This window comes from Pristiophorus japonicus, chromosome 5 (assembly GCF_044704955.1).
Source record: "Pristiophorus japonicus isolate sPriJap1 chromosome 5, sPriJap1.hap1, whole genome shotgun sequence".
NCBI lineage: Eukaryota > Metazoa > Chordata > Chondrichthyes > Pristiophoridae > Pristiophorus > Pristiophorus japonicus.
This window is the reverse complement of record NC_091981.1, coordinates 242937941-243010029: the sequence shown is the minus strand read 5'-3', so window position 1 is coordinate 243010029 and position 72089 is coordinate 242937941. Positions and strand designations below refer to the sequence as shown.

General features: G+C 46.9%; 1 pseudogene; it reads right to left on the bottom strand.

The window, feature by feature from the left end:
• Positions 1-13071: 13071 nt before the first annotated feature.
• LOC139264158 (patched domain-containing protein 3-like) lies at positions 13072-47995 on the bottom strand (annotated as a pseudogene).
• Positions 47996-72089: the final 24094 nt, after the last annotated feature.

The following is a 72089-nucleotide window of genomic DNA, read 5'->3' as shown; positions in this document are numbered from 1 at the left end:
CTAAGGGTTTAATTAAGAGGGGGATAATAGAGTATGAGAGGAAGCTTGCAGGGAATATAAAAACTGACTGCAAAAGCTTCGAGTACCATGACAGAAATTCGAGGGGGAGATGGAATGAGATAGGGGACAAAGTGTTTGTACTAAACTATGACAGGGGTCCCAAATGGCTTGCAGGGACAGTAACGGGCAAGGAAGGAAACAGGCTACTGGTAGTACAAATGGACAATGGCAAAACCTGCCGGAGGCATGTAGACCAAGTCAAAAACAGATTTACCAACAACACTGCGGAACCAGAGGCAGACTACAATGTGGAACTCGCACCACACCTGGTGGACAAACAGAGGGAACAACCTGAGGAAAGGGCAATCCCAACAGACAGCCCAGGCGAGTCAACAACAATCACACCAATCGAAACAGACAGCCCAGGCGAGATACCAGCAACCACACCCAAAGAAAAACAGACACCAAGGCAAACAACTGAACCACAACTCAGACGCTCCACGCGAGAGCGTAGACCACCTGAGACACTGAACCTATAAAGACAATAAGACCTTGGGGGAGGGTGATGTCATGTATCTTACATTATTATATATAACTGTATCCTAACATGTTGTACATGACTGTAATAAGATATGACCTGTAACCACCAGTATACCTTACCACCAGGGGTGCACTTGCAAGAGACAGGTATATAAGGACAGGTCTCAGGCAAGTGCAGCATTCCAGAGCTGTGAAATAAAGGTGCAGGTTCAGAGTGACCTTGACTTCACTACATGCCTCGCGTGAATCTGTACTGAGGGGACAGGACTTTACAGTGGCAGATTAGGAAAAGTGGAGGTGCAACGAGACCTGGGTGTCATGGTTCATCAGTCACTGAAAGTGGGCGGTAAAGAAGGCAAATGGTATGTTGGCCTTCATAGCGGGGGGATTTGAATATAGAAGCAGGGAGGTCTAACTGCAGTTGTACAGGGACTTAGTGAGGCCTCACCTGGAATATTGTGTACAGTTTTGGTCTCCTAATCTGAGGAAGGACGTTCTTGCTATTGAGGGAGTGTAGCGAAGGTTCACCAGACTGATTCCAGGGATGGCTGGGCTGTCATATGAGGAGAGACTGGATCAACTGGGCCTTTATTCACTGGAGTTTAGAAGGATGAGAGGGGATCTCATGGAGACGTATAAGATTCTGACGGACTGGACAGTATAGATGTGGGAAGAATGTTCCCGATGTTGGGGAAGTCCAGACCAGGGGACATTGTCTTAGGATAAGGGGTAGGCCATTTAGGACTGAGATGAGGAGAAACTTCTTCACTCAGAGAGTTGTTAACCTGTGGAATTCCCTGCCATAGAGAGTTGTTGATGCCAGTTCACTGGATATATTCAAGAGGGAGTTAGATATGGCTCTTACGGTAAGGGGATCAAGGGGTATGGAGAGAAAGCAGGAAAGGGATACTGAAGCAATGATCAGCCATGATCTTATTGAATGGTGGTGCAGGCTCAAAGGGTCGAATGGCCTACTCCTGCACCTATTTTCTATGTTTCTAAACCGCCATTTTGATGCTTTTTCCTGGCCTCCTGTCGACCTGCCGCCTACCAGACGGACCGCTCTGGAAAAGCAGGCCTGAGCTGGGCGGCAGTCAGCCAGCAATCGCACATCGTTTGGGAGGGAGGGAGACAGAGGTGGCGTGCAATGGGGCAGCACTCACACATCGGCTGGGAGGGAGGGAGGGAGGGAGGGAGAGATGGAGTGCAATGGGGCAGCTCTGGCACATCGGCTGGGTGGGAGTGCTGGTGGTCAACACATCACGGCAGCCAGTCACCATATCAGTGGGACTGCTGGAAAGAAATTAGGTCAATGTTGCATTACTTTATTGCTGATGGTGATGTTTAAATTGGATGTCATAAAATCAACTGAAATGTCTCTAAGCTAATGGAGGCTTTTTGTTGCACCTCAATTATTATGAGTGACTGAAAAGTGTTCAGCATTTCACATGTTGTACATCCAAGCCGATTCATTAATTGTCTTGCACAATGTACTGCAATGCCATCTCAGGGGTAGTACTCCTCCATGTTTGGCCTCGCAAAAAGATGGTTGAAGTGCAAGCCTTAAGGTCTGCCCTACAACTTGGTAAACTAGCGTAATTGAATGGCACCTTTCCTGCATTGCTCACCCTTCATTGTCGTCTTGCGATGGCCTGATGACAGGACCCATTATACACTGCAGTCAGATGTGGATGAGAAGATATTCCTGATGAAGCAGATGGCCTGAGGGACAGATGTGTGGTTGGCGCAATGCACCACAAATATAACGTTAAAATGACAAATGCACAAAGGGTCAACAATGTGAGTGTATTTACAAGTGCACAATGACAAACATTACATAACATTCTGACATTTACACGAGGAAGCAACACCCACCCGTCTACCTGGCAGCACCACCTCTCTTCCCCTCCTTGCAGCGATGCCCGAGTTCCTCTTCCTCCCCACGCCTACACGACGGAGTGGCCCACCCCTGCCCCTCACTGCCTCTAGTTGAGGAGGTTGTGCAGGAGGGCAGCGGGATGTGTGCAGACATGTGCGTCTCAGTGACAATGTAGGGCGTGGGACCGAAGGCGCAGGGATCTTCTGCTCCTTGGCATCTGTGTGCCTTGAGGGTGTGGGGTCGGGGGCTTGCACCACGTGTGCAGAAACCATCTCCTGCCTTATGGCCTCAACGCTTTCTGTTGTGCGCTTCAGCACTGTGAGGAGGCGCTCCATCCTTTCATCGTGCTGCTGAGTGATTGTGGCGATGCTGGTAGCCATAGTCTGCTGCATCTCGTGACCTACCTCCACGCTGGTGGTTGAGAGTGGGACCATCTAGCTCAATACAGTGAGCCGTCCTGCATCCGCTGGTTGCTCGCTGGTGCTGAGAGGTGGGGCCCTGCTTCCCTTTGAGCCATGCACTCTGTGATTGCTTGAGCTTGCTTCAGTTGCGTCTGTTGGAAACCCCAGGAAATCTGAGCCCAACGCCAAGGTTCTGCGGACACTTGGTAGCTATGGCAGGGGACTGATGTCAGGCGCATCCGGATCCTCCAGGTGAAGGGGCACAAATATGGGTCTTCCTGGTCTCCGGGTCTTCCTGGCCCTGGGTGGCAGAGGTGGGAGTGGTGGACATGGGTGATATGGGCTGGGGGTGCAGGAAGGATCTGGTGTCCTCGGGTGTGGAGAATGTCGGGGTGGGAGATGCTGGGTTTAGATGGCTTCTGTGAAGGCCAGAGGTCGATGGTCTCTCCAGATTCGTGGTGTCCGAGTCAGTATCTGCACGTAGAGGACAACATTTCAGTCTGTTGGTGGGGGATGCTGGTGGTGGTGCAAGTGAGATGTGAGCCGTTCCATCTTACATTATGCCAGCAAGGAGTTCCATCTCTACATGTCCATACCAATAATGGGCGACAAAGTCTGCGAGTGCGTTAACATTGCCTGTACTGTCATGCTATGACCGTTGCCAACACCAGAGCTGAGTGTAGCCTTACCCTGCGGTAGCACCGGATCTGCAGAAACGTTTGTACTTGGAATGTGGCGATGTCCCACCAAGGCCAACACACGCTCCTGCAGCCTGGGCAATTCCACCATATCTTGTGGGCCCCCTCCGGTCACACTCAGGCTTGCCTGTTTGGCTGCTTGTTTTCTCTGCACAAAGAAACATTGCAGCCTTTACCCCCTTTGCTCAGGCCCCCCATACACGCTCCCACAGACACACACATCGCGCACACAACCTCTTTGGCCTTGGACAGGAGGGGGCGAATAAACTTGTGCTCACTTTAGCTGCCATCACCAAATCATTCCACCGTTTGCAGCATTGGTCCCCATCCCACTCCACGTTGCCCGTTGCACTGACCTCTGACCTATGTCCATCGAAAGATGTCGGTATTGGGCTGGTGGAGGCTTGCATGCCCATCCCGGGTGAGTTCGCTGTACCTGTGCTCCACCTCTGACACTAACTCCTCCAACTCCTGCTCATTGAACCACGGAGCTCTGGGCATGGTTCTGACATTGATGCTTTCTGGCCACTCATCCCCTAGGATGAGAGGAATGGCTGCTCAACAATCTTGTTATAAATTTGTCACGCTGCCCCCTCTACAACTCAGACTGGTCCCTCTCCAATGCTGCCTCTGCTCTCTAATCTCCAACTCTCTCCTCTCTCTCCTCTCCTCTCTCTCCTCTCTCCTCTCCCCTCGCAGGTGCAATTAAGTGCTCTCCTTTTATGACCATAAGCACTTCCTCAATTAGCCTGCAAGGGCCACAAAAGGACTAAAGGTTTTGATCGAGTTGACTCAGGGCAGGGTAATTTTAACATGGGGGAACAGGTGGGATTGGGGGCAGGTGGGGGGGTTAAATGGGCAAAAAATGGCAGCGTGTTGGGAAGCCGCATCCAACCCGACAACTTCCAGCTTTTACTCAGGTGGGACAAGGGGTGGGCAGCTATCCCGCTCCCAGGAGCCGGGATGACATTTTAACTATGTTAATGAGGTTGGAAGCTTCAGATTTAACCTGCTTTTCAGTTTCAACTTTGGCCTCGGGAAAGCTGACCGCTGCAGCGAGGCGAGGACAGCCTTGGGGAGCACTCCGTGTGGGAAAGGAGGAGCAGGAGTGCTTCTGCATGGCCCCCCAAACTCCCCCACCATCAGCAGCCCCACTCCCGGATAGGAACAGCCCCGGGATCAGACCCATCCCCCCAGGGTCAGGGATCGGACCCCACAGGATCAGACCCCCCGGGGTCGGAGATCGGACGCCCAGGATCAGGCCCCCATCTGGGGTCATTGATCAGACCTTGGGATCGGACCCCCAGGTTTGGTGATCGGATTTTGGGTTGTACCAGGCAACAGGCCAACGCTGCTTGGCAGCAGCTGGATGGGGAAGATTCGGTGGAACTGGGAAGCCGTCAAAGCACTATCTTCAGTGGACGATGCTTCCTGTACTCAAGTGCTGAGCAAGTTCCCATCCTTATTTGAACCAGGCATCGGCAATTTCACAGGCACCAAAGTGCAGATTCACTTGGTCTCCGAGGCACGGCCTGTTCGTCGCAAGACTCAAGCGGTCCCTTACATGATGAGGGAGAAAGTGGAGATCGAATTGGACAGACTTCAACGTGAGGGAATTATATCACCAGTCGAATTCAACTGGTGGGCCAGCCCGATTGTTCCGATAATTAAGAGCGATGGCACGGCCAGAATCTGCGGTGACTACAAGGTAACGATCAACCAAGTTTCATGACAGGACCAGTATCTGTTATCCCAAAGCCGATGATCTCTTTGCGACATTAGCAGGGGGAAAGGCATCCACCAAGCTGGATCTAACCTCTGCTTATATGACTCAGGAGCTGACTGAGTCGTTGAAAAAATTAACGTGCATTAACACACACAAGGGACTGTTTTTGTATCACAGGTGCCCGTTCGGGATCCGCTCGGCTACAGCCATCTTCCAAAGGAACATGGAGAGTCTGTTGAAATCGGTTCCACGCACCGTTATATTTCAGGATGACATCTTAATCACTGGTCGCAACACCACCGAACACCTGCACAACCTGCAAGAGGTTTCAAGTCGACTAAACAGAGTCGGACTCTGGCTGAAACGATCCAAGCGTGTCTTCCTGGCGCCAGAGATAGAATTCCTGGGGAGGAAGATTGTGGCAGATGGCATCAGGCCCATGGACTCGAAGACAGAGGCCATCAAGAATGCACCCAGACCATGAAATGTAACGGAGCTGCGCTCGTTCCTGGGACTTCTCAACTATTTTGGGAACTTTCTTCCAGGGTTGAGCACCTTGCTCGAACCGTTACACAAGTTGCTAAGTAAGGGAGACAGCTGGGTTTGGGGTCAAAAAGGCCAGGAACTTTCTGTGTTCGAACAAGTTGCTTGTATTGTATGACCCAAGCAAACGTCTAGTTTTAGCATGTGGCGCGTCGTTGTATGGTGTCGGGTGTGTTTTACAGCAAGCAAATGTAGCGGGCAAACTCCAATCGGTTGCATATGCGTCTAGAAGTCCATCCAAGGCCGAAGGAGACTACAATATGGTCGAGAAGGAGGCTTTGGCCTGTGTCTATGGGGTTAAAAAAATGCACCAATATTTGTTCGGACTCAGGTTCGAGTTAGAAACTGACCACAAACCCATAATCTAACTGTTTTCGGAAAGCAAAGCCATAAACACCAATGCTTCATCGCGAATTCAAAGATGGGCACTAACACTGTTGGCCGACAATTATACAATCCGCCACAGGCCAGGCACTGAGAACTGCGCTGATGCCCTCAGCCAGCTATCATTGCCCACCACCGGGGTGGAAGTGGCACAGCCCGCAGACCTGTACCTGGTCATAGATATCTTCGAAAGCGAAGGGTCACCCATAACAGCCAGCCAGATCAGGACCTAGACCAACCAGGATCCCGTGTTATCTCTTGTAAAAAGTTGCGCCCTCAATGGGGGCTGGTCAGCAGTCCCAAGAGAAATGCAAGACGAGATAAAGCCATTTCACCGTCATAAAGAAGAAATGCCTCTTATGGGGCAACCGTGTCATCCTGCCAAAAAAAGGCAGGGCAACCTTCATAAGCAACCTACACAGTGCCCACCCAGGCATAGTCATCATGAAGGCTATCGCCAGGTTCCACGTCTGGTGGCCCAGCATTGACTTGGACTTGGAGTTGTGCGTGCGCCAGTGTAACACTTGCTCACATTTGAACAATGCCCCCAGGGTGGCTCCACTTAGTCTGTGGTCCTGGCCCTCAAAACCATGGTCCAGGATCCATGTGGATTATGCGGGCCCCTTTCTAGGAAAAATGTTCTTGTGGACACCTACTCTAAATGGATCGAATGTGTAATAGTGGCATCCAGCACGTCCACTGCCATCATTGAAAGTCTCAGGGCATGTTCGCCACCCATGGCTTGCCCGACATTCTGGTCAGCAACAATGGTCCATGTTTCATCAGCTCAGAATTCAATGAATTCATGACCCGCAATGACATCAAGCATGTCAGGTCTGCGGAGCGGGCAGTCCAAACCATAAAGCAAAACTTGAAACTTGTCACGGAAGGCTCCTTACAAACCTGCCTATCCCAGGTGCTGATTAATTACAGGACACGACCCCACTCGCTTACCGGGGTCACCCCTGCGGAGCTACTAGTGAAACGTGCACTCAAAACCAGGCTCTCCTTGGTCCACCCTGACCTCAACAATCAGGTGGAAACCAGGCGTTATCGGCAAAACATGTACCATGATCGCACGGCTGTACCACGCGACATCACTGTAAGCGACCCGGTGTTTGTGCTGAAGCATGGTCATGGCCCCAAATGGGTCGCTGGTACTGTTTTAGCCAAGGAGGGGAATAGAGTATTTTTTGTCAAACTGCTTAATGGACAAACATGCAGAAAGCATTTGGACCAGACCAAATTGCGATTTACAGGTAACCAGGAACTACTGGGAGAGGAACTTACCTTCAGCGATCCACCTACACACACCCAATCAGCAACAGACCTAGCTGCCAACCATGAGGATGATCCCTGTTGTAGGCATTAGGCACCTGCTGAATATATCAAAACACTAGGCATTAGGCACCTGCTGAATATATCTAAACTCATATAAGTTTAAAGTGGCCACATATAAAATGGCTGCCCAAGCATGATGGGTACTCAGTTAGTCAAGTAATGAACTGGGGCTGACTGAGCAATGACCGAGCAATGACCTAGTGAGGCCCACTACCAGGAATGCCTTGGATACAAGATAATTATAACGAACCATTATAGTACACTGGTATAATCAGTGACTTCACACAGCCGAGCCCCGAGGAACAGAGATAAGGGGGAACCTGCCTCACATAACAAGGTCATTAATCAGCCCGAGCTGATAAAAAACGAACATACAGCCCCTGAGCTATCAGGAGAATTCTATTGGGTTAAAGAAACCTATATATAATCTATAATCGGTATGATTGGATTGTGTCCAGCCGAAGTGGGCTGAGTAACTGTAAAGAACTATTGTAAAACATATAAATATCGATGAGTTTCTTTGTTCGTCGGAGAGAAGTGCCTGGATCCAGTCCTGAGGCTTCCTCCCTGCTAGCGAAAATAAAGGCCGCATTGGCGTTGGAACCAACTCTGAGTGTTGAGTGATTCTTCCGAGAAAACATTCACGCTAACAGTGGCATCATGAACAGGATTTCGGGGTCGCTGACGCTCTTGGAGAAACCGGGTGAATATACCTTAAACAAAATTTTATAATGGGTGTGGAAGGTGGATGCTGGTTGATCGACATGAGGAGACGGTCCAATATCTCAAACGCCTAGCCTGAACCCACATGACGGCCAGGAACTAAGTAGGTGCCGGGAACACACTTGGACCGTGGGATTGTGATACCGGAAGACATCTTCCAGACCCAGTAGTGTGATTTGAAATATACCCCGGGGTAGAACCAAGCGGTGTACAGCGGCTAACGGAATCCAAACCTGTGAACAAGGTCGGACCAACGGGCAGAGTGGTGGTAGGTAGTCGTTAAAGATACGTAGAGCACTGCGGGAATTGCTTAAACGCGTTTTAAGAATTGTATAAGTTTGTGTAACAGCAGAACTTGTGACCTGACAGTAGCCAGGAGACGGTCTACTACAAGTTACGCTAGGTAGAAAGCGGACATCTGAGAGTAGATTCCTAACGGTTCTAGTCCTACCCAGGAATGGCCACGAAAGCAAGTAACCTCGAGTGGGGACCAGAAGGGTCCCTTACCCGTCACCTGGCGGAAAAACAAAAGAAACTAATCGAGAAAATGATTAGAGCAGGATGGGATCCTCAGGACCTGCCAGCGAATCAAAGGGAATGGTGGGAGAAGGAAAAGAAAGACAAAGAGGAAAAGGCAGTAGTTTTGATACTGCAAGCCCACGTAAAACTAACAGAGGAAGTAAATCAATATGTAAGAAATTTAAAAAAACCTGATAGTGATTATCTTAAGTGAAGTATGGATCCAAGAATAGAGCCGGCCAAAAAAAAATTAATAAGCTTTGTTGAATGAAGAGAAACTTTTGTGAATGTCTGTCGTTGAGAGTCCTTGTGTAATTTTTTGACTGCGGAATGAATTTTTTTATGTTTTCATGTTTCCGAAAGCCTGGTTGGAAGAGGAATGCAACTGTCTGTTTATTTTAGCTCCACCCACTTTTCCAAACAGAGTGAAAGTTTTTTTAACCCTTTGTAGTGTTGTCCTGTATGTTGGAAGTTTTAAGGCATTTTAAGTTAGAAACGCAGGTGTGGATTTATTCGGATGATAAGTTACGGAGCTAGGAAATGTACAAAGGATAGGTTTGTTGAGCAAAAGATAAAAAATACATGGTTCCGGTGGTTAAAAAAAAAGAATTTATTTGACACGCTCACTTACTTGTCGAAAGAAAACATGCAATGATTGATTACATTGGGTTGAAAGACATAAATTTAGTCTCGGAATGAGATAAAGAATGCCTTTTAAAAAAAGCTTCTAGCTCAAAAAAATAGTTTTAAATAAAGATTGAAATTACAAAGTTTGAATTGGGATTTTGAGATATTCAGAGAAGGCACAGCAAAATACTGAGGTGGATTCAAAAAAAAATTATTAAATTAAATCTGATCTCTTAAAGAAAAAAGGAGATATAAAACTAAAAGGTTTGGAAACAATCTAGAAATACCTTCAGGGATCAGGTCAAACTCCTGGGCGAGTGGCGAGCTATCTGCGAAGGTGTAAAAGGGACTTTTGAAAAATGTTAAAAACAGCAATCTTTAGCAGTTTAGAAGAGACATTTTAACGACTTTGAAACTGGAGCATTTTGAGATAACGAAAAGCAGCCCTCAAAGCCTAATTGCTGGACTCCATTCTAGTTATGGAGAAAAGAAAAAGATAAAGACGCCACTTTGAAAGTAAACAAATGATTTTAAATTAACAAATTTATGGAGTCACGAGCCCTCCGTGTAAAATACTAAACCTAATTTGAAGAAAGTATCTTCCAAGATCATCACTTGCTGATTTATTGTATTAGCTGATAACTTCATCATACACCTTGGGTAGTTGTTTTCATCTGAAGTTCCATTCTCTGTTATTTTCGCGGAGGCATTACATTATTAGTTTGTAAGGGAGCCACAAGTTGTGTGGGAGGTACATTAATAAGAAAGATACCATTTTCATTTATATAGTGCCATACCATGCCCTCAACACAACCACTGAATTACTTTTGAAGTTCAGTTACTGTTGTTATGTAGGCAAATAATCATATGTGGGTACGGCAGAGATAGCTTGACAGGCTAAATAACCTTTTTTCCCTCTGGATTTTTAAAATGTTCTTATTTTACTGCTAAATTCACCTGATCAAGAATAAAAAAGCAAGACAAGAGGAAGATGTAGAGAAGACAAAAAGAAAATTAAAGAGAGGAATTCGAGAAAAACAGCAAAAGAGGTAAAAGAGGAAAAAATAAAGATATTCCAGGGTACAATCTAAAGGATCACCACTAGACCACTGCAGATTAAATATGTTAATATCCCTGCTACAATTGTAGAGAGGGGAACTTTAGATAGACACTAGTAACCTATAGGGCCCAAGTTTCCACAAGAAAAAAAACGGGCGCCCCTCCGAGCTGGGCGCCCGTTTTCCGCGCCTAAAACGGCGCCTAAAAAAATCCTCGGTATTCTCCACATACCTGTAGGTCCTCTGGCCCTCGGCGCAGTCAGCACGAGCTGTGGGGGGGGGGGCGGAGCCAGGTCACGGCGCTGAAAACAGTGCCGGGACCTCTGCACATGCACGCTACAGTCGGCACGCAGGTGCAGTAGCTCCAGGCGCCAAACTGTGTGGGAGAGACCCGAAGCACGCAGCCCCTAGCCCTGGCTGAATGGCCTCACTGGGGCTGCGTGAATAAGGCTCCTCCCACGGCCAGCTCCTGCTCCCCCCCCCCGACCAGACCCGACCCGACACCCGCTCCTCCCCGCCCCCCCCCCAGACCGGACCCGACACCCGCTCCCCCCCCCCGCCGACCCGACCCGACACCCGCTCCCCCCGCCCCGCCCCGACCCGACCCAAGACCTGCTCCCCCCCCCGCCCCGAGACCCGACACCCGCTCCCCCTCCCGCCCAGACCCGACTCAACACCCGCTCCCCCCGCCCCGCGCCGCCCCACCCCGACCCGCCCCGACCCGACCCGAGACCCACTCCGCCCCCCCCAGACCTGACACCCGCTCCCCCCCCCCCAGACCCGACCCGACACCCGCTCTCCCACCCCCACCCCCGCCCCGACCCGACACCCGCTCCGACCCGAGACCCGCTCCCCCCCCCGCCCCGACCCGAGACCGACACCCACTCCCCCCCCCGCCCCGCCCCGACCCGAGACCCGACACCCGCTCCCCGACCCGACCCGACACCCGCTCCCCCCCGCCCCGACCCGACCTGAGACCCGACACCCGCTCCCCCCCGCCCCGACCCCCGACACCCGCTCCCCCCCCCCCCCGACTGACCCGACACGACCCGCGCTCCTGTTCCCCGACCCGCCCCCCCTCTCTCTTCCTCCCCCCTCTCCCCTCTCCCCTCCCCACCCCCCACTCCCCCTCTCTCTTCCTCCCCCCCTCTCTACCTCCCCCCCCTCTTCCTCCCCCCTCTCTCTTCCTCCCCCCCCTCTCTCTTCCTCTCCCCCTCTCTCTTCCTCCCCCATCTCTCTTCCTCCCCCCTCTCTTCCTCCCTCCCCCCTCTCTCTTCCTCCCTCCCCCCCTCTCTCTCTCTCTCCCTCCCTCCCCCCCTCTCTCTCTCCCTCCCTCCCCCCTCTCTCTCTCTCCCCCTCCCCCCCTCTCTCTCTCTCTCCCTCTCCCCTCTCTCTCTCTCTACCTCCCCCCTCTCTCTCTCTCTACCTCCCCTCCCTCTCTCTCTCTCCCTCCGTCTCTCTCTCTCTCTCCCCCTCCCGCTCAGCGGCAAGAACGGCTGCAGAATTCTCCCTGGCTGAAGCACTTTCACACAGGTAGGAAGATGGTTTATTTAATCTTTTCTTTGCTTATAAATGTTTATTCAGGTTGGATTTATTTGTATAATATTTGTAGAAGTATAAATAAGGATTTATTGTCGAATTTAATGAGTTTCCTCCCCCCACCTCGTTCGGGACGCTTAATTTGTAACCTGCGCCTGATTTTTTAATGTGTAGAACAGGTTTTTTCAGTTCTACAAAAATCTTCACTGGCTCCATTCTACTTTAGTTTGGAGTACATTTTCACTGTGGAAACTTTCAAATCAGGCGTCAGTGGCCGGACACGCCCCCTTTTGAAGAAAAAATTCTGTTCTAAACTAGAACTGTTCTACCTGACTAGAACTGCAGAAAAAAAAATGTGGAGAATTGCGATTTCTAAAATAGTCCGTTCTCCACCAGTTGCTCCTAAAAATCAGGCGCGAATCATGTGGAAACTTGGGCCCATACTATGGACAATTGTTAAAACACTTTTTAAACAAACAATATGCCTGCGCCCACTGACATAAAATCCAATACTGCAACATTGCAGCAAATGTAAGGTCGCCTTGTCCACTTCCATCTGGCTATTTTCCTCCCTCCTCCCCATGACCATATTGACCCAGAAATGTGTACAAATTCTCAGTTAACATGCACAACTGTGTTATCAATGAACCTTTCTGTAAATACCATCTTAAAAAATGTAATAAACTAAAGGTAAACCATTTCATGATCATCCTCTTTAAAAACTTCAACAAAAATGTGTTTGTGATGTGATTGTTAATTGTTAAATATTTTGTCATTTGGATTTGTAATTTGTTTATTTGTAATGACAAGGTTTTTGAACTAAAATGTATTTTAAATAACATATGGTACCACACTTGCAATAAATAATGTACAGAACTCCAATCTGTTTTGCTCTCGCTTCATTCTAGCAGACAAACCAAAATAATATCATATATGTATCTATTACCTAGACAACTAGACAGTAATTAATTATAAAAGTGAATGACACCATGGACAATCTGCACAATCCGCTAGTACACGTCCTCCATGTGGAATAGGGTTGCCTGGCGGTTTTGCTTCATACGCTTTGTTGCTGTAGATGTGGCTTTTCCACTTACTTGTGGCTTGCTCTTGTTCCAATCCTCCATATGGATTTGGGTTGTCTGGCATCTTTTTTTTCATTATTGGGATTGACATTGTTATTCTGCTTATTTGTTGCCTTGCCTGTTTTTACTCTGTTTGACCCTTCATGGTTTGCCGAAAATGTCAGAAACACAGGCAGAAATATGAGGCCATGAACTGCCCCAAAAAATATGACAAGAAACATGATTTTAAAAAATGTTCTGAATATGTAACTTACTGCAGCGGCCAACACAACAACACCCAGTATAGTTGAAACAGCTTCCTGGATAATGGGATATCCAAGAATGTGCAATGCATCAATAGCTCGTTCATTGGCACTTCCTTTTTCTTTGGAAACAAATGCATAGGAAATATGAGCTGAAAAGTCCACAGAAAACCCGATACAAATGACCAAATTAATCATAGATATAGAATCTAAATTGACACTCCAGAAAGCCGTAAAACCAGCCACACCCACTAAAACTGATGCAGTAGCAAATGTTACCCACAGAGAACAGATTGGATTAGGTATAAAAAAATAAGGCAACAATTAGCATCACACCAGCAGCCACTGCTACATTCTGTATTGTGTTAAATATTATAACAAGATATTGATCAAAATAGATGAATGCAGGATGATACACGAGCAAAGGGATTTTGCATTCCTTTGCCAGCTTTCTTAATTCAATCAGTGTGCTTTTCTCAGCAACTAAAGTATTGACATCAATCGTCTGAATGAAAAAACGTGAAGCTATAATGATTTTGTTATTTTCTGAAAGTTCAACATCTTGTTCAAACAGAGGGACATACTGAAACAATTTAAATAAATTTCCTATGAATTTACTTTCCTCCTTTATATTTATCCGCATCAGTTTGGAAATGCCAATGTCTGCACGAAGCCAGGACTCTGACAGCTCACGATCCACATACGAGAGGTTTTCAAATCTACCCATACAAGTTTCAATTTCAGCCTGAACAGTGCAATTCCAATATTCCACAGCTTCAGTGACAGTAACCATACTTCGGGAAAAAATCAGTTTGATCATCATAGAATTTAATCACATATGAATCATCATAGGCCAGATTTCTGAGATCTATTCCTTCTTTGATCTGCAAACAGCCATAAATACTGCTGGCCAAATAGCCTGCACACAGCAGCACCACAACTGCTTTGGTCCATCGATTTGTAAGGAATGGACGATAACATTTCTTAAAGAAGAAATAAACTGGATGTTCTGATTCTGCACCCGATTCCTGATCATAAGCTCCACCTACACAACATATTGCATACAATTTAGATTCGCCTCGTTCATTAACTTTTTCAACCTTTCTGAATGTCAGCCAATGCCTGTTACTGGCTTCTCTTCTTCCATTCAATGCAAGAACAGCTCCAAAAAATGTAATGTTGTAAATGAAGCAGAACAAAACAGTTGTACCTGTGTAAACACAAAATGATCGAAAAGGTGTCATGATGCCAATATAAAAGGCTAAAACATCAGTCAGAGTGGTGATTGTGATGGAAACAGCTGCTTCAGCATATGTCTCTGCCAGGCGATCTTCAACTTTATCATCAACCTTTGTCTTTTGCCAGCTGGAGAGCATAATGAACATATCGTCTACACCGATACCTAGAAAAATGAGATATGATGAATTAATGTGCCAGTTATTAGCAATTAGTGACTACAACTGGAAGTGATAAAATTTAACATTGTCATCTGAATGACGTATAATGTAAAATCAATGCTTGTTGCTAAACGTTTCCAATTATATTTCAAAGATTTAAAAGAAATTAGAAGCCTAAATACTGCAACTAAATGCAGACAACAGGCCAATGCCTTTATTTGTTATATTTTCTTCCTGCTAATAGGACCATCCTGCAATATTACTGCTGATATACAGACATAATGCTGCATTGCAGTTGTAGGTTAATCACAATACAGGAATTAAGCCACAAGAGCAACAGTTATAGTCATTGCCTGGCACTTGTGTGGCATGAATGTTACTTGCCACTTATCAGCCCAAGCCTGAATGTTGTCCAGGTCTTGCTGCATGCGGGCACGGACTGCTTCATTATCTGAGGAGTTGCGAATAGAACTGAACATTGAAATCATCAGTGAACATCCCCATGTCTGATCTTATGATGGAGGGAAGGTCATTGATGAAGCAGCTGAAGATGGTTGGCCCATGTTGCAGCTGTACTGTAACAGTTTGGCTAGAGGCACGGCTAGTTCTGGAATACAAGTCATCTGAATGACAGCCGAGATGTTGTCAGGGCCCATAATCTTTGCAGTATCCATTGCGCTCAGCTGTTTCTTGATATCGCATGGAGTGAATCAAATTGATTTAAGACTGGCTTCTGTGATGGTGGACACTGCAGGAGGAGGTCAAGATGGATCATCCACTCAGCACTTCTGGCTGAGGATGGTTGCAAACACTTCAGCCTTGTCTTTTACACTCGCGTGCTGGGTTCCTCCATCATAGAGGCTGGGGATGTTCATGGAACCTTCTTCCGTTAATTGTTTAATTGTCCACCAACATTCATGACTGGATGTGACAGGACTGCAGAGCTATGATCTGATCCATTGGTTGTGGGATCGCTTAGCTCTGTCTATAGCATGTTGCTTCCGTTGTTTAGCATGCATGTAGTCCTGTGTTGTAGCATTCCCAGGTTGGCACCTCATTTTTAGATGCACCTGGCATGCTCTTCTACACTCTTCACTGAACCAGGGTTGGTCCCCTGGCTTGACAGTAATGATAGAGTGAGAGATTTGCTGGGTCATGAGGTTGCAGATTGTGGTGGAATACAATTCTGCTGCTGCTGATGGCCCACAGCGTCTCATGGATGCCCAGTTTTGAGCTGCTAGATCTAGTCTGAATTTATCCCGTTTACCACGGTGGTAGTGCCACACAACACAATGGAGGGTGCCCTCAATGTGATGATGGGACTTTGTTTCCACAAGGACTGTGTGGTGATCACTGTTACCAATACTGTCATGGACAGATGCATCTGTGACAGGTAGATTGGTGAGGATGAGGTCAAGTTGGTTTTTATCTCACCAGGCACATTTTGGCAGCTATTTCCTTCAGGACTCAGCCAGCCCATTCAGTAGTGGTGCTACCAAGCCACTCTTGGTGATGGACATTGAATTCCCCCACCCAGAGTATATTTTGTGCCCTGTGTTTCATCCAAGTGGTGTTCAACATGGAGAAGTACTGATTCATCAGCTGAGGGAGGGCAGTAGATGGTAATCAGCAGGAGGTTTCCTTGCCCGTGATTGACCTGAAGCCATGAGACATTATGGGATCCGGAGTCAATGTTTTGGACTCCCAGGGCCATTCCATCCCGACTGTACATCACTGTGCTGCCTCCTTTGGTTAAGTCTGGGACATTGGCTGAAAGGTTATAATTCTGTGAGTATGACTACTGTCAAGCTGTTGTTTGACTAGTGGGACAGCGCTCCTAATGTTGGCACTAGTCCCCAAAAGGAGGACTTTGCAGAGTCAACTGGGCTGGGTGTGTTTTTGTTGTGTCAGTAGCCAGTGCCGAGTTTGATGTCAGGTGGTGGGCCCGGTTTTATTCTTCTTATTGTTTTCAGTAGCGTTTGGTACAATTTAGTGGCTTGCTAGGCCATTTCAGAGGGCAGTTAAGAGTCAACTACATTACAGTGGGTCTGGTCACATAGGACGGCAGATTTCTTTCCCTAAAGGATCTTAGCGACATTTATGACAATCCGATAGTTTCACGGTTACCATTATTGATACTAGCTTTTTATTCCAGATTTATTTAATTAACTGAATTTAAATTCCCCAGCTACCGTGGTGGGATTTTAACTCACATCTCTGGATTATTGGTTCAGGCCTCTGGATTACCCATCCAGTAACATAACCACCATGCTACCGCTCCCATGTCCCAAACTCCCAAAGCAAGGCAACATTTGTAAGCTATTTTTAATTTAAATAAACATTCATTACTGCATTGGAAACAAGCAATACTTTTTGTATTATAATTTATTAGGAGTTACTTTGGAAACAGCTTCTATATTTTTAAGTAATCACCACAAGAGCTATTTACTGTTTCATGCGACAACTTCCATTTATATAATACCTTTATCGTAGGAAAACATCCCAAGTTGCTTCAAGGAGTGTATTTAGACACGAATATTGACACTGAGTCAAAGAAGGTGATATTGTGATGGGTGACTAAAGTCTTGGTCAAAAGAGATAGGTTTTAAGGAGGGTCTTAAAGGAGGAGAGAGAGTGAAGTAGCTTAGGAAGGGAATTCCAGAGCTTAGGGTCTTGGCGGCTAAAAGCACAGCACCAGTGGTGAGGCAAATGGAGTGGGGGATGCACAAGAGGCCAGAGTTGGAAGAGCACAGAGTTCTTGGAGGGCTGGAGGAAGTTATAGAGATAGGGAGGGGCAAGGCCATGGAAGGATTTGAACACTTTAAAATCAATGCCTTGGAGGACCGGGAGCCAATCTAGGTCAGGACAGTTGTAAGTGACTTGGGGAAGTGCTTTTTCCAGGTACAGACGCAGAAGGAATTGGGAATGTGAGTGGTAAGGGATACAGGGATGTGATCAGAGATGACCTTGTCTGTGATTGAGATGATAGGAATAAAGGGGTCACATGAGATGGCAAGATCAAAGTGATGACTGTGAATATGTTTTAGGAGTTTATATGAAGGGAGAGGTTGAGGGAAGACAGGATAACAAGGTGAGTTGAGATTGATGGAGTCACTAAGGAGTGAAGATGCTCGGTGCAGGGAGGAAAGGAGCAAAGATATTTTGGTGAGAAACTTGGGGTGGGCCTTGGGTGGGCAGTAGAGAAAGAGAATTTTAAAGGAAAGGCGAGAGGGGTAGAATAAGGTGAAGTACACAAAGAAGGAGACCATGCCAGAGAAGTAGGGAACAGACCAAAGTGCAGTCCAGACAAGAAAATTAGGGAGGACAATCGTTTGAAGTTTGATCATAGTATTGGTAAAGTAAATATTACTGACCTAGAATCAGAAAAGGTGCAGTATTGATGGCAAATTTCATCCCACAAAACAGCAGCAGTCCAAATCCTGATAGTACGGCTAATCCAGCTGATACAACTCCCAGACTAGCAACCCAGACCTTATTCCTCACAGGGTCAAACCTGGAAATAAATTCAATAACCTTCTATAACACAACCGATTTTTTGTTATGATGTATTCAATGAAAGTGTGTTACAAATAAATCTGAAAATAAAGATTTTACCTCATACAAGATACGATGGAAAAGGATATTGAAAGAAAATATGTGATAGAGAACAAAGGAATAATTTTTTTAGAATTTTCTTCAAATTCTTCTTGTCTTGATATTGAGGTGAAATAAGAGACCTGTAATTCAGGAACAAAGGTTAGCTAATTATCTGTGGCACTACAATATTACTTTAACAAAATTTTACCCTAAAGATTTCTGAAAGTTTTCCATACTAATTATCACCCAGATGTGAGCCCACAGTGGCTGTTTTAAACAACATCCTACGACTCTTAGTGCTGCTATGAGGTGCTCCCACTGTGTGTCCATCATGGGAGGTGAAAGGCTGCAGTGGCTCAGATGAGGGCTCTTCATGGTCTGAGTTCTCCAGACTTAGTCACGTCTCTAGTTCCAACACATCTACAACACTGACATCTACCCGACAATGTGGAAAATTGCCCAGGTATATCCTGTCCACAAAAAGCACGACAAATCCCTCCCAGGCAGTTAACATCCTTCAGCCTACTTTCAATCATCAGCAAAGAGATGGAAGGAGTTGTCAATAATGCTATCAAACTGCCCTTAGTCACCAAAAACCTGCTCACCAATGCTCAGTTTGGGTTCCCAAATGACCACCCTGCCCCAGACCTCATTATAGCCTTTGTCCAAACATAGACAAAGGAGCTGAATTCCAGAGGTAAGGTGAGAGTGACTAGTCCTTGACATCAAGGCCGCATTCGACTGAGTGTAGCATCAAAGAGCCCTAGTAAAACTGAACTCGATGGAGTTCAGTAGGAAAACTCTCCAGTGGCTTGAGTCATCCTTAGTGTTGTGCATCTGTAAAGCATGCACTCCCATGTTCCGCCACCAGGGAGTGCATCCTCTGAAGTCCCAAGGGATCCCAGCATCCCGAGGGAGCACTGTATATAAGCCGGGCCCTAAGGCCTGTTCCTCGCTCTGGAGTGTCTTAATAAAGAATGAGGTCACTGTTACTTTAACCTCCCTGTGTGCAGCCTCATCTGTGTTAGGAACACAACACTTAGCACCAAGGAAGATGGTTGTGTTTGTTGAAGGCCAATCATCTCATCCCCAGGACATCACTGCAAGAGTTCCTCAGTGAAGCATCCTAAACCCAACTATCTTTAGCTGCTTCATCAATGACACTTCCTTAATCATGAGCTCAGAAGTGAGGAGGTTTGCTGATGATTACACAATAATCAGTTCCATTCGCAATTCCTCAAATAATGAAGCAGTCCACACGCACTTACAGCAAGACCTGGATAACATTATCAGTGGCAAGTAACATTCATACCACACAAGTGCCAGACAATGAACATCACTAACAAGAGAGTCTAACTACCTCCTCTTGATATTCAATGTCATTACCATTGCTGCATCCACCAACATCAATATCCTGGGGCTTGCCATTGACCTGAAACTCAACTGGACCAGCCATGTAAATGCCGTGGTCACCAGACCAGGTCAGTGGCTGGAAATTCTGTGGTGAGTGAATCATCTCTTGACTCCTGAGGAGTGTGATTGAATACTCCCCACTTACCTCGATGGGTGCATCTACAACAACACTCAAGAAGCTCAACACTATACAGGACAAATCAGTCCACTTGAGCAGCAGCCCATCCCCCATCTTAAACCCACATTCGCTCGAGCACCGTGGCTGTAGTATGTACTATCTACAGGATGCATTGCAGAAACTTGGCAAAGCTACTTTGACACATCTCCCAAACCAGCGACCAACACCACCTAGCAGGTCAAGGACACAATGTGCATGGGAACACAGTTAATGGATATATGTAATTGGCATCACGGAGACATGGCTCCAGGGGTCCAAAGCTGGGAACTCAACATCCAGGGGTATTCAACATTTAGGAAGGATAGACAGAAAGGAAAAGGAGGCGGGGTGGCGTTGCTGGTTAAAGAGGAAATTAATGCAATAGTAAGGAAGGACATTAGCTTGGATGATGTGGAATCGGTATGGGTGGAGCTGCGGAATAACAAAGGGCAGAAAACGCTAGTGGGAGTTGTGTACAGACCACAAAACAGTAGTAGTGAGGTTGGGGACAGCATCAAACAAGAAATAAGGGATGAGGCGACTTAATCTACATTTTGATTGGGCTAACCAAAGTGGTAGCAATGCAGTGGAGGAGGATTTCTGGAGTGTATTAGGGATGGTTTTCTAGACCAATATGTCGCAGCACCAACTAGAGAACTGGCCATCCTAGACTGGGTGATGTGTAATGAGAAGGGACTAATTAGCAATCTTGTTATGCGAGGTCCCTTGGGGAAGAGTAACCATAATATGGTAGAATTCTTTATTAAGATGGAGAGTGACACAGTTAATTCAGAAACTAGGGTCCTGAACTTAAGGAACGGTAACTTCGATGGTATGAGGTGTGAATTGGCTAGAATAGACTGGCAAATGATAGGGTGGATAGGCAATGGCAAACATTTAAAGATCACATGGATGAACTTCAACAATTGTACATCCCTGTCTGGAGTAAAAATAAAACTGGGAAGGTGGCTCAACCGTGGCTAACAAGGGAAATTAAGGATAGTGTTAAATCCAAGGAAGAGGCATATAAATTGGCCAGAAAAAGCAGCAAACCTGAGGACTGGGAGAAATTTAGAATTCAGCAGAGGAGGACTAAGGGTTTAATTAAGAGGGGGAAAATAGAGTACGAGAGGAAGCTTGCCGGGAACATAAAAAATGACTGCAAAAGCTTCTATAGATATGTGAAGAGAAAAAGATTAGTGAAGACAAATGAAGTTCCCTTGCAGTCGGACTCAGGTGAATTTATAATGGGGAACAAAGAAATGGCAGACCAATTGAACAAATACTTTGGTTCTGTCTTCACGAAGGAAGACACAAATAACCTTCCGAAGGTACTAGGGGACCGAGGGTCTAGTGAGAAGGAGGAACTGAAAGATATCCTTATTGGACGGGAAATTGTGTTAGGGAAATTGGTGGGATTGAAGGCCGATAAATCCCTGGGTCCTGATAGTCTGCATCCCAAAGTACTTCAGGAAGTGGCCCTAGAAATAGTGGTTGCATTGGTGATCATTTTCCAACAGTGTATGGACTCTGGATCAGTTCCTATGGACTGGAGGGTAGCTAATGTAACACCACTTTTTAAGAAGGGAGGGAGAGAGAAGGCAGGTAATTATAGACCGGTTAGCCTGTAGTCAGTAGTGGGGAAAATGTTGGAATCAATCATTAAGGATGAAATAGCAGCGCATTTGGAAAGCAGTGACAGGATCGGTCCAAGTCAACATGGATTTATGAAAGGGAAATCATGCTTGACGATTCTGCTGGAGTTTTTTGAGGATGTAACTAGTAGAGTGGACAAGGGAAAACCAGTGGATGTGGTGTATTTGGACTTTCAAAAGACTTTTGACAAGGTCCCACACAAGAGATTGGTGTGCAAAATTAAAGCACATGGTATTGGGGGTAATGTACTGACATGGAAGAGGCAGAAAGTCGGGATAAACGGGTCCCTTTCAGAATGGCAGGCAGTGACTAGTGGAGTGCCGCAGGGCTCAGTGCTGGGACCCCAGCTCTTTACAATATATGTTAATGATTTAGATGAAGGAATTGAATGTAATATCTCCAAGTTTGCAGATGACACTAAGCTGGGTGACAGTGTGAGCTGTGAGGAGGATGCTAAGAGGCTGCAGGGTGACTTGGGCAGGTTAGATGAATGGGCAAATGCATGGTAGATGCAGTATAATGTGGATATATGTGAGTTTATCCACTTTGGGGGCAAAAACACGAAGGCAGAATATTATCTGAATGGTGGCAGATTCGGAAAAGGGGAGGTGCAACGAGACCTGGGTGTCGTGGTTCAACAGTCATTGAAAGTTGGCATGCAGGTACAGCAGGCGGTGAAGAAGGCAAATGGTATGTTGGCCTTCATAGCTAGGGGATTTGAGTATAGGAGCAGGGAGGTCTTACTGCAGTTGTACAGGGCCTTGGTGAGATCTGACCTGGAATATTGTGTTCAGTTTTGGTCTCCTAATCTGAGGAAGGACGCTCTTACTATTGAGGGACTGCAGCGAAGGTTCACCAGACTGATTCCAGGGATGGCTGGACTGACATATGAGGGGAGACTGGATCAACTGGGCCTTTATACACTGGAGTTTAGAAAGATGAGAGGGGATCTCATAGAAACATATAAAATTCTGACGGGACTGGACAGGTTAGATTCGGGAAGAATGTTCCCGATGTTGGGGAAGTCCAGAACCAGGGGACACAGTCTTAGGATAAGGGGTAGGCCATTTAGAACTGAGATGAGGAGAAACTTCTTCACTCAGAGTTGTTAACCTGTGGAATTCCCTACTGCAGAGAGTTGTTGATGCCAAAATTCATTGGATATATTCAAGAGGGAGTTAGATATGGCCCTTACGGCTAAAGGGATCAAGGGGTATGGAGAGAAAGCGGGAAAGGGGTACTGAGGGAATGATCATCCATGATCTTATTGAATGGTGGTGCAGGCTCGAAGGGCCGCATGGTCTACTCCTGCAGCTATTTTCTATGTTTCTATGTTTCTCTAAGTTTCCCTCCAAGTCACACACCATTATGACTTGGAAATATATGATCACTTCATGATCACTGTGTCAAAATCCTGAAACTCACTACCTAACAGCACTATTAAGAAAATGAGAACAAAAGTAATAGGAACAGGAGTCGGTCATTCGGACCGTCGAGTCTGCTCTGCCATTCAATAAGATCATGGATGATCTTCGACCTCAACTCCGCCTTCCCGCACTATCTCCATATCCCTTGATTCCCTTGCAATCCAAAAAACTATCCAGTTCTCTCTTTAATATACTCAACAACTGAGCTTCCACAGCTCACTGTGTTAGACAATTACAAAGATTCAAAACTCTTTGAATGAAGAAATTGCTCCTCATCTCAGTCCTAAATGGCCGATCCATTATTCTGACTGTGACCTCTAGTTCTAGACTCCCCAGCCAGGGGAAACATCCTCCCAACATCTACCCTATCAAGCCCCTTAAGAATGTTTTTGTTTCAATGAGATCAACTCTCATTCTTCTAAACGCAAGGGAATATAGGCCTAGTCTACTCAATTTCTTCTTATAGGACAATCCTTTCATCCCAGCAATCCGTCTAGTGAACCTTTGTTGTACTCCCTCTATGGCAAGTATATTCTTCCTTAGGTAAGGAGATCAAAACTGTACACGATGCTCTAGGTATAGTCTCACAAAGCCCTATATAATTGTAATAAGACTTCTTTACTCTTATACTCCAATCCCTTTGTAATAAAGGCTGACATACCATTTGCTTTCCTAATTGCTTGCTGTACCTGCTTGTAAAGGTTCTGTGATTCGTGTACAAGGATACCAAGGTCCCTCTGAATACCAACATTTCCCAGTCTCTCACCATAGGAACATAGGAATATAGGAACATAGGAACATAGGCCATTTAACTCCTCGAGCCTGTTCCACCATTCGATGAGATCATGGCTGATCTGTGATCTAATTCCATGTACCCGCCTTTGCCCCAAATCCCTTAATACCTTTGGTTAACACAAATCTATCAATGTCAGATTTAAAATTAACAATTGTTCTAGCACCAATTGCTGTTTGCAGAAAATAATTCTGAATTTCTACCATCCTTGTGTGTGGAAGTGATTCCTAATTTCACTCCTGAAAGATCTGGCTCTAATTTTTCATCTAATTTTTAGACTATGCCCCCAAGTCCTAGACTCCCCAACCAGTGTAAATAGTTTCTCTCTAGCTACCCTATCTGTTCCCGTTAATATAGGATTACATAGGATATATGACACAGAAACAGGCCATTCGGCCCAACCAGTCTGTGCCAGCGTTTATGCTCCACTCGAGCTTCCTCCCGTCTTTCCTCATCTAAATCTATCAGCATAATCCTTCTATTCCCTTCTCTCTCATATGCTTGTTTAGCCTCCCCTTAAATGCATCTATACTATTCGCTTCAACCACTCCCTGTGATAGAGAGTTCCACATTCTTACCACTCTCTGGGTAAATATTTTTCTTCTGAATTTCCTATTTGATTTCTTTGTGACTATCTTATATTGATGGCCTGTAGTTATGCTCTTCCCCACAAGTGGAAACATTCTCTCTGTATCCACTCTATCAAAACCTTTCATAATTTTAAGGACCTCCATTAGGTCACCTCTCAGCCTTCTCCTTTCAAGAGAAAAGAGACCCTTGAAAACTTTCACCCCTTAACCTTCTATATTCCAGGGAATTCAACTCTAGTTTGTGTAATCTCTCCTCGTAGTTTAACCCCTGGAGTCCAGGTATCATTCTGGTAAACCTATGCTGCACTCCCTCCAAGGCTAATATATCCTTCCTAAGTTATGGTGCCCAGAACTGCTCGCAGTACTCCAGGTGTGGTCTAACCAGAACTTTGTATAGATGTAGCATAACTTCTATCCCCTTGAATTCCAGTCGTCTAGATATAAAGGCCTCTGTTTTGATTAATTTCTATACCTGTTCATTATATTTTAATGATCTATGTACCTGGACCTCCAAGTTTTTTTGGGCCTCCACTGTTTTTAGCTTATCATCATTTGGAATGTACCCTGTTCTATCCTTTTTAGGTCCAAAGTGGATGACCTCACATTTGCCGACATTGAAATCCATTTGTCACAGTTTTGCCCATTCAGTTAATCTAGTAATAACGCTTTGTAATGTTATGCTGTCATCTACAGTGCCTACAATTCCACCTATCTTTGTGTCAATGACAAATTTGGATATGTGGCTTAAAATCTTTTTCAATATTCTGCTTTTCTATTTTTCCAACCAAAGTGGTTAACAGCACACTCCTCCACATTATATTCCGTTGGCCATATTCTTGCCCACTCACTTAACCTGTCTATATCCCTTTGAAGCTTTTGTAATAAAATGTAGTAAAACGTCCCATGTCACTTCACAAGAGGACTATCAAACAAAATTTGACATTGAGCCACATAAGACGATATTAGAACAGATCAAAGAGGGAGGTTTTAAGGAGCGTCTTCAAGGAGGAGAGATAGGTAGATAGGTGAAGTGGTTTAGGAAGAGAATTCCAGAGTTTAGGGCAGAGGCAGCTCAAAACACTGCCGCCAATGGTGGAGCAATTAAAATGGGGGATGCGCAAGAGTCCAGAATTGGAGAAGTGCAGACATCTCAGAGGGTTGTAGGGCTGTAGGAGGTTACTGAGATAGGGAGCGGTGAGTCTATGGAAGGATTTGAAAATAAGGATGAGAATTATAAAATTGAGGCATTGCCGGACCGGGAGCCAATGTAGATCAGCGAACACAGGGGAGATGGGTGAATGGGACTTGGTGCGAGTTAGGATATGAGCAGCAGAGATTTGGATGAGCTCAAGTTTCCTCAGGTTTACGGAGGGTAGAATTTGGGAGGCCAGCCAGGAGGAGAATGTTGGAATAGTCAAGTCTAGAGGAAACAAAGGCATGGATGAGCTGAGTCAGGGACGAAGTTCGACGATATTAAGGAAGTGGAAATAGGTGGTCCTGGTGATAGCGCGGATATGTGGTCGGAAGCTCAACTCGGGGTCAAATACGACACCAAGGTTGCGAATGGTCTGGTTCAGCCTTAGACATTGCCAGGAAGAGGGATGGAGTCGGTGGCTATGGAATGGACTTTGTGGAAGTCCGTCTTAATGGGGGTGGAAATGGGCGGTATGTACTGTAGAGGGGCAGAAGTGGAGGCGGGGCAGAGTCTCTGCCGCTGTCAATCAGCAGCGGAGCGGAGATGACGTCACAATGCGTGAGCATCACCACGCTCTCACCTTCACTTAGAGGGGAGAGTCTTTGACATTCAGAAACTTCAGTCCACTGGGCCACCAGGGAGGGTTTCGGCCAGGCCAGTGGTCTGGCACCCAAGAGCGGGTATCAGGCTGCCTGCTGGTGGCCCGGCCGAATCTGGGGGTATAATTGTCTGGCCGATTGGGGTCAGCCGGCAAAAAAAACATGGCGGACGCGGCAGTGCACCCTTGCCTTTATTGGCCACCGCGCAGCCAAGTCCCAAACAGAGATAACAAGGTGCACCTTAGGAAAAAGCTGTTGGGGGCACCGCACGGCGGATTTAAATTTCGCGGGAGGTGTGATGGAGGTGCAGGAGATCGGGGTAGGGGGGGTCTCTATGGAGGGAGAGATTAAGGCAAGATAGGAGGGCAGTGAACTCAGAGAAGAGGGAACATGATCAGTTGAGATGGTGGTTAAAATCACCAAGGATGAGCAGTCTCACGGTACCAAGGCTGAGGTACGAAAGAAGTGAAGATACCTCGGTGAGCAACTTGGCATGGTACTTGTGTGGATGATAGAGAAGGAGGATTTTAAAGGAGGCGAGAGAGGTGGAAGAAGGTGATATGTTTAAAGGAGGAGAAGGTGCCAGAGGAGTAGGAGGACAGAGCAAGGTATGATTTGGTAATAAGTACCACACTGCCAACACGGTGATCTGGACGGTCAAGCTATAGCTAGGTGAGGAGACTTCATTAAGGATGAAGTTGCCATCACCCATCAGCCAAGTTACCATCAGAGCCATGATGTCAATGCAATCACCCACAATAAACTCATGGATGGCAAGGGCTTAGTTCACAAGTACATGGACTGGAAGGAGGTAGATATGAAGAGGGGCAGCGATAGAGGAGGTGACAGGGTCAGCGCTGGGAGAGAGAGTGAGACAGGAAGGGGATTGACAAGATTAGCCCCCAGCAAGCGTGGAGGGCGGGAAGGTCAGTGAGAGAGTAAGGTGGGGCAGGTGGGGTTGGCCTTTGAGGATTACTGATCTGTATCTTAACTCTATTTACCCGCCTTGGTTCCATAGCCCTGAATACCCTTGCCTAACAAAAATCTATTAATCTCAGTTTTGAAGAGCTCCTTGGATGACTAAAGATATAGAGGTTAAAATGAAACATAACAAGGAGTCTTATGACAATTGTAAGGTTCATAATACAATAGAGAACCAGGCTGAATATAGAAAGTACAGAGGAGATCTAAAAAAGGAAATAAGATGGGCAAAGTAAGCGTGTAAAAATAGATTAGTGGCTAACATAAAGGGAAACCAAAGTCTTTCTTAAACACATAAATAGTAAAATGCTGGTGAAAGGAAGGGTGGGGCCAATTAGGAACCAAAAAGGAGAACTTCTTGTGGAGGCAGAGGGCATGGCTGAGGTGGTAAATGTGTAATTTGCATCTGTCTTCACTAGGTGCTGCCAATGTGGCAGTAAAGGAGGAAAGAGTAGCAATACTGGATAGGATAAAAATAGTTAAAGAGGAGGTATTAAAAGATTGGCAGTCCTCAAAATGGAAAAGTCACCCGGACCAGATGGGATGCAGCCTAGGTTACCGAGAGAAGCAAGGGTGGAAATTGCAGAGGCTCTGGCCACAATCTTCTACTCCTCCTTGGATATAGGGGTGGTGTCAGAGGGCTGGAGGATTGCAAATATCTCAATTTTAAAATTCTCCTCTTTGTTTTCAAATCCCTCCATGTTCCCTCTCCTCCCTTGTTCTGTAAACTCCTCCAGTTCTACAACCCTCGGAAATCACTGCACTCCTCCAAATCTGGCCACTTCCACTTCCCCAAATGTAATCACTCCGCCATTGGCAGCAGTGCCTTCAGCTGTCTGGGCCTAGACTCTGAAACTGTCTCCCTAAACCTCTCCAACTCTCTACCTCTCTCTCCTGCTTTAAGATGTTCCTTAAAACCTACCTCTTTCCCTTTCAATATTTCCTTATGTGGCTTGGTGTCAAACTTTGTTTGATAACGCTCCTGTAAAGTGCCTTGGGACGTTTTACTTCATTAAAGTTGCTATAGAAATGCACATTGTTTTTGTTGTTATTGATCTAATTGAATGGTAGAGCAAGATTGAGAGTTTGAATGGCCTACTACTGTTTTTATGTTCCGAAATGTTCCTATATTCCTAAATGAGGCCCACCAGAAAAAAATGGGTGTGGCCTGTCACCAAGGATATATCGCATGAAGTTCCATAATCACTCACACAATATCCACTGATAATTCAAACACATTATTCCCACTCGTAGAATAAAATAAATAACACAGAGCAGCGATGAACTCCGGGGAAGGGGTGAATTTCTGTGGCGATTTCCCCACTCATTCACCCTAACTTGGGTGGAAGAGCCTTGGAAAACCCGGAAAAACAACATAAAGTTACAGCAAACAAGAGGGTGTATTGAGGCACTAAACAAAAGATCACACTGATGAAAAGACACCCCTAGCTTATTGCCACGGCCCAGGATAAACTGCAATAATCTACCATAACATTCATTGATAACTGGCTTGTTTCAATTCAAGTAACAGACTTTCAGAAATACTGACATACTTTAATAACCCACCTCAATTTCGTTCTGATTCTTCAGTTCGTTTGTAAAGTGTTGGAGGAATTTCTTGAGCAACAGCAAACTGAGATTCTTCATTTCATCATTATCTTCTTGTAAATAATAGTCAAGTCTAACGGCCTTTGCTTTTGTAATGATTTTTTGACTTTAACTTTACGCCTCCAACAGCTAAACCAATAAAAATGCCATTCGTCGTTGGATAAATAAACTTAGTGCTCTGTACTAGACTAGCATTGTGTTGTATGAAATCTAAAATTGCATTTGAAAAGCAAGAGCCTGCTATCCGTGTACAGAGAGAAGAATAGTTGTACATGCCATCAGGAGCAGTAATCTGTTTAACTTTTTTATCGAGTGATAGAATCTCTTCAAATGCAGCTTTTGTAAGGATGTTGTCACCTTTTGATACAGCAATAAAAGAAGCAACTGTCCGGAGAAGAATCCAGAATCATTGGTTGGAAAATGTTCTTTAATAAATGCTCTCTCAGACTTTGCTGGCCCACTGATGGGTGTAAATTGCTCTTCTAAATCATTGGCTTCATTTACTGATAAAAAATAAAAACCTGAACCCAGTCCTGCAGAAAGTACCAGAGGAATCGTGAAGAACCACCAAGCATTTTCACCCACGAAACGTCCAAGTTTCCCAAAAGCTTTCTGGAGAGGTTTCTCAATGCAATTTGTCCGGCACCAAGGCATAATGAGAGACAGACTGGTAAAACGAAGCTCAACTCTAAGGGCGCAGTCCAGTGTGTAAGAGCAGGAGGAAGAGACATTCGAGAAATTAGTATCATCATCATGGGCAGTCCCTCGTTTTGAGGATGACCTGCTTCCACGCAAAAAAGGGATGAGTTCACAGGTGTTTCAGTATACATGTTTGCTGGTTCACTGGGCTGTTGAAATGAAACCACCAATAAGAACTGCAAGTGACTGCTTCTGTGCACAATTACTGTGCAGCAATCAAACACAGACTGCCATCTGCCTGTTGCTATGTGTTGCTATGGTGGATGTTTTTATCCTGTTCTCTTGAAGTGCACTGGCCTTCGTTTCTGTTCAGCCAAAGTCCAGTCATGTAGCTGGATAATTAACCATCCTGTACAGCGATCTTACAAGTATTAGTATAAGGGGGATGAATGAGACTTTTAGCAGGACGTCAGGGATTCAGGCTCTGTGATAGGCTAAGGCTGCAGCAAGAGCCTGAAAATAAAAAGCCACTTTTATGCTGGCATGCGTTAAATTTGGATTTGAAAGACCAGCATCTGTGAACCTATTCATCGCATTTACTCTGCAACATCTATCTCTCATTCGAGAGGCCACTGGTATGTCTGGTACTTGCACATTGTTAACTGAACACTAGATGATCCGCTGATTGGAGTAAGCACATTGTAGCAATTCCACTCCAATATCTTCACTTGTATTAATTTGTTTTCCTTGACAGGATATTCTGGGAAATAAAAGCAGCTACATATTACCACACAGTGTTTATTCCGAACTAATTTCACATCCTCAGAATGTTCCCAAGGTACTTCGTAGCCAATGAATTACTTTTTGAAATGTACTCACTGTTGTTTGTCGGCAAACACAGCAGCCAATTCAGGCATAGCAAGGTCTCATGGTGGTGATGGTTGAGGGACGCGTTTTGTCCAGGACATCGTGAAATATCCTTGCTCTTTATCGAAAAGATGCCATGGAATCTTTTACATCGATCCCAGCAGATAGACAAACCTTAGCTGAACTGCTCATCCAAAGGGCTGCACCTCTGACAATGCAGCATACTCTCGCTACTGTAACTGAAGTGCCAGCCTAGATTAAGTGGTAAAGTCCTGCTGTGAGGTTTGAACCCGTGACCCTCTGACTCCAAACGTAATTTGATAAGATGCCACATAAAAGGTTGCTAGGCAAGATTGGTGTTCAGAGAGAATTAGGTGTCCGCATACAGAAAACACAAAGTTAAAATGCAGGTACAGCAAGCAATTAGGAAGGCAAATGACATGTTGGCCTTTATCACAAATGGGTTGAAGTATAAGAGTAGGGAAGTCTTACTATAATTGCACAGGACTTTGGTGAGACCACACCTGGAGTCGTTGCACATCCATCTCAAATCTTTGGTGGGGGAGGGGGATCTTCTGCCATCATCATTCCTGTACCCCAGACCCGAGTTGATTTCTTGGGGTCAGAGTAATTACTATAATTTGGGCGGGTGACAGGACCATTTATACTGCCACTGAGTCACGTGCTTCAGTTGGGGGTGGAGGGAAATTGTTGCAGAATTCCTCCAACTTCTCCCCCATCACTGGGCTCTTCATTATCTGAAGCTGAATGCTCTTCTGTTGGTGCTGGGTTATCATTATCATCACTATCTATTTAACTGAGAAGCCAATTTTTGTGCTGGTGTTTGGGAGAGATACAGCAAGCGCTTCTTCCAAAGGGTTCTCACTCTCCAAGACTTCTGTTGCATGTTCTAAGTGATGGAAAGAACCAAGGGAAGAGTTTTAAGATGCTTTTGGTCATCTGCCTTAATGGCCCAGAATTTGCGGTTACTGGTGAAGCAACAGCTCTCGCCGCTGACCTCGAAGAAAGCTGCCCATAACGATCTAATGATCTTTATAGCATGAACTTCACCTCTCCTGATGTTAATTTGAATCTGGCACTAAATCAAGCAAATCTCTAGTGTCCAGCAACAGTGATATCATCAAGCAGGCTTAAGCAGCCAATCACATTGAAGAATTCTCACAGACAGCAAACCAGGAAGTAAAATACAATGATTATAATTTACTTTTTATTAATTTTACAGAGAGTGCAATAAAGATTGAGACATACACATATGATTAAGAAAGAAATTGAAACATCATCAACAAACTTTAAAAACAATTATGATATTAAAACCCATATAATTATTTGCACATTAATCGTAAAAACGTACATTCCACAAATACAAAAATAGTTTTAAGGGCCAGAATGCTTGTTTGTTCAGCAGTCAATACACTGTTAAAACTCAGTTGCACCTCTTTCAACAAGGCTTAACTTTTTAGGGATTTTTAACAGCGATATTCCAGCATAATAGTGGAAGTTTTCTTCAGGAACTACATTTCCGTGTGATTTGAATTGATTGTGGACTCCAGGAAGGTCCACACTGCAACCTGTGGAGAATCACTGACAGAAACTGCTGGGTTTCTGCGCTTAGCTGTGCATGTACTTACTCCAGAAGCTGCTGACACTTTCACAGGAGTAATGACAGCGAATGCTAACAATTTCACCATTATTACCACTGCAAAATCTAAGCCAATACCTTCTTACGCAGCTTGGTCTCAAATTTTGTTTGATAATGGTCCTATGAAGTGCCTTGGGATGATTTACTATGTTAGCGGCACTATATGAATGCAAGTTGTTGTTTGAAAAGTGACACAGGTTCATACGGCAAGTTATGTAGCAGTAGATAACTGCCAGTGCCAGGCAGCCTGATGCCATGGCACTTACATGTAAGATAGCTAAAGGAAGGAGAGAATATAATAAAAGGGTCAGACACCGCGCTGAATAATGCCTCCAGCCTTACCGTCGTCGATGCTCCTTGACCTTCCTTCAGCCCTAACGTGCAAGGCTTGCGCCACCATTTGCCTATGGACCTGGATGTCTTGTCTCTTTTAATGGTGGAACTTACCTATAGGTTAACTGTCTGTTCCTCTCTGGACCTCCAGTTGGTGATGGGGCTGGGGACAAGGTCTTAAGGACTGCTTCTTCTAGAGGTCCATTTGGATGGGCACCCCACTGGTGAAACTATAGGAAAATGAGCAACACCCCCTCCTCATTTGTTGAGTGTTGGTGGGACATTCCATGGTTTCCCACCATCTGAGGCTGGGGATTCAGTGGAGTGCAGCGAGGCACACCCAGGGCCCCACCGTCCGAGGCTGTGCATCCCAGAGTGATGCAGCGAGCCATACCCAGGGAGAGGAGGGGAAGGAGAGCTCAACAACGCTCTCCTGAGGTGCAGGTTCTAACAGATGTGGTTCAGATGATGGCAATGAGTGCGGAGAGCATTGACCTTACCCGATCACTCCTGGACACCATCAGTGGGGTGGGTGATGAGGTATCGGGACTGTGGGGAGAAGTAACAGCACTCTCACGAGAAATGGGAACATTATCCGGGAACATGAGGGAGGGAATGTCTCAGTCAGCAGAAACAATGTCGATGTACAAGAGGGAGGGAATGTCGTAGGTAGCTGATGCGCTGTCAGTGAACATGAGGGAGGGAATGTCGCAGGCAGTTGAAACACTGGCATTGAACATGAGGGAGGGAATGTTGCAGGTAGTTGACACACTGTTGCTCAACATGAGTGAGGGCGTGTCACAGGTATCTGAGACACTGTCGGTGAATATGAGGGAGGGAGTGTTGCAGGTAGTTGAAAATCTGTCAGTGAACATGAGGGAGAGAATGTCGGAGTTAACTGCTGCAATAAGGGAACACGCCCAGACCCGGCACCCATTAACAGAATCAACTGCCACTCCCACTCCAATCCCCAGACCAGCCTCTGAAGAGGCCCATGCCGGGCTCTCCACATTACCGCCTGACCCCCCCACCCCCCCACCCCCCCATCAAGAAGTGCGCATTACCCAAGAAGTTCGAAAGAATAAGCTTGATACCAACCCAAGAAACGCTGCGTCACGGCCTAGGGGCAGGGGTGGTGGAGTCACCAAGACCAAACGCAGCAGGCGGTCTTAGAATAAGGTAAGGGAGAGATGGGTGCAATCTTTCTTTGCTGCTGTTGTTGTTATTATTATTGTTGTTACTGTTGTAACTGTTCGCAAATTAAAAGTTTTTTGTAAGTTATGTAAATTTACAAGTTTAAAAGTTTGTAAGTGATCTTAAAGTTTATAAGCGATCGTAACTGAAAACTTTAAAGTTTGATACAAGAATATTTTTATTAAAGTTAAATTAAGTACAAACAAATGTTTGCTAAACTTTTGAATAAAATATATTTTAAATTATAACTGAATAATTTACATTATTTGTTCCATTATTAACACAACTTTTTGAACTAAAGAGGAATCATTTCCATTATTTGTTCCATTATTAACACAACTTTTTGAAGTAAACAAGAATTATTTCCATCATTTGTTCCATTAACACAACACAACATTATAGAACAGGTCCAAACAGTAAACAGGGTCCATGTGGAATAGTTGCCGTTGAGCCTTCAGGCAGCAAAGCGTTCACGGATGAGCTGCTGGCGCAAGGCTTGAGCAATCGTTAAAGGGGCACGACGGCCCGTCCTCCTCCGCCGTCGTGCTCCAGGTTCAGGTAGTTGCATGGCTTCTTCCTCCTCGTCATCTGCATCTTCCTCAGGTGGGTCTTCTACTACCAGCTGCTGCTGCCTCATGATGGCTACGTTATGCAGCATGCAGCACACAACAATGAACTGACCGACAATCTCAGAGAAGTATTACAAGTAGCCTCCGGAATGGTCCAGGTATCGGAAATGCTGTTTCAAGATGCCAATGATCCTCTCTATTATGCTGCGTATCGCAATATGCGACATGTTGTATTCCCGGTCAGCTTCCGTCCGGGTTACGTGTAGGGGCACCATGAGCTAGGTGGCGAGGCCGTAACCTTTGTCTCCCAGTAGCCAGCTCTGCCTTCTGGATGCTGCTGAAACGTGGCAGATATAGCGCTCTCGCGTAGGATGAACGCATCATGGGTGCTCCCAGGATATCTTGCATCAACTGACAAAATGTGATGCATGTCGTCACACACGAGCTGCCCATTAACGGAGTGGAAATCTTTGCTATTCCTGTACACCTTGGAATCCTCCAAAGGTGCTCGCAAGGCGATGTGGGTACACTCAATGCAGCCCTGTATCTTAAGCCCTTAGCCCTTTCACACATTGCCTGGGTGGTCATGGGAAAAGTTATGTAGTCATTCCTCTGGGCATATAGTGCAGCAGTCACCTGTCGAATGCAGATATGTGTTGCATGTTGCGAAATGGCACACACACCCCCCAGTTGTGGCCTGGAATGATCCAGATGCATAGAATGAAAGTGCAACTGTAACCTTCACTTCAACTGACAAAGCAGTCCTCCTTCTGCTTCTAGGTTGCAGGTCTGCTTTTATTAACTCACAGATCTCAGATACAACTTCTTTGCGGAAACACAACCTTCTGACACAGTCTGCATCACTCAGGTGCAGGTCCGAATGCCTGTCTCGATATACCCGACATGGATAAGGCCTCCTGCCAGCACCCTACATGCTCTGAGATTCCTCATGCCATGACGTCAAATCAATTGTCCCTTCCACAGCACCATCATGCAGATGGCTTGTACAAGGTATGGCATTGGCAGTATTACCCCCATGATTAAATTGTACCTTTGCAACAAGCTCAGAATGGCAGGCAGGACAAGGTTCTTTGTTCTCTCTCTCCCCAAGGTCGACGCCCTAGTATGGACCACACCCAGGTCTGAGCAGGCACAATGATCGGGAAACCCCCTGGGCTTCATATGATGCATAGTGTCGGCTTCTCATGCCTTCCGTTCACCTTCCACAGCCCCCCATCCTCCCAAATTTCTTTTCCAGCTGAGCCCCGAGCCCGGGTGAGGGATCGATTCTGCCGGCTGACACTCCAACCCTCGAGCTCGGTTTGGGGATGTTCGGTGGTAACATGTCAGTTTCTTTAAAAATCAAAACTTAAAGAATTCTATTAAAATTCAATTTCCTGCATTTTAAGTTTTAAAAATTTAAGCTTGATTATGCATATTTATGTGTTCTTAACTCCTTCCAAAACTTCACCTAAAAACAATGGCGTCTTTCTGCGCCAATTTTTTAATGTGCGTTGGTTTTCCTTAAGTGCCCAGAAGGTTTTTTGGGAGTGGCCATATACGCCGTCCTAGGAGAAATGTAAATTGACCAAACTTGCATAATTGTGAAAAGCTGGCGCAGACATCAGGTAACCCCTATGACGCCCCCTATGACGCAAAAAAAACTAACCTACAAAAATTGTAACTAACTGCGATGGGGGAAACTTAGATTTTTAAATTTAGGCCAAAAAAAGCGTCGCACACCAAAAAAACAGCGCAAAACTCTGGGGAAAATTTTGCCTTATCTTTGTTATGTTTTAGTGCATTTCTTGTAATTAGTAGCAACATTGATCTTTAAGGAGATTAATAAATCTATCTCCATCAAGTTTAGTAGCAGAACCTTTTACTTAATCGATACTGAGTGGGCAAAATAAGACTAAACCCTTCACGGAAGTTAATTGAAGTAGCTGCAAGTGATAGGTCATATATAACATGAGTAAAATGATTAACTAACTATATGATTGTTATGTAATAAAGGTATGAGAATTATTAAAAACATCCTGGTACAGATATTTGAATAAAGGATATAACCATAAAACCAAGTCTTGTACAGGTTGAACTTGTCAGGATAAATGAGTCATTTTCCGGTTGGCAAACAGTGACTCGTGGGGTGCCGCAGGGATCGGTGCTGGGTTCTCAACTATTTACAATCTATATTAATGACTTGGATGAAGGGACCGAGTGTAATGTAGCCAAGTTTGCTGATGATACAAAGGTGGGTGGGAAAGCAAATTATTGTGTATGGAGAAAGAGTCAGACTGAACACTGTGAGCTCAAAGTAAATCGTGACCGTAGTCTTTTATTGCAGGTCTCCAAAGTGCCTTGCCAACCTGTGAAGCCTCTTTAAATACCTGTGCTCCCAAGGGATTATGGGATCCCTTGGGACTCCAGGGGATGAGCTCTCTGGTGGCTGTACAGAGTAAATACAAGTATACATATATAACAGCACTCCCCCACCAAAGTCAATAGTGTAACTATTTACAATGTGAGTCGATCTGGGGCCCTTTTTGTCCTGGTTGGTCATCTCGGTGTGAAAGCTGGTGTTGTTGAATCATTTGTTGGGCCCTCGCTGGGCTGCTGTGGATGATGGGTTCTGCTTCGTGGTCAACTGTGGTGCCGGGGGCCACTGGTGTGTATGTTAGGGGATCAAAAAAGGTAGGGTCCAAGGTGGGTTGCTCAGGGTAGTCCGTGAATCTGAGTTTGATTTGGTCCAATGAGTCCATTTGAAAGTTTGACACGAAACACCCTGCTCCCCTCTTTGGCCACGACAGTGCCGGGAAGCCACTTGGGACTTTGTCCATAATTTAGTGCAAATACAGGATAATTGATTTCAATCTCGCGTGATACATTTGCGCTATCATGGTATGCACCTTGTTGAGGCTGCCTGCTCTCGACCTGTTCATGTGGATCAGGGTGAACCAACGAGAGCCTTGTCTTAAGTGCTCTTTTCATGAGCAGTTCAGCAGATGGGATCCCAGTGAGTGAGTGGGATCTCATGCAGTAGCTAAGCAGGACTTGGGATAGGCGAGTCTGCAGTGAGCCTTCAGTTGCCTTCTTCAAGCCTTGCTTGATGGTTTGCACTGCTCGCTCTGCCTGGACATTGGTCGCTGGTTTAAACGGGGCAGATGTGACATGTTTAATCCCGTTACGGGTCATAAATTCTTTGAGTGCAGCACTGGTAAAACATGGCCTGTTGTTGCTCACCAGGACATTGGATAGGCCGTGTGTGGCAAACATGGCCCGCAGGCTTTCAGTAGTGGCAGCGGACATGCTAGTTGACATTATCTCACATTCAATCCACTTGGAGTACGTGTTTACAACCACAAGGAACATTTTACTCTAGAACGGGCCTGCATAGTCGATGTGTGCTCTAGATCATGGTTTGGAGGGCCAAGACCATAAACATAGCGGCACCTCCCTGGGTACATTGCTGAACTGCAAGCATGTATTACATCTGTGAACGCAGGACTCTAAGTCCAAATCGATACCGGGCCACCACACGTGGGATCTGGCTATCGCTTTCATCATTACGATGCCTGGATGGGTACTGTGGATGTCATTGATGAAGGTGTCTCTGCCCTTCTTGGGGACCACAACTCGATTGCCCCACAGAAGGCAGTCTGCCTGTATAGACATTTCATCTTTGCACCGCTGGAATGGCTTTATCTCTTCCTGCATTTCCACTGGGACGCTGGGACACTGGACCAGCTCTTGTGTAGCACACAGCTTTTGACTAGAGATAATAAGGGGTCCTAGCTTGTCCAGGTTTTGATCTGCCGGGCAATGACGGGTGATTACTCACTCTCAACTGCTTCCATAACCATGGCTAGATCTGCGGGCTGCACCATTTCCACCCCCGTGGTGGGCAATGGCAGCTTACTGAGAGCATCGGGAGTCTATTTAGTTCAACATTCAGCATTATCGGGGGACAATTCGTGGTGAATGTGTGCACTCCATGTACCTCTGCCTCCTCGATCTGAGGCTCTGGTTCATCGTGATCCTCCATGGATTTGTCCTCCTCTGCAACATGGTGGTTTGCAGGTTTAACAGGCTTTGCAGCCCGCCTGCACACTCGTTGGAGGTGTCCCATTGTTCCACAGCCCTTGTAAACATACTCTTTGAATCGGCAGGAATGGAAATGATGATCACCCCCGCAGCGCCAACAAGGTGTTAATGGCTTTGCATTCATCACCCTTGATGGTGGACTCTGAGTCATCTGCGGATGTGTAGCTGCAGATATGTGTGACCTGCCCTGTACGTTACGCTTCGAAAACAACATCACTTGTTCACAGTAATTGTAGCAGCAACTGCTCTCGGACCAGTGTGCAAAAATCGTCGTACGATTTCTCCGTGGGTTTCGCTGGAGTGAGCAGATTCTTCATGAGGCCATATGTTGGTACCCCAGAGACGGTGAGGAGGATCGCCCTTCGTTTGGCAGCACTCTCTTCCCCATCTAACTCATTGGCCACGAAGTATTGGTCGAGTCGCTCCACAAAAGTTTCCCAATCATCTGTCTCCGAGAATTTCTCCAGGATGCCCACTGTTCTCTGCATCTTTGGGTTCACTTTCTGTATCTCGTCGCCAGTTGTTGAGTATGGAGAAAGAGTCAGACTGAACACTGTGAGCTCAAAGTAAATTGTGACCTTAGTCTTTTATTGCTGGTCTCCAGAGTGCCTCTCCAGCTTGTGAAGCCTCCTTAAATACCTGTGCTCCCAAGGGATGAGCCTTCTGGTGGCTGTACAGAGTAAATACAAGTTACATATGTAACACAAATTGTGAGGAGGACACAAAGAATCTGCAAAGGGATATAGACAGGCTAAGTGAGTGGGCAAAAATTTGGCAGATGTAGTATAATGTGGGAAAATGTGAGGTTATCCATTTTGGCAGAAATACTAGAAGAGCAAATTATAATTTAAAGGGAGAAAAATTGCAAAGTGCTACAGTACAGAGAGACCTGGGGTCCTTATACATGAAACACAAAAAGTTAGTATGCAGGTACAGCAAGTAATCAGGAAGGCAAATGGAATGTTGGCCTTTATTGCAAGGGGGATAACGCATAAAAGCAGAGAAGTCCTGCTACAACTGTACAGGGTATTGGTGAGGTCACACCTGCAGTACTGCGTACAGTTTTGGTATCCATATTTAAGGAAGGATATACTTGCATTGGAGCTGTTCAGAGAAGATTCACCAGGTTGATTCCGGAGATGAGGGGGTTGACTTATGAAGATTGGTTGAGTAGGTTGGGCCTATACATATTGTAGTTCAGAAGAATGAGAGGTGATCTTATTGAAACTTATAAGATAATGACGGGGCTCGACAAGGTGGATGCAGAGAAGATAGTTCCACTCATAGGCAAAACTAAATCTAGGGGACATAGTCTCAGAATAAGGGGCCACCCATTTAAAACTGAGATGAGGAGAAATTTCTTCTCTCAGAGGATTGTAAATCCATGGAATTCCCTGCTCCAGAGAGTTGTGGAGGATGGGCCATTGAATATATTTATGTGGAGATAGACAGATTTTTGAGCGAAAATGGAGTAAAGGGTTATGGGGAGCGGGCAGGGAAGTGGAGCTAAGTCCATGATCAGATCAGCCGTGATCTTATTGAATGGCGGAGCAGGCTCGAGGGGCCAAATGGCCTATTCCTGCTCCTATTTCTTACATTCTTATATTCTCCCTTATCTGGGACTCCCTTATCTGGCACCAACCCTCGTCCAGCACCATTCCTGGCCACCTGGTGGTGCATGCGCAGAACTCCGGCAAGAACAAATTGAATTCCTTCTTCGCTGCCGACTCCCGCAATCACTGGCCTAACCCCGCGATCCACCAGCCCCCGCACCCACCCCCCCGCCATGATCTCTCTGCCGCACTTCCAGACCAAAGCCAGCCCCGATATCCCCTTGCTCAGTACCTGTACCATCCAATTTAACGTGACCTCCCTTCATCCAGCAAAATCCCTTATCCGGCACAGGCCAGGTTCTGAGGGTGCCGGATAAGAAAGGTTCAATTGTATTTAATGTGCTGCATAAGCAAAGCGCTTTATAGCCAATAAAGTATTTTTGAAGTGTAGTCACTGTTCTAAGGAAATTTGCACATAGCAAGGTCCCTTAAACAGCAATGAGATAATGACCTATGGAAGAACACACTTGCCTTAGAGGGACTAGACTGATTCCAGGGATGAGGGGATTGTCCTATGAGGAGAGATTGAGTAGACTAGGTCTACATTCTCTACAGTTTAGAAGAATGAGCGGTGATCTCATTGAAACATATAAAATTTTTAAAGGGCTTCACATGGTAAATGCTAGGAGGATGTTTCCCCTGACTGGGGAGTCTAGAACTCGGGTAACAGTCTCAAAATAAGGAGTCGGCCATTTAGGACTGAGATGAGGAGAAATGTCTTGCACATATTTTTGTGAATCTTTGGAGTTCTCCAAACCGGAGTGACAGAGATCGATAGAAGTTTGGATACTAAGGGAATCAAGGGATATGGGGATATTGCGGTAAGGTGCAGTTGAGGTAGAAGGATCAGCCATGTTCTTAGTGAATGGCAGAGCAGGCTCAAAGGGCCAAATGGCCTACTCCTGTTCCTATTTCTTCTGTTCTGTAATCTGTTTTAGTATTGGTGGTTGAGGGAGAAATGTTGTCAAGAACACCGAGGAAAATTCTCCTGACCTTAGAATTATAGGGGCCGAATTTCGTCACCGTCCATTTCTCGGTGGCCCCCAGGTGGCACCTACCTTTTTGCTGCATGCTGCCACCAAGTCCTGTCGGGAGCCACTTTCGGCTCTGTTGTGTGGGCGGCAACATCAGCGGCAGTCAGTGGGCAGGAGCGGGAGTGAACGACCTGCATCATCAGCGTACAGCAGTTGGAGGCCTCTCCATTCGGGGATCTTTGGATGGCCTCCAATACGCATGCGTGAGACTTTGCGATTTTTTTTTGTTGTAGTTTTTGTCTTCCAACATGTTGCCATTTCGGGGCCGTTTGCTGTACTGCGCATGCACATAAAGGCACACCACTTTATTCCACCTGTGAGTGTGAGAGGGGAAAGAGGAGAGGAGAGAGTTGGAGGTTGGAGAGGACAGAGTTAGAGGTTGGAGAGGACAGGGTTGGAGATTGGAGAGGAGAGACTTGGAAGTTGCGGAGGGGGCAATCTGAGTTGGAGCGGGGGCAGTCGGAGAAATTGAGACCCACAAACTGTTGAGCAGCCAACCAGAAATCAGAAATGAAGACGGGAAAAACCATGCTCACAGCTCCCTGGTTTAATGAGGAGGAATTGGAGGAGCTTGTGACGGAGGTGGAGCGCAGGTACAAAGACCTCACCCGGGATGGTCGTGGCAAGCCTCCACCATCCCTATACCGACGCATTTGGAGAGAGATCGCTGAGATCGTGTCTGCAATGGGCAAAGTTGAGTGGGGTGGGGACCAATGCCAGAAACGTTGGAATGATTTGCAGGTGGCAGCAAGAGTGAGTACAAATTTATTTGCCCTCCCCTGTCCAACACTAAAAAGGTTATGTGCCAGATGTGTGTGTGTGTGTGTGTGTGTGTGTGTGTGTGTGTATGTGGGGAGGGGAGGAATGTGTGTGGGGGACATCAGCAAAGGGGCTAAAGGCTGCAACGTTTCTTTGTGCAGAAGAAAAAAGCATCTAAGGCAGGAAGCCTGCGTGTGACGGGAGGGGGAGCAGCAGAGGTGGTCGATTTGAGCAGGCTGGAGGAGCGTGCGTTGGCATTGGTGGGTGCCTGCCGCAATGCAACCACAAATGTTGATGCAAATCCGATGCCACAGCATGGTAAAGTTATACTAATCTCCGGTGTGAGCGACGCTCATGGCATGAAAGCGTCGGCCTCCGAGTTCCTGGGGTTTGGAACGGACTCCACGCTGGCAAGCTCAACCAAGTGCGAAGGCAAGCAAGGCGCCAGAACCCAACATGAGCGAGCATCCCCCTGAGGATTCACCACGGCTCTCTGCAATTCTGAAGATGGTCCAGCTATCACAGACAAGTGTGCGGATAGGTTGCGATATGCTCCAGACCATGACTGGGATAGCTGCCAGCATGGTCACCTTTATCCAGCAGCATGATGACAAGATGGCACTGGGTTGGAGCGAAAAACCGAGACCGTTGAGGCGATGAGGCAAGAGGTGGCTTCTGGATGCGCAGTTCAAGCCCCTGACCCCACACCCGCAAGTCAGACAGGTGTAGAGGAGCAGGAGATCCTGGCACCTTCAGCCGTACCCGCTGCCTTCTCACCAAGACGTTACACGTCTGCAGACATCCCACTGTCCTCCTGCACAACCTCGTCAACCAGAGCCAGAGAGGGGCAGGGGAGCAGCACGCCTTGGTGTAGGCTTCAAGGGTGGGGGGTGGAGAGGTGGTGGTGATGTAAATATAATAATGTTATGTAACCTTTGTTATTGTGCACTTATAAATACACTCACATTGTTGACCCTCTCTTGGTGAGTGTCTGATTTTAACGTCAATTGTGGTGCTTTGTGAGAAACACACATCTGTCCCTCAGGTCATCTGCTTGATCAGGAATATCTTCCCATCCACATATGACTGCCCTGTATAATGGGTACGGTCATCAGGCCATCGCAACACGCTTTATGTGTTGTGAGGGTTATTCGATGTGTCAGATTAATTACATCTCTCAGAATCGACATGTCCATCACCACAACAAGACACGCTGGGTACAGGTCTTTTGTGATGAATCAGAATGTATTTTATGAAGCAGTTTCCTTGTAGTTCAAAGAAAGGCACATTAACAAGATGATAGTGACAGTCTAGTCGTTGAAACCTCAACGGTCGGCCACTGAGTCAACGCAATGTTTGTCTCTTGATCGAAGTCTTTCCTCAGTTTGGTCTGTAATCGCGCTGCCCCTGAAGGCGAATAGCTGTAACTTTCTACCCTTTTCTTCCCGTACAAATGCTGTCAGAGTCTGTAGCTGTCTCAGGCTTACAATAGATCATTCTAGCCCTAACCCTCTCACCCTCTATGTGATATGCAGTGCTTCCCTGAGAACTTCTTGAAGGACTGTGTCACAGAATTAATTAATCAGCTTGGATGGACAAAATGTGACTTTTCGCTTATTCATAATTATTTTGCCTTCGCCATTGGGTTTCTCAATGAAGGCCTTTCAGCAAAGTCAAAGAAAAAAGTTTCCATCAGCCTAGACACATTTCAGTCGCTTTTATCACATCCCAAATTAAACATGACCATCAGCAATAAAGTAAAGTAACATCCACCTAACTTTTTTCCAGCAGTCCCACTTATGATGGTCCAGCACCTGCACCATGTTTGCGATGTGCAGCGCTGCAGCACGCGGAGCCCTTCTCCCTGCCGCCCGACTCATGGCCAGCTCAGACCTGCTTTTTACGAGCGGTCCTTCTGGTGGACGGCAGGTCGGTCTGAGGCCAGCATCCCTCACCAAAATGGCCAATTTTCAGCATCCGGCATGGACGGGTGGCATGATGTCACGCCGGCGGATCGCTCCACAACCAATCTCGCGGTGGGCGGAACCTGGACGGCAGATGGGCGGTTCCGGAGGAATCACCCAGAAAACATACATTTCCAGTGGATCCTCGGCGGCTGCGGGCGCAACCTCCACCAAATTCAGCCCCGATAGAATGGTTACAGGACAGAAGGAGGCCATTCGGCCCGTCGAGCACATGCCGGCTCTCTGCAAGAACACTTCAGCTTGACCACTCCCCCGCCGTTTCCCCATTGCCCTGCAATTTGTTGTCCTTTAGGTACTTATCCAATTCCCTTTGAAAGCCACGATTGAGTCTGCCTCCAACACCCTTTCAGGCAGTGCATTCTAGAGCCTAACCACTCGCTACGTATAAATGTTTTTCCTCATGACGCCTTTGGTTCTTTTGCCAATCACCTTAAATCTGTGTCCTCTGGTTTTTGACCCTTCTGCCGATGGGAACAGTTTCACTCTAACTACTCTGCCTGGACCCCCCGGGGCCGAAATTGCCCCTTTCTATGAGGCCGGTGACCATCTCAAAGAGGTGGCCATCTGTCGGTGCGGAATGGCCGCCGAGTCACGGTGGACTGGCCGATGTTCGCGGCATTGCCCTGATGGGTTTTTCCGGCAGTGTAGATATCCAGCCCGCTCCCCCCACTTCTGCCACGCTCCTGCAGATGAGTCGTTAACGATGTCATCAGATCGCGCACCGCCTCGGATCTGCCCCAGAAGCGAAATTCAGCTTAAATCGCTTGTCGGTGCCAACGACAAGTTTTTGGGTCGGTACACACTACTTGCTCAAGACCGCCAGTGGCATTTAAAGGCGTGTTGCTTCCAGCACCATTTTTGTCGGCGAGTTTTTTTCGGCTGGGTTAAAGCATTGCGAGTTGCCTTCTTCACTCCGGGATTGAGTCATAGTGGCCCAGGCTTCTCATACTCTACAACACAGAGCGCTGATTGAGGAGGCTGGGCTTGTGGAGGATAATTAAATGGGCTCAGCGCTGCAGTGGAATGCCTCCTGCACATTGTGCATGGCAGGGAGGCACGCAGGAGAAGGTGACGTCAGCTCCAATGGCTGGAGAGGCAGCGGGCAAGAGATGCAGCACACATGGCTGAGGAGGATGCAGAAGGCAATGGAGATGGCATCCGAGAGTTGCACCAGGAAGGACCTCAGGAAGGGCCTGCCGTCAGGAGGAGGGTCAGGTACCAGACCCCCAGCACAACACGGTGGGCCAAATGGACAGGAGGCAGCATGCGCAGGGGGCAGATGCTTGCCAGCACCAGGCTGCAGAGGGTGAGGACCAACAAGAGCAGGAGAGAGAAGGCAATGAGGCAGCTGTCAGAGGAAGACGCCTACACAGACGTTGTGGCAGAAGGCCCTATCATCAAAGGGTCTACAGACAGCAGTTCTCCTACACGGATCTCACTGATGACCAGTGTCTCCGGTGACTGTGATTCCGCAAGGACATCGCAACTGAGCTGTGCAATCTCCTGCAGCCATATGACATTCACTATTAACGAATCGCCCTTGTGCAATCCCTTAGTGCTTGTCGTTCGTGTGCCTTTTCCTGCTCTAGTGCTCTTACGCTGTGCTCCCCCGATGGAAGGCTGATCAATTTCTGTGTGGGACACTTCAGATGGCCTTCCAGGATGACCTCAGCCAGCTGGGGACATAGAAGTCCCAGCTGTAGCCTGCACCACCTCGACATGTGGGACAGCAATCTTGGTTGGCTGGCTGACAGGCAGCTGCAAGGGAAATGGCGGAGTGACATTGGTGGGAGCAGCAATGCTGTCATCCGGAGAGAGGACAGCAGATTCCTTCTCCACAGACCCACTGCCACTCCCCTGGAGCGGCACCTCAGCCTTCCTAGGAATTTCCTGGAGACAGATTGATGGGCTGCTGCAATACCGTGAAAGCCCCGGTCAACGGTGGTAGACCCAGACATGAAGGCAGCAGTCAGAGCTTGGGTGGAAGCAAGCTGAGACCTCATGAGAGCAGTCAGAGCTTTCGCTGCAGCACTAAGACATTGGGTCACTTCCGCCTATGCTGCAATGGAAGCTGCGACATCACGCATCATGCGTGCCATCACATCTGGGTCACCATGGTCTCTCTGGGAGTGTACCGTCATTTCCAGACTGGAAATTATGGCTCCATGCTCTGTGAGAGCCCTGTACAATGTTGGGGGCGGACTCCTCCACGCTCCTTGCCATTGCTGAGAGGCTCTCTGGCAGCCTTGCCGTTACACCTATCATTTCCGTGTGCATCACCCTTCTTCTGAAGGCCTCCCCATCGAAGTCCTCATCTGGGTCCTGTGGAGCAGAACTCGCCCGTGAACTTGCCCTCCCGAGAGCTGGCCCCCGAGCTACCCTCTCCCCCGGCCTTGCTGCAGCCCACTCGTGCCCCGTGCCTCACCCTGTGCAGATCCTGCTACTACATTGGCCTCTAAAGAACATGTGGTGCCAGTATCTAAGCTGGTGCCGGCGAGTGACAGATGCAGTGAAGCGGTGCCTTCCTCCTCCACCTCTCCCCCTCGTGCTCATCAGTGCCCTTGAGGACAGGCTGCTCAGGTGCTTGTTGATTATCGGAAAGCACAAAGACACAAGAATTGGGTCATGGTGAGGGGCAGGAAGGCAGAAATGCATGCACACAGTATGAGTAGCTTGAAAGTGAGAAAAGATTGTGGACTGAGGGGGAAGTGGGATTTGAGAAGAAGTATTAGGACTGAACATATCGTTGTTGTCCCCAAGGGGGTCACCGTCGTTGGTGTCCACGGTGCCGATGACCTGGTGCCCATCGATCTGCAGCATTCTCGTCTCCAGCTGGCTCAGCTTTTCAATGTGGGCTTTGCCCTTGCCTGTCCACTCCTGCTCCCGGCAATTATGCGCCACCTTGACCTGCAAGAGAAAGGGAAGTGTGTGAGTGAGCGTGGTGCAATGTGAATGGATGATGCGCTTGCCATAGTTGAATACCTGTCATTGTGAGCAAGGTGTGAGATGTGAGTGTGAGTGTTGATAGGTATAGAGATTGTTGCTGGGGGTGTGGTGCATTGAGCAATGTGTGAAACTTGTGGCATGTAGCATTTGTCGAAGCCTTCACTCATCCTGACCACCCTTGTGAGGTTGTTAAACTTCTTCTTGCACTGGGTGTGGGACCTGGGGACCACAATGACATGGTGTGCTACCTCCCTCCGCATAGTGCGGCAGACTTGTAGCAAGGGCCTCCTGCCAGTTGGTGGGTAGAGGATCCTCCGTCTGCTCTCCACCGCGAAAACCAATGCCACCAGAGCTTCATGGGAGACATTCCGGGCTCTCTCCCTGGGGCGCCGATCTGCCATCAGGATTTGTGAAGAACTTGTCCTTCTCCTTGACCTTCTTATGGTTGTTGGGGCAGCTGTATAGCCAACAATGCTGAGAATGAGGTGCTGCAGCATCAACGAACCTTCTGTTTAAGTATGAAAAAACCCTGTGGCAATTATTACTTGCGATTAAACTGCCCCCAGCTTTTAAGTGTAACCCCAATGAGCTTGAGTTTTTAGACTGGAATCATGACTACAATCATTTTAATGAGGAGTGAACACGAATTTTGCGTGCATTCTAGACGCTTCTCAGGTGGCGCAGCTTAATTTGTTTTAGTCTAACACTGCCCGTTTCTTAGCTCTAAAGAATTTGTAGCCCTATACCTCGTATAAAAAGAGAAAGACTTTGATTTATATGGCACCTTTCACGACCATCGGACATCTCAAAGCGTTTTACAGCCAATAAAGTACTTTTGGACTGTAGTCACTGTTGTAATGTAGGAAACACCGCAGCCAATTTGTGCACAGCAAGCTCCCACAAACAGCAATGTGATAATGACCAGATAATCTGGCTTTTTTTGTTAATTTGATTGAGGGATAAATATTGGCCAGGACATTGGAGATAACTCCCCTGCTCTTCTTCAAAATAGTGTCATGGGATCTTTTACATCCACTTGAGAGAGCAGACTTGGTTTAACGTTACCTAAATATGCAAACATGATAGAAGTAGATGGTGGTGAATTATTGGTGTAATATTAATGACCCAGGTTTTGCTGAAGAGGGACATGTCCTGCTAGTTAGACTTTTTTCCATTATCCTTAAGCTCAAAAAATGTTTTGTACCCTGCTAGTTGCTGGAAGTGCGAGCTGGTAACAGCGTGGCAAGATAACTGGGCATCTGGAACCTTCGTGGACAACGGGACCAACAGTAATTAACAAATCAGATTTAATGATTAACAAACATATGAATGACAGAGCAGGAAATAGAGTCAAAGCAGGTCAAAAAAGAGAAATAAGGAGAGGGAAAGAATGATTGAATTAAGAGAGAAAAAAAGAGACATATAGGAAAAGTAAGAAAAAAATAAAACATTTTGCATGGAAATTTGTGCCGTGCACTGGCTGTTAAGGCCCATTTCGGAAAAAAGTGGCGGCCACCTCATTTCTGTCTGCTTCTGGCGCAGAACTCACCGGCCACCTTTTGGGTAAGGGCCATAGCGCCTGACCCAAGCCCACCCATTTTTGGGGATTAAAATTACCTCTACTGTCTCTGATGATAGATTTCAGAAACTTCCTCACAATTAATGTGAAACTGAGGCCGGAATTTTGCCTGCGCTCAGAGGATGCGATCGGTGGTGGGTCAGCTGTTAAATTTAAAATGACTGATAGCAGATCGGGACCACGTTATCAACTGGCTGCCACGCTACTTTCCCAGATGTCAGGTCCGTCAATGCTGAACAGGGGAGGCAAGTTAGGTCATTATTGTCATGTATGTAACCTCAATGTAACACCACTGTATTACTGTATACACTCAACCTTGATGCACACCTTGACCACAAGGGGTGAACTTGTGGGAGACACTCCTTACCTGATCACACAGGTATAAAAAGGGAGGTCCCATGCAGGGTCATAAGAACATAAGAACATAAGATTAGGAACAGGAGTAGGCCATCGAGCCCCTCGAGCCTGCTCCGCCATTCAACAAGGTCATGGCTGATCTGGCCGTGGACTCAGCTCCACTTACCCGCCCGCTCCCTGTAACCCTTAATTCCCTTATTGCTTAAAAATCTATCTATCTGTGACTTGAATACATTCAATGAGCTAGCCTCAACTGCTTCCTTGGGCAGAGAATTCACAGATTCACAACCCTCTGGGAGAAGAAATTCCTTCTCAACTCGGTTTTAAATTGGCTTCCCCGTATTTTGAGACTGTGCCCCCTAGTTCTAGTCTCCCCTACCAGTGGAAACAACCTCTCTGCCTCTATCATGTCTATCCCTTTCATTATTTTAAATGTTTCTATAAGATCACCCCTCATCCTATTGAACTACAACGAGTAAAGACCCAGTCTACTCAATCTATCATCATAAGGTAACCCCCTCATCTCTGGAAGCAGCCTAGTGAATCGTCTCTGTACCCCCTCCAAAGCTAGTATATCCTTCCTTAAGTAAGGTGACCAAAACTGCACGCAGTACTCCAGGTGCGGCCTCACCAATACCCTATACAGTTGCAGCAGGATCTCCTTGCTTTTGTACTCCATCCCTCTCACAATGAAGGCCAACATTCCATTCGCCTTCCTGATTACCTGCTGCACCTGCAAACTAACATTTTGGGATTCATGCACAAGGACCCCCAGATCCCTCTGCACCGCAGCATGTTGTAATTTCTCCCCATTCAAATAATATTCCCTTTTACTGTTTTTTTTCCCAAGGTGGATGACCTCACACTTTCCGACATTGTATTCCATCTGCCAAACCTTAGCCCATTCGCTTAACGTATCCAAATCTCTTTGCAGCCTCCCTGTGTCCTCTACACAACCCGCTTTCCCACTAATCTTTGTGTCATCACTTGGAGTCCTGTGAATAAAGAGTTAAGGTCACAGAGTGACCTTGTTCCCAGAATGTGCCTCATGTGGTTTCATGCTGTAGAGTAAGGACTTTACATTGGTGACGAGAAACGGGAATTCACGACCCACGAGAATGGCCACCGGTAGCACAGAGGAACGGTACTGTGTTGGAGAAGACTGGGACGATTTTGTCGAGAGGCTTCAGCAAAGCTTCGTTAAGAAAGAATGGCTGGGGGATGCAGCGGCTGACAAGCGAAGGGCTCATCTTTTGACCAGCTGCGAACCAAAGACTTACGCGCTCATGAAGGACTTACTAGCACCCGAAAAGCCGGCGGACAAAACCTTTGAAGAACTGAGCAAATTGATTGGGGACCACCTCAAACCGGCGAGTAGCATACATATGGCCCGACACAGATTCTACACCCACCAACGTCAGCAAGGACAGAGCATACCAGACTTCGCAGCGGACCTCCGGTGTTTGGCCAGCCTCTGTAAGTTCACAGACGCCTGCAGGGGAGAGATGCTAAGGGACTTCTTTATCAAGGGCATCAGTCATGCGGGGATTTTCTGCAAATTAATTGAGACCAAGGATTTGACCTTGGAAACAGCGGCGTTGCTAGCTCAAACTTTCATGACGGGGGAGGAAGAGACGATAATAATATACGCGCGCAATTCTGCCTCTAATGCGGCGAGGGATCAGAGAGTCAACATCATCAATGCGGCCCAGAGCCCTGCAGGCAGGCAGGGGCAGTCCGACACCCCCCAGGTAGTAATAGACCCCAGAGTAGGACTTCAACAGAGACAATGGCAGGCTGAACGGACATTCACGCCATCACAGCGGACAATGCGGCCCGGAATGGGGCCATTGACATCCACTAATAGGGTACTTAAGTGCAGTCCAAGGGACAGTCAACGTGGAATGCCTGGCCATAGTCCCTTTGTTCCCAACAATGAAAACTTTAACTCAGGCTGGAGCTGTGGGGGAAAACGCTCAGCCAGATCTTGCAGATTTCAACAGTTTGTCTGCAGGAACTGTAATTTCAGTGGCCATTTAGCTCAAATGTGCAGGAAGCCTGCAACCAGACTAATACATGAGACGGATGGACCAGAAGAAGGTCCTCTGAGGCAGGATGACTTTTGGGGCGAATCGATGGACGCCGAGGTTCAGCAGGTCCATGTGGTGAATATTCACAGTTCATACACCAAAACGCCACCCGTGATGATGAAGGTTTTGTTAAATGGTATCCCTGTACACATGGAGCTGGACACTAGGGCCAGCCAGTCACTCATGGACGCTTAGCAATTTGAGAAGCTATGGCCATTTAAAGCCAGTCGACCAAAATTAGCATGTATTGAGACACAATTACGGACTTATACTAAAGAAATCATTCCGGTGCTAGGCAGTGCAATGTTGGCTGTCACACACAACGGGGTAGTGAATCGGCTGCTGCTCTGGATTGTCCCAGGCAATGGTCCCGCACTGTTGGGAAGGAGCTGGTTAGCCGAGATGAACTGGAAATGGGGGGATGTTCACACAATGTCATCTGTGGAGCGAAGTTCATGCTCACAAGTTCTGCAACAATTCGATTCACTATTCCAACCTGGCGTCAGGACTTTCAAAGGCACTAAAGTAGTGATACACATCACCCCGGATGCCAGGCCAGTGCATCACAAAGCCAGAGCGGTACCATATGTAATGCGGGAAAAGATCGAGAGCGAATTGGACCGGCTGTTGAGAGAGGGCATCATCTCACCTGTTGAATTCAGCGACAGGACGAGCCCCATCGTTCCCGTCCTAAAAGCGGATGGCTCTGTCAGGATCTGTGGCGACTACAAGGCCACCATCAATCGGGTGTTCCTACAAGATCAATACCTGATCCTGAGAGCGGAGGACCTTTTTGCCACACTGGCAGGCGACAAGCTGTTCACCAAGTTGGACCTCACTTCAGCCTATATGACCCAGGAACTGGCCGACGAAACCAAACTGCTGACCATCATTACCACGCGCAAGGGACTGTTTGTTTATAACAGGTGCCCGATCAGCGGCCGCGATTTTTCAACAAATCATGGAAAGCCTGCTTAAATCCATTCCTGGAACGATCGTATTCCAAGACGACATCCTCATCACGGGTTGAGACACCGAGGAACACCTCCACAACTGGGAGGAGGTGCTACGCCAACTGGACCAGGTAGGCCTGCGACTCAAGAAGTCTAAATGTGTGTTTTTTGGTTCCGGAGGTTGAGTTCCTGGGCAGGAGGGTTGCTGCAGATGGGATTCGGCCCACCGAATCCAAAACAGAGGCGATTCGACGAGCATCCAGGCCCTGCAACACATCAGAGTTGCGTTCATTCCTGGGACTGCTGAACTATTTTGGGAACTTTCTGCCGAACTTGAGCACTTTGTTGGAGCCGCTACACGTGCTCCTGTGTAAGGGTTGCAATTGGTTTTGGGGGGACTGTCAGGAACGGGCTTTTGATTGGGCACGTAACCTACTTTCTTCAAACAAGTTGTTGACCCTGTACAACCCTTGTAAAAAATTGGTTCTGACATGTGATGCATTGTCCTATGGGGTTGCAGCAGGGCAATGCTGAGGGTCAACTACAACCTGTGGCTTATGCCTCCAGGTCGCTCTCTCAAGCAGAATGGGGATATGGCATGGTTGAGAAGGAAGCGCTTGCATGTGTCTATGGTGTAAAAAAAATGCATCAGTACCTCTTTGGCAGGAAGTTTGAGTTAGAGATGGACCACAAGCCATTAACATCCCTGTCATCTGACAGCAAGGCTATCAATGTCAATGCATCAGCTCGCATACAGCGATGGGCTCTCACGCTGGCTGCTTATGACTACTCCATCCAGCACCGGCCCGGCACTGAAAATTGCGCTGACGCGTTCAGCAGGCTTCGACTGGCTACCACTGAGGGGGCAGCGGAGCAAAGTGCCGAGATGGTCATGGCTTTGACATAGAAACATAGAAACATAGAAAATAGGTGCAGGAGTAGGCCATTCGGCCCTTCTAGCCTGCACCGCCATTCAATGAGTTCATGGCTGAACATTCAACTTCAGTACCCCATTCCTGCTTTATCGCCATACCCCTTGATCCCCCTAGTAGTAAGGACCTCATCTAACTCCTTTTTGAATATATTTTGTGAATTGGCCTCAACAACTTTCTGTGGTAGAGAATTCCACAGGTTCACCACTCTCTGGGTGAAGAAGTTCCTCCGCATCTCGGTCCTAAATGGCTTACCCCTTATCCTTAGACTGTGACCTCTGGTTCTGGACTTCCCCAACATTGGGAACATTCTTCCTGCATCTAACCTGTCTAACCCCGTCAGAATTTTAAATGTTTCTATGAGGTCCCCTCTCATTCTTCTGAACTCCAGTGAATACTAGCCCAGTTGATCCAGTCTTTCTTCATAGGTCAGTCCCGCCATCCCGGGAATCAGTCTGGTGAACCTTCGCTGCACTCCCTCAATAGCAAGAATGTCCTTTCTCAGGTTAGGAGACCAAAACTGTACACAATACTCCAGGTGTGGCCTCACCAATGCCCTGTACAACTGTAGCAACACCTCCCTGCCCCTGTACTCAAATCCCCTTGCTATGAAGGCCAACATGCCATTTGCTTTCTTAACCGCCTGCTGCACCTGCATGCCAACCTTCAATGACTGATGTACCATGACACCCAGGTCTCTTTGCACCTCCCCTTTTCCTAATCTGTCACCATTCAGATAATAGTCTGTCTCTCTGTTTTTACCACCAAAGTGGATAACCTCACATTTATCCACATTATACTTCATCTGCCATGCATTTGCCCACTCACCTAACCTATCCAAGTCGCTCTGCAGCCTCACAGCATCCTCCTCGCAGCTCACACTGCCACCCAACTTAGTGTCATCCGCAAATTTGGAGATACTACATTTAATCCCCTCATCTAAATCATTAATGTACAGTGTAAACAGCTGGGGCCCCAGCACAGAACCTTGCGGTACCCCACTAGTCACTGCCTGCCATTCTGAAAAGTACCCATTTACTCCTACTCTTTGCTTCCTGTCTGACAACCAGTTCTCAATCCATGTCAGTACACTACCCCCAATCCCATGTGCTCTAACTTTGCACATCAATCTCTTGTGTGGGACCTTGTCGAACGCCTTCTGAAAGTCCAAATATACCACATCAATTGGTTCTCCCTTGTCCACTCTACTGGAAACATCCTCAAAAAATTCCAGAAGATTTGTCAAGCATGATTTCCCTTTCACAAATCCATGCTGACTTGGACCTATCATGTCACCTCTTTCCAAATGCACTGCTATGACATCCTTAATAATTGATTCCATCATTTTACCCACTACCGATGTCAGGCTGACCGGTCTATAATTCCCTGTTTTCTCTCTCCCTCCTTTTTTAAAAAGTGGGGTTACATTGGCTACCCTCCACTCTATAGGAACTGATCCAGAGTCAATGGAATGTTGGAAAATGACTGTCAACGCATCCACTATTTCCAAGGCCACCTCCTTAAGTACTCTGGGATGCAGTCCATCAGGCCCTGGGGATTTATCGGCCTTCAATCCCATCAATTTCCCCAACACAATTTCCCGGCTAATAAGGATTTCCCTCAGTTCCTCCTCCTGACAGTGCAGGCTCCCCCATCACAGCCCACCAGATCAAAATCTGGACAAACAGAGATCCCCTCCTATCCCTGATTAAGAAATGTGTCCTGACTGGGGATTGGGCGCCCGCACACGGAGCATGCCCTGAGGAGGTCAGACCGTTCCACTGACGGATGGATGAGCTCTGCATCCAAGCCGACTGCCTACTATGGGGCAGCCGGGTAGTTATGCCCCAGAAGGGCAGGGAGGCATTCATCCGGCAACTCCACAGCGAGCACCCAGTCATTGTGCTGATGAAGGCCATTGCCCGGTCATACGTTTGATGGCCTGGAATTGATTCAGACCTGGAACACTGTCTTCGCAAGTGCACGACGTGTGCCCAGCTGAGTAATGCCCCCAGGGAGGCCCCGCTCAGCCTGTGGCCCTGGCCCACCAGGCCATGGTCACACATTCATGTTGACTACGCGGGCCTGTTCATGGGTGAGATGTTCCTTATTGTGGTAGATGCGTACTCGAAATGGATCGAGTGCATCATTCTGAATTCATGCACGTCATCCACCACCGTGGAAAGCCTCCGTGCGATCTTTGCAACCCATGGCTTGCCAGACATCCTGGTTAGTGATAATGGCCCATGTTTCACAAGCTACAAATTCCGAGAGTTTATGTCGGGCAATGGCATCAACCACGTCAGGACTGCGCCGTTCAAGCCGACCTCTAATGGCCAGGCACAACGTGCGGTCCAAGTTATTAAGCAAGGTATGCTCAGGATTCAAGGACCCTCCCTACAATGCCGCCTATCGCGCCTCCTGCTGGCCTATAGATCCCAACCACACTCGCTCAGGGGAGTCCCGCCCGCAGAGCTACTAATGAAACGGACACTCAAAACTCGGTTGTCCCTCATTCACCCTGTCCTGACCGACATAGTTGAGGGCAAGCGCAAGTCACAAAACGAGTACCATGACCGTAATGCAAGGGGAAGGTGTATAGAAATAAATGATCCTGCATTCGTCCTCAATCACGCCATGAGGCCCAAATGGCTTGAGGGTACTGTAATTGACAAAGAGGGGAATAGGGTCATCGTGGTAAAACTCAACAATGGTCAGATATGCCGTAAGCATCTGGACCAAGTAAAAAAAAGGTTCAGCATCGACACAGAGGAACCTGAAGAAGACCATGAGATGGAGCTCACAACACCGCCAGTGAACGAGCAACAAGAGCATTCAGAAGAATGCACAGTCCCTGCGGTCAGCCCGGACAGGCCGGAATCACCACAGGTGACAGACACTCACGTCAGTGTCCAACAACCAGAGACCCAACTGCGGCGCTCCAGGAGGGAGCGTAGACCACCTGAAAGACTAAACCTATGATCCCAATAAGACTTTGGGGTAGAAGGTGATGTCATGTATGTAACCTCAATGTAACACCACTGTATTACTGTATACACTCAACCTTGATGCACACCTTGACCACAAGGGGTGAACTTGTGGGAGACACTCCTTACCTGATCACACAGGTATAAAAAGAGAGGTCCCACAGAGTGACCTTGTTCCTAGAATGTGCCTCGTGTGGTTCTATGTTGTAGAGTAAGGACTTTACAATTATGACCTTGTTCAGAGTTTATTAAAAAGAATTTTGAGCTTGTAAGCCTCAGCACAGGCCCCACGAAGATATTAAAGGATATTGGACAAAGTGCTTACGCCAGAAGGTTTTTATTAAAGAACATGCTGGACGCTGTACTGTTTACATATTGTGTTTGCTGAAAATATCTGAAGCAGACCCAGGTCTCTGGGCAACAATGGCCAGGAGAGAAAACTCATCCCGGGCCATTGGCACGATTATTCAGTAATGGGAAACCGCTTAGCCCAAGATCGGGTGCGAAGCAGAAACCCATCAACGGCCATTTACGCCATTACCTGGATGAGATAGCCCTGAAAGGCAGGAAATCGAACAAAGAGCTGTCATTAAGTCTCAGACCCAGTGGAAGCAGAAGCCATCAGGAGCCATCAACAGAATACACGAACGTAAGATCTGGAATGATGGGCCATTCAGACAATCACCCCAGACAAAGGAAATACTCTATTTTGGCAGGAAGAAGCATGGACTGTAACGTATTAGAGAAGGCAGTTTGCTGCCATTTCTCTCTCTTCTCTCTTCTCTTCAAGAACTGTGCACTCTGTCCGGGACGGAGAGGAAACCCACCAATGAGGGACCAAGAGCCTCGCTACTCTACCTTCGGAAGGACCCTCGAGACCAGGACCTGAATGCTGCAATGGTGGCACCGAATCGGAAGAGAAAACTTTCCCCAAAGAAGAAGCAGTGAGTAAGCCAACGAATAATCTGGGTGAGCATTATCCAAGCTCATGGACCATTAAGATCATCGAATCAAGTATGAGGGGGTGTCGTGTGTCCCAAAACAAGCCTTAGGGGTTTAGTGGGGAGGTGCTGCGTGTGATTATAGTGTGTGTAAGGTGGGATTTGTTGGACAAATCCAGTTATACCCTGTACATTACCGTTGTGTGTTGTTTTCTTAGGCGTCTTAATTTGCGACAGGGGCCTGTTAGGTCGGTCCAGTTTTACTTCACTTGATGTTGTACACCCTGGCTGCCACCCCACAACAACACATAAAGCATCTCTACAATGCCCAAGCCATTCCTTTCACAATCACTGCCATTGCGGGGGGGGGGGAGGCGAGGGCTGCTGTTATGTCTCACCATTCACTGCAACTCACTAAGTCACTTCCAAAAGTGCGCACAAATCTGTCCAAGAATGCAAAGTGTTCGAAATAAAGGTTTCAATGTTTGAAGGCACACGAACAGGAATTTGACATGAACATTGGCTACAACACCCAAGTGCCTACCCTTGTGTGTTGTTAGTTGGTATGATTGGACTAGGCTGAGGGTGTGTGTGAGGGGTGGCTGGTGAGGCGGGTAAGTGATCATGTAGATAGAGAGGGATGGGTGGAGGCGCAAGGTAAATTGATGAGAGTAAGGATGTGCAGGAGTAAGGTAAGGAAGGCAGAATGTTGGAGATGTGATGAGTGGCACAGCAGGATGAAGTTGACTGTGGCTTTGCAGTAACGTTTCGTGATCCACTAAGATCATTGAAAGGTTTACGCCACTGCAGCCTGGTCCTCCTGATGACATTCCCACTTGTGTCCTCTGTGCAATGTGCAACCAGGCCGCGTTGATCTCATGAGGAGGTCTCTTCCGCCCATTGGAAGAGAAACGAACTTCTTTGCATGTTGTGACTCCCTCCATAAGCATATGGAGGGAGTCATGGGAGAGCCTGGGTGCAGCCGTGCATCTTGTTGCAGTGCTTATCAGTGTTTGCAGCATCTCAATACTGTAGAACACTGACAGCACAAATATCAAAATCAATTTGGACATTGTCCCTTTAAGGAAACATCATCATCATCATAGGCAGTCCCTCGGAATAGAGGAAGACTTGCTTCTACTCCCAAAGTGAGTTCTCTGGTGGCTGAACAGTCCAATATGAGAGCCACAGACCCTGTCACAGGTGGGACAGACATTCGTCGAGGGAAGATGTGGGTGGGGCTGGTTTGCCGCGCGCTCCTTCCGCTGTCTGCGCTTGACCTCTTCATGCTCTTTGTGTTGAGACTCGAAAAACTCGGCGCCCTCCCAGATGCACTTTCTCCACCTCGGGCGGTGTTTGGCCAAGGTCTCCCAGGTGTCAGTGGTGATGCCACACTTTACCAGGGAGGCTTTGAGGGTGTCCTTGTAACGCTTCCGCTGCCCACCTTTGGCTCATTTACCATGAAGGAGCTTCGCGTAAAGCATTTGCTTAGGGAGTCTTGTATCTGGCATGCGAACTATGTGGCCTGCCCAGCGAAGCTGATCGAGTGTGGTCAGTGCTTCAATACTGGGGATGTTAGCCTGGATGAGGACACTGACATTGGTGAGCCTGTCCTCCCAGGGGATTTGCAGGATCTTACGGAGACGTCGTTGGTTATATATCTCCAGTGACTTGAGGTGCTTTCTATACATCGTCCATGCATCAGATCCATACAGGAGGGCGGATATTACTACAGCCCTGTCGACCATGAGCTTGGTGGTAGATTTGAGGGCTAGGTCTTCAAACTCTCTTTTCCTCAGACAGCCGAAGGCTGCACTGGTGCATTGGAGATGATGTTGAATCTCCACATCAACATCTGCCTTTGTTGTTGATAAGAGGCTCCCGAGATATGGCAAATGGTCCACGTTGTTGAGGGTCGTGCTGTGAATCTTGATGACTGGAGGGCAGTGCTGTGTGGCAAGGACAGGCTGGTGGTGGACCTTTGCCTTATGGATGTTAAGCGCAAGGCACATGCTTTCATATGCCTCAGTGAATACATTGACTATATCCTGGAGTTCAGCCTCAGAATGAGCGCAGATGCAGGCATCGTCCGCGTACTGCAGCTCAACGACAGAGGTTGGGGTGATCTTGGACCTGGCCTGGAGGCGGCGTAGGTTAAACAGCTTCCCACTGGTTCTGTAGTTTAGTTCCACTCCAGCAGGGAGCTTGTTGATTGTGAGGTGGAGCATGGCGGTGAGGAAGATTGAGAAGAGGGTTGGAGCGATGACGCTGCCCTGTTTGACCCCGGTCCGGACGTGAATTGGGTCTGTAATGGATCCATTGGTAAGGATCACGGCCTGCATGTCGTCATGAAGCAGGCGAAGGATGTTGACAAACCTTTGGGGGCATCCGAAACGGAGGAGGACGCTCCATAGACCCTCACGGTTGACAGTGTCAAAGGCCTTTGTAAGATTGAAGAAGGCCATGTATAAGGGCTAGCGCTGCTCCCTGCAGGCTGATGATGTGTCGTCAAATGACGTCACAAAACCTGCTTCCTTTAATTGGCCCAGGAAACATTGTAGGGCTTTTCCCAATGGGTTTTAAACAACAATGGGTCAAAATTTCCCTCCTGCCGGAAATGGGGCGCACACACCCTATTTCTACTGTTTTTACCACAGTGGTGGTTGAGGTGGCATCTAGAGCGATATTCTGTATTTTGGCTTTTCTTTTAAGGTGGACCGGAAGTCGCTCTTAATAGGGGCAAAAGTGGGGCGGTGAGCACACTAGAGGGGCGGAGGTTGGGGTGGAGCGGAGCGCTCACCGCTGTCAGTCATCAGCGTAGCGCTGATAATGTCATTAGGGCGCCGCGTCACCCTTTTACTTAAAGGGAAGAACCGACACGATTTCTAAAGTTCGGTCCACTGGGTCACCAGGGAGAGTTTCGGTCGGACCAGCGGCCTGGCACCCAAGAGGGGGTGTGCATCCTCCTCTTTAATGGGAGCCGCACCGCCATTTTAGAAGGCCTCTGCCTCCCTACACCATCGGGAAAAAACAGGTTTTGGCACCGCCTGGCTGGCGAAGTTTTTCACGGCGGAATGTCACCGTCGGGGGGAACATTGGCTGTGCGCACTGTGATGGCACATTTAGCACGGATCGGCAGCAGTGAAGCAGTGGGGGGTGGGGGGAGGGAGCGGGTCTACGTCGGGATACCGCAGGAGCGGGATTTTTATAATAGTGGCCATTATACGAAAAGTCGGCGGTCATTGCGTTTCGCAGCGTGGCTGCTGATTTCCGGTGTTAAAAGGCCTTAAGGGAAGGGGCGGTAAAAATGGGTTTTCAAATCGCCGGCTTGTCGCCCATTCTCAAAGCCCCTAGTCTCCATTGTTGAAATTGGGCATTACCGTGAGCGATATGAAATTGGCGTTACCATTAAATCTCTTTGACCTTCTGCCGTAAAGTGTCGCCATCCTTAACAATGGCATGGCAATGCTCGATTCGCGCAATTCAGGAGATCAAGGGTCATCATTACATGCGCAGTAGAGGATACAGAGAGAGAGGGAGCTGAGAGGGACTGAAAGCGTGTCTGGTTGTGGTGTGTGCTTGTTTGGCTGTTGTGGGAGGCACGAGGGAGATTCACCAGCAGCAAAAAGCCTACTAAACACCAAGTACATAGTTGCCGCCGAGTTTTTGTCCAACAAATAATATATAACATGGAAGGGATGGAGGAGGCCCTGGAGCTGGTAGCCAGGAACACTGGTGGCAGAGGGCTCCCAGTGGTCCCGAAGCGCAGCACTGCACCCCAAGGGTCGGTTTTTACAGAAATAGTTATGATTTCAGACAAATATTCGATTTAAATGTTTTTTATTTAACAAAACCTTGTTGTGCATTGGCTCAGATAGCTGCACTATTACATGCTGGTGATTCTTTAACATCAAAGAGTATAATTACACTTAACTTCAATCAACTTAAACTTTAACTATCACGAAGGTGATGCCCACCATTGATGTATGACCTGCACACCCAGCAGTGTGTCAGCTTTGTAAATACCACGAACGTTCTTTCAGGCAAAGCGCTTATTTATGAGCTCCTGACGTAAGAGTCTTCCAGCTATCATGCCACCATAGGCCCTTTCATGTGATCTACAGGGGGGTGGGGGCATGGCTTCAGCGCCAGCCTGATTGTCTGGCCCGATGTCAGTGTCCACCTCCTCGTCCTCCTCTTCCTTTCTCTAATGAGGTGGACTCTTCTGGCAATTCTTGTTCCCTCCTGATAGCCAAGTTGTGCAGCATGGAGCACACAACCACGAATTGAGCTAATTGCTCAGGTTGGTATTGGAGCTTGCCTCCTGAGTGGTCCAGGCATCTAAAGCGCTGCAAGACTCTTACGTCAGGAGCTCATAAATAAGCGCTTTGCCTCAAAGAACGTTCGTGGTATTTACAAAGCTGACACACTGCTGGGTGTGCAGGTCATACATCAATGGTGGGCATCACTTTCGTGATAGTTAAAGTTTAAGTTGATTGAAGTTAAGTGTAATTATACTCTTTGATGTTAAAGAATCACCAGCATGTAATAGTGCAGCTATCTTAATGGTTTTCTCCACGATATTGCAAGGGGCTCTGTGGCTCTCGTTGTATCGCTTCTCGGCTTCGGTGTGGGTGTCCTGCAGGGGGGTCATTGGCCCCAGGTGGCGAGGCCATAACCTTTGTCACCAAGCATCCAGCATTGACCTTGTGGCTGATTGTTAAACAAGTCAGCCACAGTGCTCTCATGCAGCATGTGAGCAGCATGGATGATGCCCGGAAATTTAGCATTCACTGCCATAATAATTTGCTGGTGGTTGACAATGAGTTGCACATTCAGGGATTCAAAGCCCTTGTGGTTCCTGAAAACCTCTGCATCCTGAAAAGGTGCTCGCATCGCGATGTGCATGCAGTCTATTGCTCCCTGCACCTTGGGGAAGTTAGCAATTCGGTAGAATCCTAAAGCCCTCTCTGGGCATAGGGAAACTGATAAAGTCCAGTCTGCGTGTGTACAAGGCTTCAGTGACCTGTCTAATGCAGCAATGTGTGGCATGCTGAGACAGACCGCAAGTGTCGCCACTGTGGCCTGAAAAGAACCCGACGTGCAGAACGACAGTGCCGCGGTGACTTTGACCTCGATGTACTGATGGTGCTGGCAGGCTGCAGATCTCCCCTTATGAGCTGGCATACCTCAGTGATAACCTCTTTATGGAAGCGCAATCTCCAAAGGCAGGTGGTGTCGGGCAAGTCGAGGTAAGACTGCTTGTCCCTGTACTTGCGGGGGGTGTAACATCTGGTCCTCTTCATCAGTCTGACACGTCTTACATTGGGCACATAATGCTGTGAAGTGTAACTTCTGCCATCCCGAGTCTGCAGCATGTAATTGGTCGTCAAGAGAGGGTGAGAAAGGACAGGCCCCATTCCAATAGCTATCTGTTTTCCACTGATTGGTCACAAAGAATGAATGTCCCGACAAAGACACCTATTCAATTCCAATTGTTCACAGTATGATAAAGATGTTTGTTCAGATTTTCACATTACCTCCAAAGATCTCCAGAGTACATCCGAACTCCCCTGAGGTTGAAGCAGAGCAGCCTTTTAAATGATGCGACATGTGATGTAGAACATGGCGTTCATACCGCTGTGAGTAGTTCCGGTTAGTTCCACTTTTTCTGAGCAGTTTTTTGGGCGAGCGATATTGTGGGCGATACTGTGTGCGAGGTGGTGAAAGTGATGCTGGGCGATTTCCTGGGCGTTAGTTTTGGCAAATGTGATCTTTACGACAAAATAAAGTGGGCAGTTGTTATTATTGAATCTCGGCGTTAATTGCATGCAGAAACTAATGCTGGCCGATATTATGGCCGCCCATTCTGCTCATTCCGCCCAAAAAAGTGGGCGGGCGGTATTATTTTTTCCTGGCGTTACACACATGGGGAAAATAACGCTCAGCGATAAGTGTCCGAAAAATGGGCATCAGTTTCCATTTTGTGGCTAAATGGGCGATATCTGAACGTTATACGTAATTTCAGCGCTAAAATGGACATTGAGTGGGCGTTATGCATGCAAAAAAAGTGGAAAATCAAGCCCTAGAGGTTTCCTAGTTTGCAACGATACACAGATCCAAATCAATTGGATACAATGATTCAATAGGCCCAAAGTTTCCACATGATTTGCGCCCGATTTTTAGGAGCAACTGGTGGAGAACGAACTATCTTAGAAATCGCAATTCTCCACATTTTTTTTTCTGCAGTTCTAGTGAGGTAGAACAGTTCTACATTGGAACAGAATTTTTTCTTCAAAAGGGGGCATGTCCGGCCACTGACGCCTGATTTCAAAGTTTCCACGGTGAAAATGTACTCCAAACTAAAGTAGAATGGAGCAAGTGAAGATTTTTGTAGAACTGAAAAAACCTGTTCTACACATTAAAAAATCAGGCGCAGGTTACAAATTAGGCGTCGGGAACGAGGTGGGGAGAGAGCGGGGGGGGGAGTGGGGGAGAGGGAAGTCATTAAATTCTACAATAAATTCTTATTTATACTTCTACAAATATTATACAAATAAATCCAACCTGAATAAACATTTATAAGCAAAGAAAAGATTAAATAAACCATTTTCCTACCTGTGTGAAAGTGCTTCAGCCATCGTTCATTCCCGCGGGGGCGGGAGCCGTTCCGTGCGTTCCCGCCGGGGCGGGGGGGGGGGGGTGAGAGCCGTTCAGTGCGTTCCCGCCGGGGCGGGAGTGGGGGGGGAGAGCCGTTCAGTGCGTTCCCGCCGGGGCGGGAGTGGGGGGGGAGAGCCGTTCAGTGCGTTCCCGCAGTAGCTCGAGAGTCAGCGGCAGTTGGCGAGAGGTGGGAGCAGCGTCGGAGCGGCCTATAAAAGGCCCAGCGGGAGCTCGAGAGTCAGCGGCAGTTGGCGAGAGGTGGGAGCAGCGTCGGAGCTGCCTATAAAAGGCCCAGCGGGAGCTCGAGAGTCAGCGGCAGTTGGCGAGAGGTGGGAGCAGTGTCGGAGTGGCCTATAAAAGGCCCAGCGGGAGCTCGAGAGTCAGCGGCAGTTGGCGAGAGGTGGGAGCAGTAACGGAGCGGCCTATAAAAGGCCCAGTGGGAGCTCGAGAGTCAGCGGCAGTTGGCGAGAGGTGGGAGCAGCGTCGGAGCTGCCTATAAAAGGCCCAGTGGGAGCTCGAGAGTCAGCGGCAGTTGGCGAGAGGTGGGAGCAGTAACGGAGCGGCCTATAAAAGGCCCAGCGGGAGCTCGAGAGTCAGCGGCAGTTGGTGAGAGGCGGGAGCAGTGTTGGAGCGGCCTATAAAAGGCGTACCGGTGCAGCTACAGCGGGAGAGAAAGCAAAAAAGAAGTAGAAAGGAATCAAAAGGTGACGTCACAGCCAATGGGGTAAGTGATTGGCTGGTGATTGGTGAGTAGCTTTTCTTTTTATTTTTATATCAGTAAGTAAACTGTAGCATTGTTATTACCAATTTAAGGGTATCTAAGGATTAAGGCATGGCAGGAGAGATCGGTCACGTGATATGCTCCTCCTGTGCCATGTGGGAACTCAGGGACGCTTCCGGTGTCCCTTACGACTACATGTGTAAGAAGTGTATCCGCCTCCATCTCCTGATGGACCGCGTTGCGGAATTGGAGCTGAGGGTGGATTCACTCTGGAGCATCCACGATGCTGAGAATGACATAAGTGGCACGTGTAGTGAGTTGGTCTTACCGCATGAGAAGGATCCACAGCCAGCTAGGGAATGGAAGACCAGCAGGAAGAGTAGTACAAAGAAGGTAGTGCAGGGGTCCCCTGTGGTCATCCCCCTGCAAAACAGATACACTGTTTTGAGTGCTGTTGAGGGAGATGACTCATTAGGGGAGAGCAACAGCAGCCAAGTTCATGGCACCATGGCTGGCTCTGATGTACAGGAGGGCATAAAAAAGAGTGGGAGAGCGATAGTGATAGGGGATTCAATCATAAGGGGAATAGATAGGCGTTTCTGCGGCCGCAATCGAGAGTCCAGGATGGTATGTTGCCTCCCTGGTGCAAGGGTCAAGGATGTCTCCGAGCGAGTGCAGGACATTCTGAAAAGGGAGGGAGAACAGCCAGTTGTTGTGGTGCACATTGGTACCAACGACATAGGTAAAAAAAGGGATAAGGTCCTACAAGACGAATTTAAGGAGCTAGGAGTTAAATTAAAACGTAGGACCTCAAAAGTAGTAATCTCGGGATTGCTACCAGTGCCACGTGCTAGTCAGAGTAGGAATCGCAGGATAGCACAGATGAATTCGTGGCTTGAGCAGTGGTGCAGCAGGGAGGGATTCAAATTCCTGGGGCATTGGAACAGGTTCTGGGGGAGGTGGGACCAGTACAAACCGGACGGTCTGCACTTGGGCAGGACCGGAACCAATGTCCTAGGGGGAGTGTTTGCTAGTGCTATTGGTGAGGAGTTAAACTAATATGGCAGGGGGATGGGAACCAATACAGGGAGACAGAGGGAAACAAAAAGGAGACAAAAACAAAAGACAGAAAAGAGATGAGTAAAAGTGGAGGGCAGAGAAACCAAAGGCAAGAAACAAAAAGGACCACTGAATATAAAAGGGCTGCAGGAGGGGTAAAAACTAAAAATCATGGTTTAAAAACTAGGATGAAAACACTCTACCTAAATGCATGCAGCATTAGAAATAAAGTAAATGAGTTGACGGTACAAATCATTACAAATGGGTATGATTTGGTGGCCATTACAGAGACATGGTTGCAAGGTGGCCAGGACTGGGAATTAAACGTACAGGGTTATCTGACGATTCGGAAAGATAGGCAGGAAGGGAAGGGAGGTGGGGTAGCTCTGTTAATAAGGGATGATATCAGGGCAGTTGTGAGGGATGATATTGGCTCCAATGAACAAAATGTTGAATCATTGTGGGTGGAGATTAGAGATAGTAAGGGGAAAAAGTCACTGGTCGGCGTAGTTTATAGGCCCCCAAACAATAACTTCATGGTGGGGCGGGCAATAATCAAGGGAATAATGGAGGCATGTGAAAAAGGAACGGCAGTAGTTATGGGGGATTTTAACCTACATATCGATTGGTCAAATCAAATCGCAGGGGGTAGCCTGGAGGAGGAATTCATAGAATGCATATGGGATTGTTTCTTAGAACAGTATGTAACAGAGCCTACAAGGGAGCAAGCCATTTTGGATCTGGTCCTGTGTAACGAGACAGGAAAAATAAACGATCTCCTCGTAAAAGATCCTCTCGGAATGAGTGATCACAATATTGTTGAATTTGTAGTACAGATTGAGGATGAGGAAGTTGTGTCAGAAATGAGAGTACTATGCTTAAACAAAGGGGACTACAGTGGGATGAGGGCAGAGTTGGCTAAAGTAGACTGGAAACAAGGACTAAACGGTGGCACAATTGAGGAACAGTGGAGGACTTTTAAGGAGCTCTTTCATAATGCGCAACAAAAATATATTCCAGTGAAAAAGAAGGGCGGCAAGAGAAGAGATAGCCAGCTGTGGATAACCAAGGAAATAAAGGAAAGTATCAAATCAAAGACCAATGCGTATAAGGTGGCCAAGGTTAGTGGGAAACTAGAGGATTGGGAAGATTTTAAGCAACAGCAAAGAATGACTAAAAAAGCAATAAAGAAAGGGAAGATAGATTACGAAGGTAAACTTGTGCAAAACATAAAAACAGATAGTAAAAGCTTTTACAGATATATAAAACGGAAAAGAGTGACTAAAGTAAATGTTGGTCCCTTAGAAGATGAAAAGGGGGATTTAATAATGGGAAATGTGGAAATGGCTGAGACCTTAAACAATTATTTTGCTTCCGTCTTCACAGTGGAAGACACAAAAACCATGCCAAAAATTACTGGTCATAGGAATGTGGGAAGGGAGGACCTTGAGATGATCACTATCACTAGGGAGGTAGTGCAAGACAGACTAATGTGATTGAAAGTAGACAAGTCCCCTGGTCCTGATGAAATGCATCCCAGGGTATTAAAAGAGATGGCGGAAGTTATAGCAGATGCATTTGTTATAATCTACCAAAATTCTCTGGACTCTGGGGAGGTACCAGCGGATTGGAGAGCAGCTAATGTAACCCCTCTGTTTAAAAAAGGGGGCAGGCAAAAGGCAGGTAACTATAGGCCGGTTAGTTTAACATCTGTAGTGGGGAAAATGCTTGAAACTATCATTAAGGAAGAAATAGTGGGACATCTGGATAGGAATAGTGCAATCAAGCAGACGCAGCATGGATTCATGAAAGGGAAATCATGTTTAACTAACTTACTGGAATTCTTTGAGGATATAACGAGCATGGTGGATAGAGGTGTACCGATGGATGTGGTGTATTTAGATTTCCAAAAGGCATTCGATAAGGTGCCACACAAAAGGTTACTGCAGAAGATAAAGGTACGCGGAGTCAGAGGAAATGTATTAGCATGGATAGAGAATTGGCTGGCGAACAGAAAGCAGAGAGTTGGGATAAATGGGTCCTTTTCCGGTTGGAAATCAGTGGTTCGTGCCACAGGGATCAGTGCTGGGACCACAACTGTTTACAATATACATAGATGACCTAGAGGAGGGGACAGAGTGTAGTGCAACAAAATTTGCAGATGACACTAAGATTAGTGGGAAAGCGGGTTGTGTCGAGGACTCAGAGAGGCTACAAGGAGATTTGGATAGGTTAAGCGAATGGGCTAAGGTTTGGCAGATGGAATACAATGTCGGAAAGTGTGAGGTCATCCACCTTGGGAAAAAAAACAGTAAAAGGGAATATTATTTGAATGGGGAGAAATTACAACATGCTGTGGTGCAGAGGGACCTGGGGGTCCTTGTGCATGAAACTCTTTTGAGTTCCTTGTGCATGAATCCCAAAAGGTTAGTTTGCAGGTGCAGCAGGTAATCAGGAAGGCAAATGGAATGTTGGCCTTCATTGCGAAAAGGATGGAGTACAAAAGCAGGGAGGTGTTGCTGCAACTGTATAAGGTATTGGTAAGGCCGCACCTGGAGTACTGCGTGCAGTTTTGGTCACCTTACTTAAGGAAGGATATACTAGCTTTGGAGGGGGTACAGAGACGATTCACTCGGCTGATTCGAGAAATGAGGTGGTTAACTTATGATGATAGATTGAGTAGACTGGGTCTTTACTCGTTGGAGTTCAGAAGGATGAGGGGTGATCTTATCGAAACATTTAAAATAATGAAAGGGATAGACAAGATAGAGGCAGAGAGGTTGTTTCCATTGGTGGGGGAGACTAGAACTAGGGGGCACAGCCTCAAAATACGGAGGAGCCAATTTAAAACCGAGTTGAGAAAGAATTTCTTCTCCCAGAGGGTTGTGAATCTGTGGAATTCTCTGCCCAAGGAAGCAGTTGAGGCTGGCTCATTGAATGTTTTCAAGTCAAAGATATATAGATTTTTAAGCAATAAGGGAATTAAGGGTTACGGGGAGAGGGCGGGTAAGTGGAGCTGAGTCCATGACCAGATCAGCCATGATCTTATTGAATGGCGGAGCAGGCTCGAGGGGCTAGATGGTCTACTCCTATTCCTAATTCTTATGTTCTTATGTTCTTAATAATAAACAGTCATAAACATTATTATACATTAAAGATACATTAGGGCAGTTTTTGACTTATTGTACTTGAGCATAAAGGCTGCCGGCACACAGCAAATTGAGGAAAATCAGGGGCCAGACAATTTTCTGTCCAGTTAATGTAATGTAATAAGCATGCAGTTCTCTCTGACCAATTTTCATCTATGTGTGAGCCCTGGTGATCCTTTATGCCCATGTAAAATACAAGGGAAATCTGCCCCAATATAACTCAGAGAATCAGACAGAAGTTTTCAATTTATATACTCAATATACTCAATTTATAATTTGTGTATTGAACATTCACTTTCAGCCAGGGAGAACAGTGAAGGTGCTACAGTTGGCCACAGTGAGTTTTCTTGAATCAGTGAATCAAAATGACCCAGGACCAGTTTTTTTCATAAGAACATAAGAACTAGGAGAAGGAGTAGGCCATTTGGCCCCTCGAGCCTGCTCAGCCATTCAATAAGATCATAGCTGATCTTATCTTGGCCTCAATTCCACTTCCCTGCCCGTTCCCCATAACCCTTGACTCCCTTATCGGTCAAAAATCTGTCTATCTCCACATTAAATATATTCAATTAACCAGCCTCCACAGCTCTCTGCGGGAGAGAATTCCAAAGATTCACGACCCTCTGAGAGAAGAAATTCCTCCTTATTTCCGTTTTAAATGGGCGACCTCTTATTTTGAAACTATGCCCCCTAGTTCTAGATTCCCTCACGAGGTGAAGCATTCTCTCTGCATGATTGGAAAGTGTGTGCTAATTTTGTGCTGACTATTAAGTCAGGTGATGATTATTGTCATGGTCATATAGGAACAAAGAAAGCAGATGTGTTGCCATTTTCTGGATTGAAGGATTGCTCCTTTATTTTAAAGTGGGGAGAAGAAATTAAGGTAGTGGTGATAACAACAACAACTTCTATTTATATGGCACCTTTAATGTATTAAATCATCCCAATGCGCTCACAGGAGTATTATAAGACAAAAAATTTGACACCGAGCCACATAAGGAGAAATTAGGGCAGATGACCAAAAGCTTGGTCAAAGAGGTAGGTTTTAAGGAGCATCTTAAAGGAGGAAGGAGAGGTAGAGAGGTGGAGAGGTTTACGCAGGGAATTCCAGAGCTGACGGCCTAGGTCACAAAAGGTACAGCCACCAATGATTGAGTGATTATAATCAGGGATGCTCAAGAGGCCAGAATTAGAGGAGCGCAGATATCTCGGGGGTTTGTGGGACTGAAGGAGATTATAGAGATAAGGAAGGATGAGGCCATGGAGGGATTTGAAGGATGAGAATTTTGAAGACAAGAAGAGATTAGTGTGCAAAATTAAAGCACATGGTATTGGGGGTAATGTATTGACATGGATAGAGAACTGGTTGGCAGACAGGAAGCAGAGTCGGAATAAACGGGTCCTTTTCAGAATGGGAGGCAGTGACCAGTGGGGTGCCGCAAGGTTCAGTGCTGGAACCCCAGCTATTTACAATATACATCAATGATTTAGATGAAGGAATTGAATGTAATATCTCCAAGTTTGCAGATGACACTAAGCTGGCGGTGTGAGCTGTGAGGAGGATGCTAAGAGGCATCAGGGTGACTTGGACAGGTTAGGTGAGTGGGCAAATGCATGGCAGATGCAATATAATGTGGATAAATGTGAGGTGGCAAAAACAGGAAGACAGAATATTATCTGAGTGGTGACAGATTAGGAAAAGGGGAGGTGCAACGAAAACTGGGTGTCATGGTACATCAGTCATTGAAGGTTGGCATGCAGGTACAGCAGGCGGTGAAGAAGGCAAATGGCATGTTGGCCTTCATAGCTAGAGGATTTGAGTATAGGAACAGGGAGGTCTTACTGCAGTTGTACAGAGCCTTGGTGAGGCCACACCTAGAATATTGTGTTCAGTTTTGGTCTCCAAATCTGAGGAAGGACATTCTTGCTATTGAGGGAGTGCAGCAAAGGTTCACCAGATAGATTCCTGGGATTGTAGAGCTGACATATGAGGAGAGACTGGATCAACTGGGCTTGTATTCACTGAAGTTTAGAAGAATGAGAGGGGATCTCATAGAAACATATAAAATTCTGACAGCATTGGACAGGTTAGAGGCAGGAAGAATGTTCCCGTTGCTGGGAAGTTCCAGAACCAGGGGTCACAGTCTAAGAATAAGGGGTAAGCCATTTAGGACTGAGATGAGGAGAAACTTCTTCACTCAGAGAGTGGTTAACCTTGGAATTCTCTACCGCAAAAAGTTGTTGAGGCCAGTTCGTTAGATATATTCAAAAGGGAGTTAGATATGACCCTTACGGCCAAAGGGATCAAGGGTATGGAGAGAAAGCAAGAAAGGGGTACTGAGGTTGAATGATCAGCCATGATCTTATTGAATGGCGCTGCAGGCTCGAAGGGCCAAATGGCCTGCTCCTGCACCTAATCTCTATATTTCTATGTTTCTATGAAATTTGCTTAACCGAGAGCCAATGAAGGTCAGCGAGCACAGGGGTGATGGTTGAGCGGGACTTGGTGCGTGTTAGGATACAGGCAGCCGAGCTTTTGATGATCTCAAGTTTACGTAGGGTAGAATGTGGGAGGCCAGCCAGGAACACTTTGGAGTAGTCAAGTCTAGTGGTAACAAAGGCATGGTTGAGGGCTTCAGCAGCGGATGAGCTGAGGCAAGGGCGGAGCCAGGCGATGTTACGGAGGTAGTAATAGACGATCTTAGTTATGCCACGGATATATTATCAGAAGCTCATTTCAGTTTCAAATATGACATCAAGGTTGTTAGGGAGAGTGATGAAGTCAGTGGCTAGGAAATGGAGTTTGTGGCAGGAATCAAAAACAATGGCTTCAGTCTTCCCAATATTTAATTGGAGAAAATCTCTGCTCATCCAGAACTGGATGTCAGACTAGCAGTCTGATAATTTAGACACTGTGGAGGGGTCAAGAGAAGTGGTGGTGAAGTAGAGTTGGGTGTCAACAGCATACAAGTGTAAACTGACTGATCAAGATAGTCTGTTTTGGTTATAAGAACATAAGAATTAGGAACAGGAGTAGGCCATCTAGCCCCTCGAGCCTGCTCCGCCATTCAAAAAGATCACAGCTGATCTGGCCGTGGACTCAGCCCCACTTACCCGCCCGCTCCCCGCAACCCTTAATTCCCTTATTGGTTAAAAATCTATCGATCTGTGATTTGAATACATTCAATGAGCTAGCCTCAACTGCTTCCTTGGGCAGAGAATTCCACAGATTCACAACCCTCTGGGAGAAGAAATTCCTTCTCAACTCGGTTTTAAATTGGCTCCCCCGTATTTTGAGGCTGTGCCCCATAGTTCTAGTCTCCCCGACCAGTGGAAACAACCTCTCTGCCTCTATCTTGTCTATCCCTTTCATTATTTTAAATGTTTCTATAAGATCACCCCTCATCCTTCTGAACTCCAACGAGTAAAGACCCAGTCTACTCAATCTATCATCATAAGATAACCCCCTCATCTCCGGAATCAGCCTAGTGAATCATCTCTGTACCCCCTCCAAAGCTAGTATATCCTTCCTTAAGTAAGGTGACCAAAACTGCACGCAGTACTCCAGGTGCGGCCTCACCAATACCCTGTACAGTTGCAGCAGGACCTCCCTGCTTTTGTACTCCATCTCTCTCGTAATGAAGGCCAACATTCCATTCGCCTTCCTGATTACCTGCTGCACCTGCAAACTAACTTTTTGGGATTCATGCACAAGGACCCCCAGGTCCCTCTGCACCGCAGCATGTTGTAATTTCTGCCCATTCAAATAATATTCCCTTTTACTGTTTTTTTTCCAAGGTGGATGACCTCACATTTTCTGACATTGTATTCCATCTGCCAAACCTTAGCCCATTCACTTAACCTATCTAACTCTCTTTGCAGCCTCTCTGTCCTCTACACAACCCGCTTTCCCACTAATCTTTGTGTCATCTGCAAATTTTGTTACACTACACTCTGTCCCCTCTTCGAGGTCATCTATGTATATTGTAAACAGTTGTGGCCCCAGCACCGATCCCTGTGGCACACCACTAACCACCGATTTCCAACCCGAAAAGGACCCATTTATCCCGGCTCTCTGCTTTCTGTTAGCCAGCCAATTTTCGATCCATGCTAATACATTTCCTCTGACTCCGCGTACCTTTATCTTCTGCAGTAACCTTTTGTGTGGCACCTTATCGAATGCCTTTTGGAAATCTAAATACACCACATCCATCGGTACACCTCTATCCACCATGCTCGT